Genomic DNA, 55,875 nt, shown 5'->3' on the forward strand with positions numbered 1-55,875 from the left:
AATTGCCTGCAAAGGATTTGCAACAAAGTATTAAAAAGTGAAAGTTAGATTTAGGATTGTTTAGTTTGTCCCATTACTTTTGGCTCCTTACAACGGTTTCTATATGTGCCTCCCACTTTTTAATTCCTACACCGTTCACCTGATTTGGATGTAATTACCCTCAAATTAAATCTGAAAGTCTGCAGTTAAAGCACATCTTGTTTGTTTCATTTCAAAGCCATTGTGGTGGTGAATAGATTCCAAAATATGAAAATTCTGTCAATGTCCCAATATTTATGCACCTGACTGTATGTCCAGGAACTACATCCCTTCTTTCTTGGGTTCATGAAACAAAGATATTATTTTATAAACATCATACACAAGATATGATCCAAATGCATTTATTAGACAAGGGTCTATTTAATTCCCTCCACATTTTGGGCCTAGTTCTAAGATTAACGTTAATGCAATCTCTTCCGGATCGCAGTTGCTAATGGCTTCCAAAGCTTGTTGAGCATGGGTACGCCCACCACTGCCTTCTCACATCCATTCAACGACATACAAGAGCATTAAACATCAGTAACATTGACGCAGATCAGGAAGCTTGTAAATTGTCTGACCTGCCTCAAACACTGCGTCTCTCCTGCCACGCAGAGTTCTCATGTCGCGAAGGCGATCGCAATGGTTAATTCATGCACACCCATGAAACAGAGATTAACCAGTCCTGACATGCCTGCATTTGCCTAACCACCCCGTTACGTTCCCCACATGCTGACTACCTGTCACTCACTTTGAGAATGGATCCTCTGTGCAAGCGTAATCACAATACAATCGCTGCGGATCTGCAGTGTAGAAATGGCGCATGCGCAATGGCAAACAATCGCTCCATCTGTGTAAATATCAGCATTGCGTAAATCTCAGAATCAGGCCCTTTGTCCATATGAAGTATCATTTATCGACGTATATCGTAGTGATAATGGTTTGGGGCGATTATCAAAGAACAGCAGACAGTGAATCTGATAAGAGTCTGTCCCTATGAACAGTACAATAAAGTTATATCTTTCACTATCACTTCACTCCTGGTTTCTGACCTGGCTTTCTCCCTTTGCATGTGCAGACATGGCAGCATGGGAGGTAGTTGAAATCCTGACAGCCATGATGCAGGCACTCACAATGTCAGGGATAGAATCCCAGCACCGTCATCTCGACAGTAAGTAGTGGGGTTAGGGTTAGAGTTAGGCACTGGGGGGAGGGAGGTTAGGTTCAGGCTCGGACTGGGCTGCCGGGGAGTTGGATAATTCCCCGGTGGGCCCCACTGATTTCAGGTCACGCCCCTTTCAAAGAGGGGGCAGGGCAGGCTATCTTCCTGAAATGCACAGTAGCGGCCAGATGGCAGACTCGTAGTGCCCGATTTTCAGGCAGTATAAAGTACATACTGTTTGCCAGTTTAGATTGGGGGGCCGGCCGAGAGGGGATCACCTGTTCCAGGAAGTAGCTTGAATAACAGGAAGTGGGGTACTGAGTGTTTTCCGGAGCAGCAGCAGGAAGTGTGCCTGCAGTAGTGTGTTCGGTGGGGTTGGAGTCCGCAGAGCCCAGTCACAGACCTGGCTGGAGCTTACTGCCGATTGTCCCTATTCCAGAAAGGGATGCACGCTGCTGAGCTGAGTGGAGGGGACAGTGGGCCTGATTCAGAGACTGACACTCTGAAAGAGTGCTCGCTCTGAATCAGGGCGTTTTTTTTTTTTTTGTGCAGCATCCTAGCCGCTCGCTGTCATCCACAGCTATAGCGAGCGGCCAGGATGATGGTCGCGATGGTCAAGACCATCACGACCATCGGGCTTACGACGAGACCCTTGTGGTAGGGTCTCGTGGCCGCAAGCCCCAGAGAGCTTCTGGCTCTAATAGAGCCGGAAGCTCACCCACTGACATCACTGGTGATGACAGTGGGGCCGCCCCCAAACGGCAGGTGTTCCTTCTGTGTGTACGGTCGGTTAGTCAACTGCCCATACACTCGCTGCACAGGCCGGTGGGAATTGACAGCTCAACTGGGCGGGTGCATGTAAATGCCCGGCCTGTTGCGATGGCAGGCACAATGAATCGTGCAGACTGTATGCAGAACATAGACAGGGCCGCAACTAGGGGGGGCTGAGGGGTCATGTGCACCGGGCGCTTCACTGATGTCCACTCTGGTGCCACAAGTATCAGTAGCGGTGGGCCCGGGCTCTTCCTCTGCTGTGCGCACCGCTACCATAACACATGGCAGCAGGTAGCTTGCTGCTGCTGTTCCCCCCCCCCCTGTCTCCTGCAGTGTCTCTTGGGACTCAGGGTTCGCAAAATACGCGCTACAGGACCCGCTATGTGTGCAATGTGCAGTGCCACAGCAGCCAATCATCACCGCCAGCGGCGTCTCCTCAACCAATCGCCGCCGGCAGATTCTCATCAGCCTATTGCTGCTGGAAGTGTCTCCTCCCCCGCTGGACACAGACCGGCTGGCTGGAGACGTGAGAACTACAGCTCCCAGAATCCCCGTGTCCTCCGACACCTTCTGCCGCTATCACTCCCCGCTACCTCGGACTCTCCCTGTGCCTATTCTCTACTAAACCTCCCACCCCTGCTCCGTGGCTCCCCCCCCTCCCCGCGGACTTCCACCTCCTGCAGACTGGCAGCACATCATGTAGGGGCAGGTGAGTCATGATGCATACACACTGTTACATTAGTAACAGCATATATGCTTATAGTTAAGTCCTGCTGCACATGTGAGGAGAGCCGGGGGACAGGACACATACATACTGCGCAGGCACTGATCACAAGAACTGGCAATCTACCTCCCTGTGCCAGCTCTTGTGGTCAGTGCCTGTACAGTATGTACGTGTCCTGTGTATATGTGTGCAGGAAGTGGCTCTGTACATTATGGGGGATCATGCCCTGGTGCCCCCGAGGGTATGGAAGAGGGGTGATAGTGGCTCCAGGCAGGGTGGGTAAATTGGAGGGGGTGCACCCCGTGTTTTACTTCCCCCCCCCCTCCCACGTGTGTATGTAGGGGACAGCGCTCAGTGACTGCTGAGTATGTGCAGTGCTGACCCCTGGGGGTTCTTTCTGTTTACTGCAGTAGGGGGCATTAGTCCCATGCCCTTGGCACTTATTCTGGGCTGAGGATTAAAGATTATATGGAATATATTTATCGCAGGGAAATAATCCCACCATAGGGCATCTGGATTATTCATATAAAGCATTTTCTTCAGAGCAATAAATATGATGCTGTCATTCCTCTGAGACACCTATACCTGCTGTGAGCTACAGAGCTAGCACTCCATTCTCCAGCTGCCACTGTATTTAGTGTCCTTAGTCAGTGCTCAATACAAAGGTGTCCTGGTCCATAGTGACCATCTAATACTAATCAAAACCCCAGACAATCTTTGAAATCGCTCCACAGGCCATAGGTTATCCCCATACTGTGTTTATTTCCATAATAAATACACATCACTATAGGCAGGGATACTGGATTTTCCTTACTGTAAACTACCTGAGTGGTAGTGTGCAGCTGTCAGGACGGATACTGAAAATTACTTTGCAGTTCCACAGCATAAACACCTTACCCCCAGCACTGCCTGTCCCTAACCTCCCCTTTGCCCCAACGCTATCCCAGCTATCTACCCTTGTCCCCCCTCTCTACCCTTAGTACTGCCTGCCCCTAACCTCTTCTTTGCCCCCAGTACTGCCACAGCTGCTATCCACCCTTTACCCCTTCCTACCTCCAGCACTACCTGACCCTAGCCCCCTCCTTGCCCCATCACTGTCGCAACTGCTGGTTGTACTTATCCTTCCCTACCCCCAGCTCTGCCTGCACTAACTCCCCTCTTGCCCCAGCTCTATCCCAACTGCTGCTTGTCCTTAACCCACTGTACCCCCAACTGCTATCTGCCCCAGCACTGTCCCAACTGCTTCCTGCCCTCAACCCCCATAATGTGATGGGACCCAAAAACAGTGGAGTAGGACCCCAATTTTTCAAAGTGAGGGGTCCCTGGGACCCACAATTTTTTTCGCTCAGCGCGATCACTGGGACTGGGAGAGATGTCATGACATCTCTCCCAGTCCATACTCACAGTGCCCTGCGCTGAGGATGGCTGCGGCGTTAGGCCCATCCATCACGATTAAAGCGCCTCCAGTCCACTGCTGTGCAAGAGCCAGCCGGGTAAGTATGCTATTGCTGGTGGGGAGATGAGAGGAGCTTTTCAGTGAGGGGGCTGTTTGGTGAGGGGGCCTGTTCAGTGAGGGAGGTCTGTGCAGTGAAGGAGCGCTGTGCAGTGAGGGAGGGCTGTGTGTAGTGAGGGGCTGTGTGTAGTGAGGCAGCACTGTGTAGTGAGGGGCTGTGGTGTGAGGGACCACTGATAAGGAGGGCTGTGATGAGGGCTTTGCAGGGAGGGCTGTGTATAGTGAGGGGCTGTGTTTAGTGAGGGCCTTTGTGTAGTGAGGCAGCGCTGTGTAGTGAGGGGATGTGGTATGAGGGGCTGTAGTGTGAGGGACCCATGATAAGGAGGGCTGTGATGAGGGCTTTGCAGTGAGGGGCTGTGATGAGGGCTTTGCAGTGAGGGGCTGTGATGAGGGCTTTGCAGTGAGGGGCTGTGATGAGGGCTTTGCAGTGAGGGGCTGTGATGAGGGCTTTGCAGTGAGGGGCTGTGATGAGGAGGGCTTTGCAGTGAGGGGCTGTGATGAGGAGGGCTGTGAGGTGAGAGGCTTTTTCTGTGCTTTTATGGGTAAGTAAAATTATTGTAAAGAGAGGGTGTTTGGGAGGTGCAGTAAAACAATCAGTAATATCAATACATGGAGGGGTGGGCGCCAAATTACTGCCTTGCCCCGGGTGACTAAAATCCTAATTTCGGCCCTGACATAGATATATCTGCACATATATCAATCAGGTGTGTACACACCTTAACAATGAAGTGGCAGAGATTCTGAAAACGCTGTGTACGGACTCCCCTGTGTGTAGCTGCTCCTGTGGTGGTATAGTGGAGTGGCAGTACTGTTGCTAGCTGTGGCTGCTGTCAAGTTGAGCAGTGTGTGTTGGATTGACTCAATCATGCTGTTGGGATCCATCCAGGGTGGGTGGAGAATGGGCTGCATAGGGGCAAAGTTTGCGGCTTGTGTGGGGGTCCCCAATGTGTGCATTGTTCCCTGCTAGCATTCTCATTTCACACCCCACTGACTTCTGTGTGTGTACTGACTGTTAGCTCCTTAAGGAAACTTCACTGCAGCTTTGGAATAAAGAGCGGTGTGGGCTGTCCTCCGGAAACCACAGAAACTATTTTCTGCACATGTATTTCAGACAGTGGTAGATTAAGGACCCCTTGCTGTCTCGTGGGAAGCAACAGCTGGAGGATTTGACTTTCTGGTTTTGCAGGCAGCATGTGTTTTATATCCTGCATCTGCCTGCCCTGTCTATGTTCAATATCCATAGTGTCTGCCTGTCCCTTTTATACCCTGCGTCTGCCTGCCCTGTCTATGTTCAATATCCATAGTGTCTGCCTGTCCCTTTTATACCCTGTGTCTGCCTGTCCCATCTGTTTATACCCTGCGTCTGCCTGTCCTGTCTGTGTTCTATTTCCTGTCTGCCTGTCCTGTCAGTGTTCCATATCCTGCGTCTACCTGTCCTGTCTGTGTTCCATATCCTCTCCTGTCTGTGTTCTATTTCCTGTGTCTGACTTGCATGTCTGTGTTCAATATCCATAGTGTCTGCCTGTCCCATCTGTTTTATATCCTGCGTCTGCCTCTCCTGTCTTTGTTCCATATCGTTTCTGTACTATCTACATTTACAGAGTCCCTTGCTCATGCAGCTGGTACTAATGCTGGCCATACACTAGTACGACCAGCATAAGATGAGAGTCATCTTATGATTTTCCTTGAACTCCCCGGCAGTTCCCTGGCAGTCCACTGCACGAGTGACACACGATGTACATACGATCAATCGTATGCCTCACTGATCATCAGGAAAATGTCACTGAAATGACGGCGGTCGGATGCACTATGCATTGCATGAACAAATAAATGGCACGATCTGCATACGATACAATAATGGCTGCACATCTGATCATACGATACGTTTTAAGAGCGGCGGGAGTGCACATCGGATCGGATCCTATCTAAAAACTACACAATTTCCACAAAATTCATCGTACGACGCGTCGAAAATCGGCCCGAAATCGCACTAGTGTATAGCCAGCATTAGAGGGGACAATTAAATGTGTTCTGCTACGGGTTAGCAGTTTTTCAGTGGGCCCTTCATGTCCCAATCAGACACTGCAGGTATCCGTACTAAAGGATAATTCAGGTCTGCAATATATTGGGACAGTTCCCCGATCCCCAGGTTGGGGCATCAGTGAAATACAACATGTTGGATTTCCCGGTTTTGCCGATCCAGACCAAAATATGATCAGGATCAACCAGATCTGCGAACATAGATTGCCGCCGATCAGCATTTCCAGCTGGAGGATCTATGGTTCTAGTCTGATTAGGGAATCCGCAAAATGGCCAGTAGATGTATGAGGACATTCACCCTTCATTGCTGATTGCCCTGGTAACGCCTGCTCACCTGTATCCCATGACAGGTTACACAATACTAAACTAATGGCTTTCCCTAGATGATCTTTTTGGCAGTGCATACACCAGAGCCACCTTTTTTCAAAGGAAAGGAAGTTCAACAGAGGCAGCTCAGAAACATCCCTATTGCCTATTGTGTAGGCGTGATAAACCTTATTACCTCCATCACCCATTAAGATAACACACAAGGAGGTATATTTACACTTCTTGGGATGTTTGACAAATAATAAATGCAAAACATACCGGGCTTTGCACTCAGTATTAGGGCTGCTATAGATTTTGAGGTCAAACCCACCAAGAAATGACAGCTTGCAAAAGTTGCCTCTTTGTAATAATACCCCAATGACACTGATCAGAAAAGTAAATAACGAATAAGGGTGTTTGTGATTTTATTAAAGGATAGAAAAGAAACAGGATTTCAAATAAAATACAATTACCCCAAGCCGTTATAAATCAGTTCCCCTGAGACTTACCTAGCAAATATACATCAAGTTTAAATTAGAAGATAATTCCAATAAATAATCTTAGAAGCAATCCCCTTCTCAGATATCAAACACATACAGGTACTAGATATTTTGTGAAGATATAAACTTATAAAATGCGCTAGGGCACTGGTTCCCAAACTTTTTGGAATCACAGCGCCCTAGAGTATCAGCACTGTTTTCACGGTACCCATAAGTTTAAGTTTGTTATTGAGAAATTCAGAAAAAAATTAAGTAAAGTGAAGTAAAATGTGCTTACCTGTCATCCTTGGGCTCAGTTATGTGATGGTGGACAGGTTTGCTCTTCTGTTTGTCCACATATTTACATTACATTGACCATAAATTATTTGATTTGGTGCTGGACCACCAACCTGAGGCACCCCTGCAAGTGTCCCAAGGCATCCCAGGGTGCCACGGCGCACAGTTTGGGAGCCACCGCACTAGGGTACTTTCTACCATAGGGGGGTCAATCCAAATAGCCTCAAATGTACCTCAGGTTCGAGTCAGCACGGCAGCATCTGCTCTTTACAGCAGCCAGAATTTGCCAAAACTGGTCTGTGAGCAAAAATGAGCGAATACGGGCTGGAAGCAGGATGTGGTGCCGTTGCCTGCGTTTTAACACCATGGCAACAGCAACTCGCACCCGTTGTGGCTAATTGGATTGACTCATTGAACTATTTCATCTGAAATAAAGCAAACTGGATACCTTTACTCTGAACAAAATTATACTGGATCTTAAGAACAATTCCCCCTAGTAATGTTATCTGACCTAAATATACCAAGCCAGCACTCCTTAACTATAACAAGCCTCTTTGTGTAGAACTTTGGGCCCTATTCAGTGGTACACGCAGACGTGGCAGCGTCTTTTGCTGTAGCCACATCTTTATGCTAATGCCGCAAACTATTCTGCACATACTGACACGCCCACATTCAGCGGCGCTAATCCTTCTGTGTGTCTTTATACCACTGAAGCTTGCACCAGCCCTATGGCAGGTGCATTTTTTCTGTCTAAACATGGCGTCCTGCGCTATTGCGTCTTTAGACGCAGGTGCTGTCAGCACCACACCCGCATCGATTAGCCACCCCCCGTAGCCCTTAAGAACGTCCATTGAAATCCACAGCTCCTTCATCCAAATTAATCCTGTGTGTCTGTGCGGTAACCATCAGGACACATGCACAGTACAGATTGGATGCAGGCACAGTGCTTCTAACATCGGCCAACTGCGTGCTTATTGGCATTGCGAGCAGTTAGCGTGTACCTCTGAATCAGGCCCCTTATGTTCAATTACATACACACATACATATTCATGCTGATGTCATGTAATAACATGCGACTATGATGTGTTAGCTCTCCACCTTGTCATACATCTAGAGAACCCTGGATGTGGGCTTCCATCAGATCATGTAGAACTGAAACAAGCCAACCCTGTATTCCGGTTCTGTGCATAACCCTGGTACAGTATGACATATCGATGCGCGCACATGAAAATCTCTTACTAAAACAAAAGCCTATGCTCCCCACCCCATGACATGCGGCAGACTGGAGGAGGTTGGTTGTCCAAAATGAACAAGCCTCTTTAATGCACAAAGTGTATTAAAAACATTGCAAAACACATTGTAATGAAATACAAAATGTACTTTTATTGCTAATACAAAAACAGAGACAACTATAAAAAAAAAAAGTAATAAGGCTGGTTTAAGGGTCAGGAAATATTCCTTAAGTTAGAATTACTAACAGTATGGTGTTTTCACAGTAGCCCACATAGCACAGAGAATCCCACCTCCACCTGTGTGTCTGATCATGGGGGGTGGCGTAATGATCACATCCTGTGAGAAACAGCCGCATAATCTGCTCCTGCATCAAGTCTTGGATTGTGGGAGTACATTTAGCTCAGTCACTGTATGGCTTCTTTGGGGTCTGTCCAGCTTCAGATCCTTTTTCCTTCATGCTGTACAGGGGATCAACCAGTTTGTTGTGAACATGCAATAAACCTGTGAACAGTAGAGCATAATCATTACTTCAGTACAGAAGTTATATTGGAGTTACTGACAAGAAGGAACTGGAGATTAAACTGCTAACAGCAACAGTTATTGTGCCTATTAAAAGTCACAGTGCTACACATTCACAATCCTTCCACATAACTGTGACTTTCAGCAAGCTGCAACAAGATTACATATACACACGCTGCAGAGAGCGCTCCAGCCTATACTGCAGAGTAACCTGATCACAGTACTAGATGGAGCATTCTTTGCACATGTAGAAGGGTGTGGGTAAAAGCCAGAAACATAGTAACTGCATTGAAAAAGCCGCAAATCATAGTAAATGTATCGAAAATGCCAGAAATCATTTATAGGGGCATATTTAATTCCAGACGAAGAGTCCCGTACTTTTCGCATGCTGCACTTTTTGCCGAAATCGCTGGTTTTTATGCGAAAAAAGTATCGCGCTCGTCCCCGCTTATCCCCGTATTCAATTAGAAATAGGCGAAAACGGGACCCGGCGAAACTCTTAACATGCGAAAAGTCCTGTCACTTCTGGGGAAATCAGCCTGACACCCCCCAAAAGATGCACTGACATTGGGGATCACTATAGATACCCCCAAATAGCCCTGCTGAAGGTATTTGGGGTACTTAAATGATCTCAATAGCTGCTATTTAGCGTCTTTGCATAAGTGGTGAAGAATAGCATTTAGACGTTTTTTTTGGTGAAAATAACTAGTCCCAGCAAATTTGGGGTACATGAAAATGGGTGCAAGCATATTTGAAAGTTGCTAAAGTGAAGTTTAAAATTTGTAAAAAAAAATCCACCTGCCAAGTTAAAAACACCTGGGACATACTTAGGGACCCCCCTGTAGTCTATTTTGCCAGTTTTTAAGTTTGTCCCCCAACTTTGGACTTTTTCGCCCCCAAAATTAAAGTACTTTTTTGGGGTAATCAAAAGTATTTTTTAAACTTTTTTTGACGCAGTTCACCTTTGGGGGACTGGTCCAAGGGTGCAGGGGGGTTTTATGATGTTTGCACCCCAAAACCCCAATTCTGCACTTTTTTTGACACCTAAACTTTTTCGCAGGTTCCACTGCATTGAGTTTTCGCACCGGCGAAAAGTATCTGGAATTTAAACTTTCTGCGACGTGAAATGACGTCACCAGCTAAACTTTTTCGCTGAAAATGGCTTTTTGCACCTAATTGAATACGGCCCAAATGGTGCATACACACTGTCAGATTTGTTGTCACGATATGAACGATAACGATTTTAAATATCGTTCAAATCATTGGTAAAATCGTTCATCTGACAGATCTGACCATGTGTATGCACCGTAAGTGTATTGAAAAAGCCGAAAATCATAGTAAAATGTATTGAAAAAGCCGGAAATCCATAGTAAATGTATTGAAAAAGCCGCAAATCATATTATTAAGTGTATTGAAAAAGCCGGAAATCATAGTAAATGTATTGAAAAGCCGGAAATCTGAAAAAGCCAGCTGTCAGCGCCTACTTTTCCCCGACCCGGTGCCATCGACCCCTCCGCATAATAGTCAAGTGACTCGTTCCACCTCCCACCTTACCTATGCCGCATTGTGCGGCGTGCCTGCAATAAAGGTTTTCATGTGACCACTGAAGCTGGTGTGGCGTCACATAATAATATCAAGCCGCGCCGGCTTCAGTGCTCTTCAGTAAAACTTTATTGCGAGAACGCACGCTGAATGAGAGGAGGCGCCGCGGGTGGTGTCAGAAGTCTGAGCAGGTGCTGGAGCAGGCAAACAGGAGAAGCGAGCGAGGTAACTAAGGTAATTCTTCTATTGCATGATTATTGCAGACAGCATTTCATTACATGTATTGCAGGCAGAATCATTACATTTATTGTCAGTTTTTTTTTATTGCGTGTGAATAAGGTTGTGGGGGAAGGGGGTGGAGGGGCGGGGAACGGGGGCTGCCTATTTTGCCAGACCTGGGTTCCACAATTTCTGATGTCAGTCCTGGTGACACGTTTTTTTTTTCTTGCAGCCCACACACTCTTAAACCTTGAATATTCGGCCCGGTTGGGATTTTGAGTTTGACATGCCTGCATTAGAAAATGGGTAGACAGTGGCCTAAAAGGGATTTACATGGTCAGCAACAATACTGTAGTGGGCTGAACATTTAAAGAATACTCAATTGGTATTAATTAGCTTCATGTGTTCCAAAAATCCTTTCCATACATCACCACTACACAAGACATAATGGATCATTATCACACGCTGGACTAAGCAGCCAACATACCTGGTCCGTGCTCCCTAGCCGGAGTTCGGCGTGACCACAGAGACGGCTGCCATCTTTAAAGTCTGCCCATACATGGTCTGCTGGCCGTCTCTCAAAGGCACAACTCACAGCCTATTGGTTCTGCTCACTCCAGCCCCAGCATCTCATGCTGTATAATTAGGACACGATTCTATTCAAAGCGAAGTGAATAGCGCCGGGAATCAGCTCCCGGAGCTATTCAATTCATTTGTGCTGCTAAACCAGACTAAGGATTTCTTCTCGCATCCCTCCGGGGATGCGAGCAGAAATCCAACAAAGGTCCAGGCACAATGCTGTTTTCTGCCCTTAGCGTCGGGAAAACAGCATCGCGCCGGGAAGTTTAGTCAGAGAATGCCTGTTCTTGAGCCTAAACACTGTTTAAGACGCGAGAAAGAGCCTTTCCCGACCTAACTTCTCACAGAATTGAATAGCTCGGGAGCTCATTCCCCACGCTATTCACTTCATGTTTACTTGAATCGTGCCCTTAGAGAGCAGATGTACTAATCCTTGGAGAGAGATAAAGTAGAGGGAGATAAAGTACCAAACAATCAGCTCCTAACTGTAATTTTTCAAACACAGGGCTTGATTTAGCACAGGACGGAATAGCAAAGCTGCAGGCAAGCAGGTTTGTTTTTTTCCAAAATAATTTTTATTGTTAGGACAACAAAATATTGTGATACAAATATATGCATAATCATCTTAAACATAGTAAATAGAACAATCACTTTGCAAGAACGATCATACAACAAAATAATTATAACATTTGCAGTGCAAAAATCCAGATATAAGTTGTAATTGCACATATAAGAAACATTTATATGCATTGTTATATATATTAATACTGTCAGTAAGTCGGTTACCATTAATGACATAGATCAAAATCATAGATTGAGTTAAGTCAAAAAGGGGGGCCATTATCAAGCACTTCCAAATTATACCATGATGTTAGTTGGAAACATTTCCGTATGGAGTCTTTAAGTGATGGGGAAAGAGTATGAATATAGGGCAACCATATGCCAAAAAATCTTTCAGTATATTTTTCTTTATTAGTGGATGTCTCTGTCCAATCCATTGTAAACAAAAATATAATTCTAGGGTGTAATAATGTAAGAGTAGGTGGGTGAGGGTCAATCCATTGTGAGAGAATGGTCTTTTTAGCTGCTGCCGTCAATTTGGTCATAAGTAGCTTATTTCCCTTAGTCAACCTCTGAGAATGTGTATTTTCCGATATATTCCAAAATGCCCATTCTCTAAGACTCACAAAATCAATTTTTAGAATTTCTTTAATATAATTATTAAGTTCCTCCCAGAAGACTTGTACCTGTGGACAGTCCCACAGGCAATGTACGATATCAGTGTTAGGCGCTGAGCATTTATAACAACTGGCGTCAGGCGCATCACCAATAATATATTTCAATGTAGGGGTGTAGTATGCTCTGTGTAATATTTTTAGATGCATTTCAGCATAAGATACTGATCCCAATTGTTTGTTCATTTTAAAACATGAAAGAGTAATAGACTCTATGGGGATTTGTGGGACAACATCCTTCCATTTTGCAAGTCCTGTAGTACTTGTTTCTAAATTTATAAGTGGTCGGGCAAAGGAATATATAAAAGATGTTGAAAATGGTCCTTTTGGTTTACAGCGTAGTGCACTATCTAGACACCAATTTAGATCGGTTTCCGAAAGTCCACGTAACATATTTTAATATAACTCATCGCCTGTAAATAAGGAAATAGCGGGATAGTGACCAGAGGAAATTTCTCCTGCATTTGTGAGCGAGTGAGAGGTTGAAGCGTTTGGTCGTGTAAAAATTGGTAAATGTACCGAACACCACTGGCGTGCCAGCATTTAAATTGGGCGGAGTTACCAGGTGAAAGAGACGGATTTTTCCATAATGGTAAAAAAATTGAGGACAATTTGGATAAATGGGATTGTGATCTAATAACTCGCCATGCCTGAGACATGGCAGATTTACCCCTCCTAAATGTGTCTGCTGTTGCAATTTGAACAATGAAATTCTGGGTAATTTTCCTGCCCATATAAATTTTTGGAGAGCCCGATTACAAAATTTAACGTCTCTTTTGTCCGGGATAATTGGCAACATTTGGAGAATATAGAGGAATCTGGGGAAACTGATAATTTTGTAGAGGTGACATCTACCTATGTAGGATAGTGGAAGATGGGCCCATTTATTGAAATCATTATGTGTTTTTAACACTAGTGGGGTATAGTTAACCTCATATAGTTGAGAAGGATGCGAAGGAATATTGACCCCTAAGTAAGTAATGTAATGTGATGTATGCAAGCAGCTTTGTAATTCTGTCCTTGCAATTATGGTAATGTAGCAGGAGGCATCACACCTCCTGCATTCATTACTTATCCGAGCTGCGTTGTATAAAGCAGCATCAGAAAATCTGTGAAAACATCGGCCAATTAAGTGACCCATGGGGTCATGCAAGCCGGCCACCGCAGATTAAAGAGGCCAGAGAATCTCCATCAGCTGCCAGAGATCCTGCCCCCCCCCCCCCCTAATGGTGGAGTCACGCCTCCGTTTCAGGTAACGGAGAACGTCCCCGCCCCCTCCCCACCCACAAATGGCAGCAGACTGTCAATCACTGATTCACACGCAGGATCCTTACTGCACATGGGCAGTATGAGTCCAGCGCCTGCGCAGATTCCAAACCATCAGGAAGCTGCATTCAGCAGTGCACGCTGAATCAGGCCCACTATTTTTAACATGGCAGTTAGGAGGTGATTGGTTGGTACTTTATCTCCACTTTATCTCTCTCTCCGAGCTTTGATTCAATTCTTTATTTGTTGTTCTTGTTAGCGAAATTACAATGCAAACTCACAACCCAATAATTTACTAAATAGATGGATTCCTGGTGGTGACTTTGGCTGGCTTCTCATTTTGCTATTGTCCTTTGTGAGTGTCAATTAGGAGCCCATTATAATTAAATATATGCGACATATTCCCTGAAAACACTTGTTTTCGGGGGATGCCCGAGAATACCAAGTATCAAGGAAGGAGGGGTCCCCCCATTTCCAACAGCAGCCACAGCCCCCATAGGTTTATATGGGAATGCCTTGCTGTCCGATTTACCAAGTTCCAGAATGCAAAGGATTCCAGAGTTTGGCCCCCGCAGCTGACAACATCTGAAGATGGCATTGTGCTGCTATAGCCTGTGGACTACAGATCACAAAAGTAACCGGCAGAGGGTTCCTCCGGATCCCTCCCCAGCAATGGCTGCCGTACATGTGTGGTCAGTAGGCCACGCAGGAGTCCGGTTGTAGAAGTGAAGAAACTGCTGATGCATGCTCTTCTCTACACATCGCAGGGTTGGGCTCTGCGGGTGAACAGTGATACATTCAGGTGGTATAAACTCATACAGCAATTCAATTTTGCGCACTAATATCGCACCCAGATATTACTATAAACATGATTATTGATAAATGGCCCATACTGAACCGCTTCAGCATATCTGCATGCATTTATGCCCTAAGTTGCTACTAAATGATTGGCTGGTTAGGTTACCAATTCTGTGCATTATGTTGAAAGATAGATAATGTTCCTCTTAAAAGTCGAAAATATGGCCATTTATGTACTAAAATATTTATTTTATTATGTTTACGGCTTTTTCAATACACTTTACATGATTTCCAGCTTTTTTTTTTTTATATACATATACTATGGTTTTCTGGCTTTTTCCATACACTATTTATTTTTTTTATTTATTAACAGTTTCTTATATAGCGCAGCATATTCCGTTGCGCTTTACAATTGTAAACATTAATAGAACAAAACTGGGTAATAACAGACAGATATATAGGTCGGAAGGCGATGCTCGCAAGCTTACAATCTGTAGGTTTACATAATGTATGGCTTTTTCAATGCATTTACTATGATTTCTGACCTTTTCAATACATTTACTATGATATCCGGCATTTTCAATACATTTACTATGATTTCTAGCTTTTCTAATGGATTTCCGGCTTTTCTAATACAGTTACTATTACTTCCAGCTTTTCTAATACATTTACTATGGATTTCCAGCTTTTTCAATAAAAATTTAGTATGGATTTCCGGCTTTTTCAATACATGTAATATGATTTCCGGCTTCTAAATACATGTAATATGATTTCCAGCTTTTCTAATACATTTAATATGGATTTCCGTTTTTTTCAATGCATTTACTATGTTTCCGGCTTTTACCCTCTTCCCATGTAGAAGCAGTTCTGTGGATGGGATAGAACCCTAAAAAGCTAAGGATATACATGTATATGCAACAGTCACCCGCATGGAGTGGAACAAGCCACACTGTGGGCCTTATCACTGATTTCCAGTTGATGTATAGGCTGCATTGTTTCGATTTGTTAGAACACAAAATGGCTGCATCCAACGCTCCCTCTAATCAAAGTTTGCCCACTACCCCTGTGAATTATCTTGTGACTTGCCAATAACCCTATTTTCAATGCATATTGGTTAGTACATGAATTAGCACTTATGAGCACTAAGTGGTCATAGGCCTGTACTATTTATTTATTACCAGTTAACACAGTGCTTTAACGATAATAATTCAGTCACTCACATTAGTCCCTGTACCAGTGGATCTTTCTATATTCAATCTATATTCCCGATGACATGGACACACAAATTAGGATTCATTTTTTGGGAACAGGTAATTACCCTTACAGTATGTTTTTGGAGTGGGGGAGGAAACTGTAGCACCCAGAGGAAACACACGCAAACACAGGGGGAACAGCCATGACTGGGAACTGAATTAGTTACCTCAACTCTGAGGCATTAATGCTAACCACTGCACCAACCGGGCATTCCAGGCCTGTATGACCCCAACAGCAGCACTTTCTTCTCAAGATGCAGAGACACCAGGAGAGGAACTGGTAAATTGCTGGTATGTGGGTGCAAGTGTTTGTGTGTGAGGTCATGCTCAAGAAGTGGCTGTCAATTGTACAGCCCTTACTGGTAGTTAAGAGGGGTAGGGGTGGTATCTGTGCAGCATACAGCTGGCAAATAAGTAGATAGGGATGTCTGTGTAATATATGGGCTAAGGAATATGGTCAGTGATGGTTAGTACGTGCTATACTATGTCCGTACATATATGAGATTTAGAAACAAAAGTCCAAAGAAGTTAGGGAGAGGTGACATCAATATGACCACAACATATATAACATTTCGTACAAAAGTATCCATTACAGGGGAACCATGTACAAGGACACAGATGGCGTTAAGCAGGATGGTGAACATCTCGGTCTTGTACCTTTAATGTTGAACTGTTCTGGTTATTCACAAAATCATTCATATTGTTGTTTGATTCTATCTCACATAACGGACTAGGGGCCTGATTTAGAGCCGCTCGTAAGCGGCCGCTCGTTCACTCCGAGCGATGTTCGCACATCTGCGCATGGGTCGTAATGCGCATGCGCCAACCAGTCAGTGCGGTCGGAAATCGTGTGCTCGCAAAATAGCGAATGCCTGATAATTTGAGTGACAGGATGAGGCGTTTGTGGGTGGTAACAGAGGAAGGTGCTTGAAAACGGGGAGTGGTGATCCGAACGCAGGCGTGCCAAACTGTCAAAACGGGCGTTTTAAGGGTGTGCATAATTAACAAAGCAGCGTCATCGACCACGTCACTTGGTTGTCTTTTAGCCTGAACTGCTCGCATGATTACGGTAGGAAAATGCTACCACAAGAACAGCGAGCAGTTCATATGCCTTTCGATGTACTCGATTAATCTAATAAATAGCGGAGATGACGTATGATGCGAGCGGCCAAGGGGCGTCTTTACAAAATAGCGAGCGCATGTTTAGTTCGCTCAGACATAGAGGCGTCAACTGACCGCAAAGAGCGAGCGCTCAATTTAAATAGCCAGCCCCTTTTTCTGAATGAGCGTCCGCAAATAGCGTCCGGCTCTGAATCAGGCCCTAGGATCAATAAACAGTTTAGTAAGCAATCATGGTTGATACACAAGGCTTCTGAGCAGGGGCGTTTTAAGAGAGGACTGGTCCCGTGTGCAGTCTCCGTCTGGGGCCCCCTTCTCGCTCACCAGCAGCCGGCAGTGCACTGAGTGCAGCACCGCAGCTGTAGTCTCTGGGCACTAGTCTGTGCCCAGAGTCTAATGCGCAGGTCACTGGGAAAATGGCACGGTGGTCATTTTACTGGTGATTTCTCTACTGCGCATGCGCAAAACGCTGGGAAAAAGGCAGTGGCGGACATTTTCCAGGCGATTTTTACAGAACTGTTTTACTCTCCGGAGTCCCATGTCGGCGCTAAGTATTAAAAATATGGGTGCAGGGTGTGCCTGGATCCAGGGGCCCATTTGCCCCGCACACCCTGCACCCATTATAGATACCCTCTTGTTTCTCTGCCCCATTTACCCGCTTCTAAATAATACTTTAAAAAAAATAGAGCAGAGCGTACCATTAGGATAGAATTTTATTTTTTCTAAGTGAACCGCTCACATCCAGAGAGATCAAGACTGCAGTGTACAGTAATGTACAGTCAAATTAGGTTAGGAAAACGTCCACTATAAATATAGTATAAATCACCAGTTGTTTGCTTAGATCTGGGAATCCGGGGTATGAAAGAATCCATGTGTAGCACAGAGCAGCTATTACCCGTCTTCCAGTGGGCGCTTTCTCATCTTTGGGAAGGTATTTAGCCTCAGATAAGCAGAATGCTTCCAACCAGCAGGCAGTCACCTGAGCAGTCCCTATTTCTCCGCTTCACAGGACACACACCTCAACTTAAAACGTGTTCAAAAATGGTATATATAAATTTTGTAATGACTGCTTACCAACCAGTCAGCATTATCTGGGGTTAGGTGTAGGAATGTGTAGATATGTCAAATATATACCTTTAAAATATTTGACAGTCTTCACGCGAAGCTCTAGAGTTGCATCCTCATCGCAGACAAACACGGTACTCGGATGTTGCTGAAAGGCAGACACAGTCCACATGTGGTTTACACCCTCCTCTATGGCCTTGTACAGGGCAAACGCCTTGTGGGCCCCAGTAATGAGTATCATTACCTACAGAATCCAGGACAACAGGTGGATAAATAGGAGTACACAGCCAACATAATAATCTGTAGATACATTAATTTATTTGGGCTAAATACAGCTGTGTTAATATACATCTTACTTCCTTGCACGTTATACAGCTCTTCTAGTTGTGCCATGCCAAGGCGTGACTTGATATCACCAGCCTGTGTGGCGTATTCGCATCACTTAGCGAAAAAGTTGCATTTGATGGTAAAAAGTCACATGAAAAGACGCTCCACTCTATCGAGTCACATGACGTTATGTTTAACGCGACTTGTAAACACAGAGGTAAGATGTATGTAGACACACCTGTATTTACTAATATGTACATAGTTTATACTGAAATATGCACTTTTAAATGAATATATAATCACAATATGTAGGAACACATAAAAGAGCATTCTAATGATTCAAATTTACTTTTTTTGTTTTAAATAACTTTAATTATAAAAACCTATTTTTTTCCAGTACTATAAAATAGTGTATATAAATAACCAACAGCAACGACATAATTGTGCAGCACAGTTGCATTTAGCATCCCCTACTGGCTGTTCGAGCATTCTGCATCCAGCACAATTTTTACAATCTGATTATTACCTCTTTTGAGTCCATCACAGTTCCCACACCCACAGTTAGAGCCATGGTGGGTACTTTGGAGAGATTTCCATCAAAAAAGCGTGCATTTGCCAAAATAGTGTCCATAGCCAGTGTCTTCACTCTGGTTCTGGATACAAGACTGGATCCAGGCTCATTAAAGGCTATGTGACCATCAGGCCCAATCCCTATCATCCCAAGGAAACAGGAACACAGTTTGTACCATGCATGTGAAAAAATAAGGGCAGGTGAATTGAAATGACCACACATTTTACGTAAGAAACACATACCACCCAGTATATATCACAATTTACTAGATATGAAAATAAAAAAATATATATTAAAAGAATGCCTGTATATTTATGAGTACATATGGTGCTCCCCCAATAAAGAACGGACATAAAAATTAAAATACATTTTTAAAAGAGCACTTGTATAAATAAAGAACTTGCCAGCAATGTTGATGGTTGTACAGAATATGAGCATAATGTAATGTAAAAGGTACACCTGTACACCCTGTATTAGCCAACTGTGGCTTTCCAGGAGTCGTGGATCTAGATGCCCCCCAACTAGTTGGCTGGTTGGAATGATAATTTGGCAGTGTGTGGGAGCAAACGATAATCAGCCGTTTGCTGCCTCACGCTGAAAAACGGCCAGAATCTGTTCCTCCAACTAGTTGGGGAAAGCAACCATGTTTGATTTTTCCTAACTAATCGTTCTAGTGTAGGAGGAAAGTTCCCCCCCAACTGAATGATAAGTAGGCAGACACTGGCCGGCAGTGTCCACCTACTTTTGTCATACTCACCTTTTAACAGCACCTGGTCCCATCAGTGGCGGCGGTACAGTGGACAGAAGAGCAGGGGCAGCCTTCAGAAGTCCATACCGCCCGGCTGACTATCAGCCTGGGATCGGCAACAGCCGTTTCTTTAGCAGTCTCCCCTGCTGGACTACCTTGGACACACTGTCTCAGCTCCTGGCTCTGCCTCTGTGACAGCAGACGTTCCCTGTCTGTCATCACAGCCATTCACCAGGACCTCAGACCCCGATTCTCCTGTTACAGGAGAGGTTCTCCTCCATCCCAGACTTTCAGCCTCTCTTTGCCCATTGGGAGCCGGGGCAGTGCCACATGGTTGGCAGGGAACAGTGACAATGCTGCTGCTGGAGCAGCACTGCATATGCTCCCAACACAGATGGCAGGTTCCTGACACGGGCAGCTTCTGATCCTATAAAGTACTTACACAGTGTAGTACTGAATAAGATCAGTGGCCGCCTGTTTCAGGAACATATGCATAACTGGTGCTGCCAGAGGCTGGTGTAGGAAGCAGGACTCATATGGCATCGTCTAGCAGTGATCATCAGTAGGTACACTGCATGATCTGCTGCCAATGCAGAACTAGCCGCAGCTCAGCCAATCAGTGCTGTTTCTGCTGGCTGCAGCAGATAGCACTCTATGTACCCACTGCTACCCTTGGGACCCTGCACTGTGTCCTCTGCAACAGAAGGTACCCTCTGCACTTATGATGGCAAGAAGGGTAATCGAACCCATCACCCCACTCTGTAAGATTGTTTTTTTAATTTTTTTCTTTACTGAATACTCTATGGGCAGGATGCGCCTCCAAAAATTATGTATTAAGTGGTTTGATCACTCACCGCATATGCACAAAGCCCTAGAATATGAAACATTTCTAGGGCTTGGATGCGGTGGGTTACGCCATCTATGGGCTTCTAACTGTGACGCCCACTGAGAGGGATCCAATCAGATCCCTCCCAGTAATTCTATCTCAAAGGATAGCTCTTACTGGGAGAGCTCTCCTTTGTGAATTTTTTCATGCATACCGGAGTAATTAACACCGGTATGCATCATATCCCGAATGCAATGCGTCATGCATCCTGTCTTATATCACTATACATGTTTGAACATATATTAGGAGTTATACAAGAGTGCATATGTCTAATATATTACACATACATACATGTCTGTGAGTTAAATATATGTATTCAAAACATGCAGAAGTTGGCTGGTCTGATAAAAAAAATAAAAAATAGTTAAGAGGGGTATCCACTACGCGACATGAAAGTCTGAACTTCATTCAGTGAACGAGACGGCCTCCTATCCCTGAACATGCCGAACCTGACAAGCGTCGTCAGGTTGACAGGCATGTTCAGTAGACAAGTTGGGGATGGCAAGGACCCAGCATGCACGCGCATCGCTGGTCCTTGCCGGCTATCCATTACCCGACTTTGTGAACAATGCGACCAAAACCTCTTGGTTTTGGTCGGATTGTTCACAAAGTCGGGTAATGGATAGGCCTCTAAAGTTAGATGTATGGGGCACAGTTTTAGTTGGACGGTTGGTCAATTGGATGGTTGGAGGAAAGTTGGTCTGGTGTAGGGGCAGCTTAAGCGGTGCAAATCCATCATACTGATGAGTCACCTTCCCTCTTTTATCAACAAGCAGAAGAGTACATCTGTACTAATGTGTGTGTGCCTGCATCCCACAGACTCTACTGGCTGTATTGTGGGGAGGAGTGCATCTACTTTGCCTGGTTTAGGCCCATCCACACAATTGTTATAGACCGCTTTCATCTTTGACAAAGAATTTCACAGATCACAAATTGCTTACTGTGGTTCTAAGGCGAATGAAAACATTATATAAAAGGGCCTGATTCAGAGATGGACGCTAATGTAATCGCATCTGCAATTTCGCACGGACCGCAGCTGTGAAAATATACTAATGTTTCCAAAGCTTACCGGAGCATTGGGACACCCACTGCTGCCTTCTCATATCCATCTGACGTCATGCACCACCGTAAACATTGGTAATATAGACGGACATCGGGAAGCCATGCGGAAGGTCTGACCCGTCTCAAACACTGCGGCTCACCTGACACACAGAGAGCTCTCATGCTGCAAAGGAGACTGCACTGGCTAATTTATGCACACCTATGAAACGGAGTTTAAATGGTCAGATGGCCTGCGTTTGCCTAGGCACCCCTCGTTACCCCCTACCTGATTACCTGTCACTCATTTTGCAAAACATTCCTCTGTGCGAGTGCAATTGCGCATGCAGCTTACATGCATGCGCAATGGCAAACAATCGCTCGATCTGCGTAAATATCGGTATTGCGTACATCCCTGAATCAGGCCCTAAGTCTTTGCCAGGCTCCTCTGATGGCATCATGACTTATCAAGATACTTTGTTAATGTTTCCGTTGCTCTGAATTATTAATTACTTTTCCATTCGAATTCATGTGGCAGAATCATTACTACATTCTGACTCCCACTGGGATACAACTAGTACTACAATATTGGCATTTAAATATCATCTCACCTCCAACAAACAGCTCGATCCCACCAGCAGCCTTCATTTTTTCTTCAAATAAGTCACATTCAGCTTGTAGGTCTGCAGCGTTTCCATCCAGGATGTGCGTATTCTCTGCACTGATATCAATGTGCTTGAAAAAGTTATTCCACATAAATGAGTGATAGCTCTCTGGGTGATCTCTAGGGAGTCCTGCAAGCCAGGAATTACTATATATATTAGGTCTTCTTTCACACGGTCTCTGCTTCTGCTTATAAACATGTGCAACATTTTCAGTCCATAGCAGGTGAATTGAACACTGTCATATCTGAGCTCAATCTGATCATGACACTTTCAACAATTACTATTCCTGATGAGGAGGACTGAAGGCTGCCTTCCACATCACCTTCACCAGAATGATGCCTATTGTCTTTGTAGTCCAGACTGGGAGGATGCCAGCGGTCCCAATACCGACAGCGACATCCTGACTATCAGAACCCAGACAGATGGGGAAGTAAGCATTAGGGTCAGGGTGAGACTTAGGGGGAGGGTTAGGCTGCAGGAAGGGTGACATAACTTTTAACCTAATACTTACAAAAATCTGTAGGTATTCTGACCATCGGTATCCCATACCCAACCTGCCTAGACTTCATAATGCGATGCTATTAAAAGTCTAGACCCTCAAAAAACAGGAGTCTTTACCATAATCATTGATTCCTATATCACCTGACAGACATACACCCCAGCTGGCAATAAGGATATTTTAGAATTCTTTATGAGCCCTTTTTATGCATTCTATACTGAATGAGGATAGATAATGCATACTAATTAATCTTATTTACAGTATTTATACAGTGCTAAATATATTACATAGATGTACAAAGAATATGTAATCATTAATGCATGCACAGATCCAATTTTTAAAGAAGCCAATTAATACAAATGTTTTTGGAGGAAACTGTACTCGTAGGAACCCCATGCAAGATGGAGAGGAAACAAACTCTACAGAGGTAGGGTCCTGGCTGCAATCTAACCCATGACTCCAGTGCTGTGAGACGGCAATGCTAACCACTGTGCCACCATCATTTACTCTAAAGCTGGGTACACACTATAAGATCTATCGTCCAACATATCATTCTGAAGTGGATCTGAATATTATATTGTACATATAGCATAGTGTGTATGCCCAATCCGTTGTTCATTGCATCATCTCATCTGCTGTGCTGCACCGTCAGATGGGACGATGCAATGAACAATGCGGTGCACATCGTGTAGTGTGTACGCTGGACCACACAATACATGGGACACAGGGCCTGATTCAGAGCTATTTTGCGAGCGCTCGATTTCCGACCACAATGACTGGTTGGCGCATGCGCATTACGACCCATACACATGCGCAGTTGTGCGAACATCGCTCTGAGCGAATGAGCGGCCTCTTACGAGCGGCTCTGAATCAGGCCCACAATGCGGTGTACATCGTGTAGTGTGTACGCTGGACCACACAATACATGGGACACAATGCGGTGCACATCGTGTAGTGTGTACGCTGGACCACACAATACATGGGACACAATGCGGTGCACATCGTGTAGTGTGTACGCTGGACCACACAATACATGGGACACTAGTACCTCTGACGTTTGGCACTGTTCTACATTATGATTGCATAGTGTGTACAAAGCAGCAATTAATTGGATCCAATCCCTAGACGCAATATATTGTGCCGTCATTTGGGAGACTGCATAGTGTGTACACGCTATATCTTGTGTTCTGGGATTAGTGATATCGGGATGACCGTTGCATTGTTTCTTACATGGTATAGTGGGCACCGAGCATTAGTCACTGGCATTTTATCCTTTTCCACACACAAGCACAGAGCCCACAGGACAAATGTGCCTAAGAGAACAAGCTGTAAAAGTGAATGACTCTTACGAGCACACAGTTATAGATGCTGCTCATTGCCATCATAAATTATATGGATTTGAAGAAGTCTGTGACAGCTCATATCTGATAGATTTATTTAAATAGAGTCAGAACACAACTAGTCATGGTGAACTTTAGTACCAATTAATGAAGTGTTGTTACCATGAACTATGGCTTCTGGAATAATATTTGCTTTACAGCTATTAAGGTCAGTTGATTTGTGCACCATGGTTAATACTAGATATGAAGAAAGACATCTTGCACAATTATGCAGTAATGTAAAACAAACCAGCTCTGCATCCTGTATCACACCTTGGCCTGGTGCAAAGTTCATCCACAAGTCATCCATGAAGGGATGCAGTCAGGGTACCGGCAGGCGCTATCCCGACACTACAAGCCCAACATAGGACTAAAGATAGGCGCCATTAGCCCCACTACAAAATCCTGACACCGGCATACTGAACAAAGGTAAGCCGGGTGTCTTAGGTTCTAGCTGTGGGGGAGGATGCGTTAGGTTTAGGGACCCTCGGGGGGGACAACTTAGGGTTAGGCATCCCCCAGGAGGGTTAGGCACCACTAAGGAAGGGTTAGGGTAGGGTAGGGGAAGGGTTAGTGTCCTTACCAGCCCCAGTCAGGATTTGCCTCCTTCGGTCTTCTGGTGTCGGTATATGAGCCGCCGGCATTACATACAGATTCCATCCATAAATACTCCTGCATTGCTTACATGGAAATAAATGGGTATCTGCACTCATACGCAGAGTTGTATGTATCTATGCAGTGTCCTCGTCCCCTATCCATATTGACACCATCATCACAGCACACTGGCTCCAGCCTTGCTGGAAATGATACGTGCTACAGGCGTCCTTACATTTCCGCCCACCTCTGCGATGCCCACAGTTGCTACGACAGGCGCTCATTGATCTTGGTCTACGTAAGAATGCCCTATTACAGATGTGACTGAAATGCAGACAGCTCAGCATCGCCTGTACTTACAAATGCTTGGTGCCGTAGCATACGCAGTGCGCAAACACGCAAGATACACTCCGCAAACAGGCATACATTCATCTCTACATCAGACCCAAAGTCTCTCCTTGTTCCCTATTTACCTTTAGATTGCAAGCTTCCCTAAGCAGAGCTCTCACTAAACACATTTATATAAATGTGATATAAGTGAAATGTTTTTAAACTATATTTGTGATGCGTAAAATGTTAGCACTTGATAAAATATTGGTAATATTATTCCTTCGCAATTTCCACCTGGATTGGTTTTATTATTGCAAAAGTATTAGCACCAAGATTTTTGTTACTTTGCACTGCCATATCTGCATATACTTTCTTCTCGTTAAGGTGACGATATATTGTTCGTTCCATCGACAAGGGATATATCGCGAGTGCATCAGCGCGTGTGTACAACCGACATGTCTGTGAACTAAGTCGTTCACAGTCCCGTCAGGTTTGCCCTACAGCACAGCTGATGTCGATATATCTGAACGATACATTGGTGCTTCTGACTGAGTACAGGCGACTCGTCGACCGCCCATACACATGCTGCAGAGATCGCTGACACTGACATCTCAACTGGGCGGGCAAATGTAAATGCCAACCAGTTGTGACATCAGCCCAGGCACATCGTGCGGCCGACTGGCAAGTGTGTATAGCTTACCAATCAGCCACTCCAATGGCAGATCGGTCTGCTGACTGGTCAGTCAAAGTGTGTATCCAGAAGTAAAGTTTTATTATGATCTTAAAGTCTTAAAGCAATCTGCCAGTTAGAGTAACAAGCACCACTGTAATGGCCCCAGGCTTTTCTGATACATCATTCAAAAAAAATGACCTGAAGTCACTAATGAGTAATTGATGACACCACGCATCAATATAGATCACTTTTACACAATATCCCACCATCACCATTTGCTAAGATTCTAAAGATTGTTTTCCCACCTATAGTCTCAATGCGCTGAGCATCTTTTCGTCCCAAAAATGTATCCATTAGTCGCAATCGGACGCAACAAACCACTTCACGAGACTGCACTGATTAATTTGATATGCGACACTTGTTCATCTGTGTGAGGTATCGTTCCGTCGTTCATGACCTCGTTCTGATGTGTACCCGACGTTAAGTAGCAGCAAGCATTGGTATTGAGAAGCCCAGTGGCGTAACTAGGGCATGGCGAGCTGGGCATGTGCCCCGGGCATCGTGGAACTGGCAGCGCACGGGGGGGTGTATGTATGGTGCCGCCGGCCACGGTACCAGCCGTCCTAGTTAGCCAGTGCAGTGCAGACCATGAGTGAGTGCGGTCAGCACTACACATTTACACAGGACCGGCGCTTGGCTTCCCAGCGCCGGTCCTGGGCTGCACAGCAGAGTCCCTTCCCTCCCACTGAGCGCTTGCAGGTGAGTGGCAGGTGGACTCATGCCGCGGCGATGTGTGTGTGTGTTAATCCGCAGCCAATGAGAGTCAGACAGACTCATTGGCTGCTGCACACACATCGCCGCCAGCGCTGGCAGCAATGTGTGTGTTAAACAGCAGCCAATGAGAGTCAGATAGACTCTCATTGGCTGCTGCAGCGCCCACTGCAAGAGCCGGCTCCCTTGCGGCTCCTGCAGTGGGTAATGGGAGAGACGTGATGATGTCTCTCCCATAATGCAGAGCGCGGCAGCCTGGGAGGACTGACATGCGCATGGCGGCGGGAGCAGGAGCGTGGATTCAGGCAAGTATTTTATTTATCTTTTATGTATTGTTTTATTTTCAGTATGTATTTGTCGGGGGGGGTTCTATACTGGGGGCACTTATCCTGGGGGCACTAATGGCGGGGACCTCTACTGGGGGCACTAATGGAGGGGGGAACCTCTACTGGGGGCACTAATGGAGGGGGGAACCTCTACTGGGGGCACTAATGGAGGGGGGAACCTCTACTGGGGGCACTAATGGAGGGGGGAACCTCTACTGGGGGCACTAATGGAGGGGGGAACCTCTACTGGGGGCACTAATGGAGGGGGGAACCTCTACTGGGGGCACTAATGGAGGGGGGAACCTCTACTGGGGGCACTAATGGAGGGGGGAACCTCTACTGGGGGCACTAATGGAGGGGAGAACCTCTACTGGGGGCACTAATGGGGGGGGAACCTCTACTGGGGGCACTAATGGGGGGGGAACCTCTACTGGGGGCACTAATGGGGGGGGGAGAACCTCTGCCGGGGGCACTAATGGGGGGGGGAACCTCTACCGGGGGCACTAATGGGGGGGGGGGAACCTCTACCTTGGGGCACTAATGGGGGTACCACTACTGGGGGGGGACCACTACTGGTGGCACTGCATAGGGGATGGGGGGGGACTGCTACTGGGAGCACTATACAAGGGGCACTGCATAGGGGGGTCTACGACTGGGGGCACTGTATAAGCGGCCCTACTGGTGGTACAGCATAGGGCAGACCACTACATGGGGCACTGCATAAGGGGCACTACTGGGGGCCTGCATAAGGGTGACCACTACTGGGGGCACTGCATAGACGGCACTACAGGGGTTAAGGTGCATATGGAATGGAAAGGAATGTTCAAAGTGATGAGAAAGGGGTATGTGTGTCATGTTGACACTCCCTATTTTTAAGTAACCACACCCCTTTTGACCACGAGCGCCTTCAGTGCGCACACATAGGGGGTGGCTCCATTTTTACATTTGCCCTGGGCTCCAAATATCCTAGTTACGCCACTGGAGAAGCCCACTGACGGCTTTGCAAATCCAAGCAACTGCGTACAAAGACACAGCATCAGATGCAGATCAGTCGATTATCGGACTTCTGAGTAACCCTAGGATCGCAGGAACTGAAATGCTGGTTGGTATTCTCAGGGGGGCACACGCTGATAAATTGTGTTTGGCACAGGCTTCAATGGGGGTTCTAGATTGGGGTATGATACAAAAAGTTGACAGTCAGCATGTCGACAATGCGGTTTTCCAAAGACTTAACTAACCCTAACCGCAGCCGAACCTTAAAAATTGGCTGTCGGCATTGTATCAACATTCACAATGTCGACATTATGAAAGTCAATATCATGAATGTATACCCAGCACAAGGACTGTGGTGAAGGTATTCAATGGGGATACCACCTACCATTGGTATTAAAGTGGAAGCAATGGTGTAGCAATTATCTTGGGGTCACTATGGAAGGTATACTGCTGCAGGACTGTCCAATATGTGACACCACAGTGTGGTATGTGATGGCACTACTGCTGCGCGGGCACTGAATGCCATGTGTGGGCACTGGTATAATGCAGACAGGGGCTCTTAATCGGGGCAGCACAGGACGAGATGAGAGAGTACAAGTGTACTGGTGTTACAGGAGTAGGGTGCACAAAGTGAATCTGTGGGAGCTGTGTGGGGGAAAGTTATGTGTAGGGCAATTGGTGATGGTCTAACATAAATTGTGCAGGCGTTCCAGTCAGTAACATGTACACTGCTAAAGCTTTTGGATAAATATATTGTAGTGTATTAGGGAAACTAAATAAATGAAGAATTTAGTATAATCAAATTAATATTGCTTTCAATTATAAAAATATCAGTTATTAAGATTATAAAAAGGAAATGGTTGCTGTTAAAATGACTTACTATCCCATATGTTGGAACCGCAGTTGTGCTGCAAAATCAGCTATATTATCAGAGAGTCATTTTTGTATAGGAGACACTACACATTTGGTGCAAAACTCTAAAACAAGAGGTACGTACATATTTCTAAAATACAGTATGTCTGCCATCATTTCACAAATGTCCCGCTACTGAAAGATTCAGGGCTGTAACTAAACTAGGGTGGTGTGACCTGTGCCATGGCACAGGGCACCGCAGGGCAGGGGGCGCTGTTTGGGCCTGTCAGTTTTCCTGTTTATTGTAATTCTCACTTGTAGCTTTTCTTCCAGCATCTCCTGGCCTCCCCTAGCTCTTACCTGACCCTTCCTCATGAGGCCATGGCCCTTTTTCAGATGCACTATTAGGGAAGAGGGGGGGGCAATGCCCTCTCTGGCACAGGGCACCAAAAAGTCTAGTTACGGCTCTGGACAGAATCATTCCTTGCTTACACAGGCAAATAGTGATCATCTTCCCAGCAGTCTGCTAACGGACTGATCAATTTCAATATTGCAAGCGACTTTGCTCTTTCCACGAAAGCATACATAAGGGTATTTTGTGAGCATTGCCCTTTACAGCAGTAGCATACTGACAGCACTGCATCCATAAATGCAACCAAATATTTGTCTCAGAAACTTGTTATTGTTGCTCATAATATGTGTGTGTGTATATATATATATATATATATATATATATATATATATATATATATATATATATATATATATATATATTAGACACACATACACATACGAGTGTGTGTGTCTGTCTGTTTGTCCTTTATGCATGGCCAGAGTTTTGGACCGAGCTCGACGAAATATAGCAGATGGTGGTGTAGTATGACAAGCATTTTGTTTTTGCATAGGTTTGAACTTCATCAGGGCCACACACTGTCACACAATCCACAAAACGGGGACACACTTAAATTACACAGGTTCTGGGGCTAAGGGGCTGGCATCATGCACACACAATCACAGCTCTCATCTCTTCCAAAGTGCTGCGTTATATCACATTTCCAACAGCCGCATATATGAAATACGGAGTTACTCAGCCCTCTGTGTTTGCATGATAAACTTTGACATTAAACAGTGTGCATTATTAATATTTCACTCACTGTCTCATCTTATAGCAGCCACCCCAGGGCAGTCTCATGAGCAACTCAGAACTCATTACATTCAGACTGTGGTAGACAGCATAATCAATCCACAATCTTCGATCCTGGCAAAGCTTAGCATATGGAGATTACAATCAGCAGTGGAGATTGATCACAGCCACACAGTGCCACTGCCGGTGGGCCCCCTTCTGTCAGGGAATGGGACTCCAGTCCCAGCATTCCCCCCCATGATGTGTCGACCATTTTTTTTGTGTTGACTTTTTGTCCCTGTCGACCTATTGATGGTCTAACAAATGGTGTCTATCTAGACATTTTTACTGTAGATCTTTCAATCCACACCCGTATCCCAGATAGTAATCCATATAATAAGTGAGAAAGTGTGTTTGTCTGTTAGTCCTTTATGCACAGTCAGAGTTTTGTACCTAGCTCCACCAAATTTGACATGGTGGTGTAGTTTGACCAGGATTAGGTTTTTGACTATGTTTGAAGTTTGTCAGGGCCATGGAGTTCTCAATGGTGCCCACCATGTAGGCAGTGGAGCCTCTGATTTGACATTTTGGTTTAAGCAAGTTCGCTCAGGATATCTTGCAGTGTCTAAAACTGCACTGATCTGAAGGCACAGGCTGATATTTGGGTGGGTGGCAGGCAGAGCTCCAACGGAAGAGCAGCGGGCCATCGGATCAACTGTCATACTGCACCTGCACTGACAGATACTAATTTCCTCCAAGCACAGTTTCATATGCCATGGTCTCCAATGTAAAAAATGAAGGCTGCATATGTACTTCTGGGTCAACTCTTAAACCCGGGCAACATGGCATCCCAGCTATAGACTAATATGAAAGTAACAGCATGTTTGCTTAGTTGTATATAGAATTGACTTGTAAAGAAACCATCTCGAACACATAGGAATTTTCTTAGCAAGTACTTATATACTGATGTAAAAATAAATAACCTATAAAATGTACCCATAATTTACCTAACGCTATAGGCCAAAGAATCACATAGAAGTAATGAACGGGCAGGACATAATGCTGGTCTGTGATACACAGTGAGCACTCAACTTGGGAACTTACCCACATACTCATCCATATTGAAGGTTTTCACATACTTAAAGGAAAGGTCTCCATTTTTATGGTATTCTATTAGTTTTTTGTAGCATCCTAGAGGCGTGCTTCCTGTAAGGTTTGAACAAAATTAACAAATATTAGAATTACAACATATAAAAATGACATCAGAAACTACAGATATACTCGTCAGTTTTAGCTGACAATAAGTAATAATTTCACTTGCTTCAGATGAAAGGCAGAACACAGATGGGTCTAGGATTTGCCCCCTTTAGGAAAGCATGGTCGCCAAACTTTTCAAATATTTTTTACTGGCTATAAGCTAAAAATATACTGACAGAGAGCATTTACCAAAAGCTGACAGTAGAAATACAGTATCATTTGCAACAGGGATTTTCTGTCTGAGAAGTGGTAATTAGAGGGCGCAATCTACTGTCTCATTGTAGTGTCAGGAGGGGGTACATTCAGTCTTTCATTGTCTTTCTGTTTGGGAGAGATATATAGCATCCCTCAGTAAAACTCAAGGCAGTCTCCACTATGTATGGAAAGGGACACAACACATTCCAAAACTGCTACAGTAAGCCATTTCCATTATGATCAGTTTTTATATGATTAGTCTACCAACACCCTTACCAGAACTCAGAGACCTTTTTTGTTGCCTATCTCAGTGGTTCTCAAACTTGGTCCTCAGGACCCCACACGGTTCACGTTTTGCAGGTCACCCAGCAGGTGCACAGGTGTATTCATTACTCACTGACACATTTGAAGAGATCTACAGGTGGAGCAAATTATTTCACTTGCAATTCTGTGAGGAGACCTGGAAAACATATGCACTGTATGGGGTCCAGAGGACAGAGTTTGAGAACCTGGTCAATCTCATCGATTATAATTGGGTATATACAAGGACTAGATTATACTTAAGCTGGGAACACATCTATTCAAATATCGGGTCGATCACCCGATATCTGCTGATGTTATGCATTCGGTATCCCAGCAGTCGGGATGTCGACGCTTACAATACCGGCGCCAGAATATGACCAGCTGGTCAGAATCAAGGTGCCAGGATCCCGACCACCGGGATGCCGAAGGTAAGCAATGGGGTTGGGGGGAGGGTTAGGTTCAAGCACTAGGGGGAGGCTTAGAGGTAGGCACTAAGAGGCTAGGGTTAGGTTTAGGGTGCAAGGAGGGGGAGGTTAGGTTCAGGCACTAGGGGACAGGGGGGGTTAAGGTTAGGCATTAAAGAGGGTGGGTTAGCATACTGACCAACAAGTGTTGGTATTTTAACCCTGTCGGGATCCCGGTGTCGGGATTCTGGCTGCCAGGATTCCGACTGTCCGTATTTCATACTGATTCCCTGCTGATCTGCCCAATAATTGCATATACAGGAGCACTGGCTGATAAACGGCTTCAAACGCTCCTGTAACAGACGGATCAGGAGGATACATTTTAGCTCTTGTTTATAAATGGAGATGTCCATCCTCCCCGATCCCCTTGAAGAAAGTAAACACTGAGCTAAAAATGTGCACAGGGTGCACAATGATCAGATAATCGCTCTGGGGATCGGAGCGATGAACTGAACTGCAGAGTGATCAGCACAGTGTGTACCCAGCATTAGCCGTCACAATTATCACTTGCCAGAAGATGCCTTTTTTTTATATCTACTAACAAATGGAAATGGGCCATGGATTCCGCACCCCAACATGCCACTGTGCAGCATTAAGATTTTTTGTTTACTAGGAAGGGTCCTTGGTAATGCTGTGTACTGGATCAAACCCCTTGGACGATCTACCCGGTTATAGGCGCAATTTGTTCAGCCTAGCCCATTCCTCCTATCATTTCTCTCCCCTCTGTGCGTGCTGCCTCCCTCTTCTCTCCCACCCAATGACAGCAAGTAACACATTTGGCGCTGCACTACTGACAGGCGCACTTCTCCATAGCTGAATAGGAGAGAAGAGACAATAGATTATTAACAAAACAATGGTGAAACTGCTGTGTAGAACTTACCTGTGGGAAGTCCCAGAGTAAAATATTTTTCAGCACTTGGTTTAAAATGGATGATGCGATTTCGAATGTACTTTGCAGCCCACTCACTAGCCTGCTCATAATCATCCAGAATGATAAGTTTCATTTTTGTCTAAAATAACAATCATTTTCATGAATATGGCAATGGAAAGCAATTCTACACTATACATTGTATATAATATTTAATAATGCCCAAATGAACATTTAAATTATTGAAGATTCCACTTATATGATATATTATTTAGAATGCGTTGTAGGGCATATCAGATCAGTAATTCACCTCTGGCTTTAATAAATGTAGATACAAAGTTATCTGTGCAAAGAATGGGATACTGCCATGTACATACAACGTCATGCATGTCCTGTTACACTGCTGCTGTCACACAGCGATAAAGCGGCCAATGCAGAAGTGAACACAAGTAGGAAGTAATTGCTCCCACTTTGCGTGCCTGAGCCAAATGTGTATATACACCCGTATGTAGGGTTGTACGCATCTGAGGCCGGCAGCCGGTATCTGTATGCTTCATGACGATCATTATTAGTCGTGAATGCACCAGCCCTAACTTTGATGTGAAATCCATCAGACAACAGGTGTATTTACACTTATGCACGCTCCTGCAATTTTGTAGACACATCTTCCCTGGACACTGCCTATGTAATAATGCCCCACTACTGGCCAGTTATGTCTACATAGTCTCGTACAAATGGATCCGGAACAAGCGCAGTATGAATACATGGAAGACACACTACACGTCCCAGAGTGTCCTTGGGTACTCAATGAGATCGATGCACAATCAAAAAGATACAGGCAGAAAGTATAATATCCTTTACAGCAAAACTTATTTCAATTACATATGATAATAATAACTAGAACGGAGTCAGATTCATAAAAAAAAACAACAACACACAAGTCAAGGTGGTTCCGTACCAGATATGAACTTTCAACAGGTTTTGTTTATAACATCACAGGAGTCCGGACTTTCCCTGGTTTCTGCAACAGCCTAGGGAATGCCAATCTTTAAAGGTCCACCTCCTCCTTTGTGTGGTAGTGCACTACAAACCAATGCATTTCGGTAATGTAACAGGGGTGGGAAACCTTTTTTTCTGCCAAGGGCCATTTTGATATATATAATATTATTTGCGGGCCTGGTTTAGGACATGCCCCCTCCGCGTGACATCACATGGGGGCAGGACTACAATCGCCGGTGATTACAACAATGCCCGGAGCATCCTGAGGATGCTCCGAGGAGCTGTAAGGGCAGCGGTGTGACCATCTGAAGCATCCTAAGGATGCTCCAGGTGGCACTGCTGCATAGATTCTATGTGCCATTCTATGCACCCCGCTAGTTAAATGAGGCTAGCAGAAAAAAGCTCTGAGGGCCAGACCAAATGATACCGAGGGCCTTATAAGGCCCCCGGGCAGGAGGTTCCCCATCCCTGCTGTAACAGAACCTTGACAAAGCTCTATTACAAGATTGAAACGTGGTGGCTTGTGGTGCACTACAACACAAAGCCCATTTCCGGTAGGGATCCAGCTTGACTTGTATTTTTTTATGACTAATTATTGTCATATATAATTTAAATAAACTTAGCTGTAAATATCAATTGCATTGAGGATCCAAGAATAATCAGGGATGGAAGGTAAGAATCCTATCTGAGGATTGAATATATGATCATTTAAGCTTATTTGAAGTAAGAGTATTACCATAGGGGTGCCTTCAGTGACAAGTCTCCTTGGCCCCCATTTATTAACGATCGCTATTGCAATGCGATCTGGGCATGACATTACCGCCCATGAGCGTTGGCCCCCACAAGCAAAATGTGTTTTCCTTGTGGGTGCCAATGTGTTTTTTTCCCCTATTGAGGCCAATGTAGGTGTTTTTTGGTGCCTATGGGGGCCAATGTGTTTTGTTGTTTTATGTGGGGGCTAAGGTGTATTTGTTCTGTGTGGCCCAATGTATTTATATTTCCTGTGGGGGCCTTGTACAATGTTTTTCGTCTGCTAATGTGGCTAAGTTGCACCATGTATGCTTCGTACAGCGTTGCAGTACAGATACATGCAGTATATTAGAAATGTGTTTTTGGCATTCCTAGGCAGTTACAGGGGGTTGGCTAAGCAGACGCAGATGTAACGTAGTAAGGATGTGTTGATGACATTGTCTGTGTACAGTAAAGAGACACTGAATTGCTCACATTGGAGGCCATACTCAGACAGATGATAATGCACCTAGCAGAGGGCTGGTGAAAGTTTTAATGGTCCGAGGCAGCGATGGTGGTGTCTCTATAGACTACACAGCATGATTGCAGCGTCTGTAGACACTGGAAGTCGGCATCTCAGCCTATGCATATTTGGATGTACAAAAGGGTAGGGCATCGTAGTGGCATTGGCCTAAAGTTGCAGATGCAACTGCTACAAAAGATGCAAGGAGAGCCGCAACTGTATCCAACTCAAAATCAGGCCCTATGAGGAGGGATCCTGCCCCCTTGATAGACCCCACCACCATTAGGGTTACTTCCATAAAATTCCTGGGCTGTTTTTTGTATCCCAATCCAACCCTACCGATCAGCATCAGCGGTGCTCCTCCTCCGTGACCTGGACTCTGTGCTCTGCTCGCGGACGTCACGTACCGTGACCATGAGCCTCCTCACTTGAGGAGCCGGGAGGGGGAGACAGAGAGAGACAGATTTTTTTTTTTCCAATAGCACTTTTAAACTGAAAAGTGGAGATAATTATTTCACTTGTGATTTTGTGAGGAGACCTGGAAAACATGCACTGTTTGGGGTCCTGAGGACAGAGTTTGAGAACCTGTGATATAGAGCATTGCATTTAAAATATATGCTTAAAATACCTCTAAAAATTGTTTGCTAAACTTATACATGTGATCAAATACTGTCAACTTAGTGATACACATAAGTATTGAATCTAGATGCGTCTCGGCGCCGATTCACATGATGTATACAATCATGTGATCACTCGATGAAACGTGGACAATATAATCAAGTAATCCAGTCCGATTATGGGTCACATGATGTAAATAATCCAATTTGACCGGACAAGCCTATCACTAAAGACTGTGGCCCTGATTCAGACCCGCTCGCTGCCGGAGGCAGCTCGCAGGTCTGATGGGCGTGGTTTTTTTTTTCTGCCCGCTCGCTAAGCTGTGGGAGACCTCCTGTGCCAGTGGCCAGGAGGCCGTCGCGATTATCGCGACCATCGGCCTTGTGATGAGACCCGAGTGAACTTCCTGCTCTAATAGAGCAGGCAGTCCACTACTGACGCCTGCGTTTGTGTTGCCACCCCCCCTCCCCGCCTACAAAACGGGGAAAGCTGTCACTCACCATCGACAGCCGCCCCGTCTTGCAGCGAGCCCCGTAGCAACTGAGCTGCAGTCGCTGGACGGGGCTCGCGCACGCCGGACGCGGCACGTGCGCAGTGGGGGACCATCGAGCCGCTTGCGAGCGGCTCTGAATCAGGCCCTGTGTGTGAACGAGTCTGTTCACAGGGATAACAGTAAATATCAAAGTGTCATGTGATGTAAACAATCCCATGTGACCGGACGGATCTATTCCCGAAGACTATGTGGAAAGAGATAAACTGCCAGCCACTCAGCTCCTAACTGCCATGTTACAGGCTGCGTTTGAAAAACGACAGTTAGAAGCTGATTGGTTGACAGTTTATCACTTTCCATAGCGCAGTGCATCGGCCCCTATGTTTGTTATCAGATCCGATCATAGGTCACGTGTTGTAAATAATCACACGTGATCAAGATGATCTAACACTACAGACTTGGAGAGATAGAATGTCATTTAACCATGCCGCAGGTCATAGATCTCCAAACAAGACCAAGCGGACTTAGTACATATCTACATATTGATTGTCGACTAATTACCACGTAGACATGCTGTCGACATTCAGAACCTGTCGACCTTCTGAATGTCAAGTTATTTCATACCCATAGGTCTTCATTCCAGAATAGGAACGCAGATAGTAATGTAATTTAGGCACATGTTACAAAACAAGGACATAGCTTAGCAAAGTATATAAGGGTCTCACATGGTTTTGCTTGACATGCTGCATCCTGGCATTTTCCTAAAGCCAGTGAGTAACCAGCCTTAGGATGGTATTACACGGGTGTTTTGAGTACTACTGGTTTCAGGTCACAAAAGTGGTACACTTCACAGCAAGCAACTACTACCACAGTGACAGGTACAAGACTTCAAGTGAACGGGAATGCTCGGTTTTGTTTTTACCTATTTGTACTCTATTTTTTTTTTTATAAAACATGAATATGAGACATATAACATGAAAAAGACTCAACAACCAACATTTGCTATAATTCTATGTAAAAAATTCATAATGAAATTAAATTCATCAAAGTGTGAGAAGTGAATGCGAGGACATATGAGGGATGAGAGAAGATAGTTAGAGGTATAAGATAAAAGTAAAACACACATGCCATTCTATGCAAAAGAAAAAAAACGTTGGCAAATAGGAAAATGTAAAAATGTGATTGCATTTACATATATTTTTATAAGAGTCGGGGCAAAAACCAGTGGGTTAGATTTAGCATCCTATAGAAATATGCCGTCTCAAAAATCCTCTGATTACTAGTAATTTGTCCAGTGTCTAGAATACACTTGCACAGTACTTTATTATAATGATATTTAATATTTTTGTTACTAGTTAACAACAGGTGACTGTCACCCACACTATGCATAGTGTATTTGTATGAATTAAGCTTTGTGCAGGAACACACAGATGCTAGCAACAATGTTGGGACGTGTAAATATTGAACTATATGATAAAGAAAAGCAAAACCACGAGTTACGACTGTCTGCCTTCCTGTCCCCTTGGGCTGAAAATGTAAATATGTTGGAATAGCATAACCCAGCTGTACAAGTATATACACAGCGTTCTAGAATGAAGCCTAGTAATATATCATGCATGCCTCTGAGGGAAGGTTACATGCACAACTTATAGTATAGTGCAATAGTGAAAAGAGTGCATACACCACTCACCCGATCTCTCTGCAGAAACAAGTTTACTGTGTGTGCTTTCTATATGGTGCTAGTGCAAACGCCTGTCTTCCTCCTCCTGCTGCTCAGTCACATGACTGCTGCTGCTCACGTGGTTCCTTCCCGGGGGCAGGCAGCTGACTCAGCAGCAGCCTTCTTCTAGGGTCAGACGTTCACAGGAAGACATTTATTCACATATTATATTTTCATACATGTATTTATGATTGTGGCTATCTGGGTTCAGGATGTTTCTTCTATCTCAAATGCTTTGAATAGAAGTATATCCCATATATGGCACAGTTGAATGATGTAATATATAGTTCCCTAAACCAGATAGCCCTGCTCAGGGCCAGAATAACAATGGGAAGGATGGAGCTACATCTCAAGGCCTCCACATAAGAATAGGCCCATCCATCAGCATTATGATGACCAGCTGCCTAGCTGGTCAGACAGTTGACAATAAATTATAAAGCTGCATACACACAAAGATTTTCTGTCCAACCATCCAACTAGCTGATTGGTTGGAATGAAAATCTGGTAAGGTATGGGAGTAACTGATGATCAGCAATTTGCTCCTAAATGCCAGAAAACATATGAAAATGGTCGTCAGACAAATTTGTTAAATGTTTTATCTAAATAATTTGTTCAAACAACAGTTTTTGTCCAATTTCTGGCATTTTGGAGCAAATTGCTGATTGTCATTTGCTGTCATACCTTACCAGATTTTCATTCCAACCAATCAACTAGTTGGATGGTTGGACAGAAAATCTTTACGTGTGTATGCAGCTTTAGTATTAAAATTGTGTTTCTAGTTTTCTCACAACATGATGCATTTTTTCTATATTTAGGTAAACAGTGGGGCTGATAGTGCAGGGGGTGTATACACGACGCACGTGGTTCTGGTCACACCCACACAGCACTGGTCACAGCTCCTCAGTTTAGGCCCTTGAACATTTTCAGCCCCAGGCCCATGTGGCACTTAATCTGGCCCTGCCTGCCCTAAGCCAACCCACCTCCGTTATGCACAGTGGCAACAGCTCCCACTGCAGCAGCGGAACAGCCTGGATATACCAGACGAAGAAGAGCCTGAGGACCACTGCACCAAGGAACAGAGTAAGGTAAGTAATACAGCGGGAGGGACTTGAGGTACAGCAGCAGTATGGAGGGGGTCATCTGAGGTGACTTGTCCAATTTACTAGATTAATATAAAGTTTTTGTTTATTTTCTATACCTGGGAATGGAGTTTATCACTTGAATTAAGGCCTACTTACCACCAACTTCTCAGGAGAGTTGGGGGGAAGCCAGGTGGGAGGGGGGTTTAACTGCATCACTGTGGCCCTGCTATAGAAAGCCGTGATTCCTGGCATTATCATGCCACCTAGACCGATCACTTCATTTGTGAAGCTGATTGAGAGAATGCCACGAGGCTGAAGTTGGCTTCTTATTCGGCCAGCTTCTTATTCATTTCTTATTCACTTCTTATTCATTTTCCAGCTTCTTATTCAGAAAATGTTACATTAAAACATTTAAATAAAGTTAGATCACTAAACTAACACTATGTAAACAAAGAATTGTGTCCCTCACACAGTTTACAATTATTATTTTCCTTGCACAATAAGGATTTTGGCATGAATAGGGCAGTAAAGTGGACACAGGCTCCATAATTTGTCATTTTGAATAAGAAGCTGTAGTTGTGCAGGGGTTAACTAGCTTCGGTCATCAAATGTTACACTTGAAACCCACAGAGGGTGGTCTGGTACATGTGACCCACTTGTCATTTGCCTTGGCCAACAAGGATTTTGGCATGAATAGGGCAGTAAAGTGGACACAGGCTCCATAATTTGTCATTTTGAATAAGAAGCTGTAGTTGTGCAGGGGTTAACTAGCTTCGGTCATCAAATGTTACACTTGAAACCCACAGAGGGTGGTCAGGTACATATCACGCACTTGTCATTTGCCTTGACCAACAAGGATTTTGGCATGAATAGGGCAGTACTGCAGGTACAGGCACCACATTTTGTCATTTTGAATAAGAAGCTGTAGTTGTGCAGGGGTCTAACCCTATTTATCTAGGGCTGGTTATGGGATCGCGATGGTTGGGTTGCCGCCGGTCAGAGTATTGACAGCAGCATCCGCACTGTGAGAATCCTGACAATATAATGTAAGTAGCCTAACACTACCCACCCTCCCCGGTGCCTAACCCTAACCTGCCCTCCTAGTGTCTTTACCTAACCTACCTCTCCCCACACCCTAACCCTCCCCTGGAACCAGTACAAATGAACACCGGTCGAGAGTCTGGCGGTCGAAATCCTGACTCCGGCAGGCGGAACACTGATACAGTGTGTTATACAGTATGGGTTGGATACATCAATGGTGACTTACTGTGACAGCAGTGTCGGCTGTGCGGGGTGCTGTTGGTGTCCTCGGTGCGAGAGTGCCATTAGTGTCCTCATTGCGGAAGTTCCGTCAGTGTTGGCAGAGTGGGGGTCCTGGCAGTGTCCTGAGTGCATAGTGTCAGCAGAGCCGTAGTGCCAGTGGTATCCTCAGTGCAGGAGTGCTGACAGTGTCGGCTGTATGGGGATGTCCTCAATGTGGTAGTAGCAGCAGTGCGGAGTCACTGACGGCGTCCTCAATATATGGGGCAATAGTGCTGGGGTGCTTGCAAATGTCCTTACTGCAGGGTGCCAGTGGTGTCGGCAAAGCAGGGGTGCCAGCGATGTCCTCAGTGCATGTGTGCTGACAGTGTCGGCAGTGCAGGGGTACTGGTGGTGTCCTCAGTGTGGGAGTGTCGGATCGTTGACGATGTCCACAGTACATGGGACAGCAGTGCAGGTGTGCTGGCAGTGTCCTCAGTGCAGGGGGCCAGCGGTAATGGCAGAGCTGGGGTGCCAGCGGTGTCCTCAGTTTCGGGGTCTTGATGGTGTTGGCAGTGCATGGGTGCCGGTGGTGTCGTCAGGTGGGTGTCGGCAGCGGGGGATGCTGCTAGTGGGGGTCAGCAACGGGGGTGTCAGCGGTGTCAGGCAAGGGTGGCATCTTCCTAAATCCTAACTTCCTGTGGACATAGATTGGCTGAGAGCCATGACAGACGGCTCTCTCAGCCAATAAGCATTAAGCACGCTCAATGCAAAACCACGCGTTACGGGATCGCAAAGTTTTGCCTCGGAGAGGGATCTGGGACAGACAGGGAGATCTGAGCTGTGGTCTCAGATCCCTCGGATCTCCCAAATTCGTGTGGGTCTGGTTCCCGGATAACCGGACCCGCTCAACTCTATTAAAAACCAGTTCCAGGTCATTGATTCCAGAGGCGCCATAACCCTGCATTCTCCAGGCTCCAGTGCTCTGGCGATGGCTCTGTCAGATCATGCCTTGGGCTGCCCCTACTCTCGAAAATACACACAAAACAAAAAAAACACAAGCACTATTGTAAAGGGTAAATGAGTTTGTCAGTGCATATACAGGGTCTTTAACTTGCTATTGGCCCCAAAGTTTATCTTAAAACTTTTAAAATGATTGACATAATTTAGTGAAATGTGACACAAACTAACCGTGATCCGGTCCATAGATCAACAGTAAAAAGGTCGGCAATGTATACATAGACACCTGATGTTAGACAGTTAACACGTAAACAGTTAAAAAGTTCTACACACTAAAGGTTGACTTATAATGGTCGATAGGTACAAATGGTCTATTGGGTAAAAATTTGGTGTAGAACATTTTTGTGTGCAACCTTTTGACCCTGACCATCTTACATGTCAACCCTTAAAGACCCTGTATATGCACTGACAAACTCATTCACCCTTTACAATAGTGCTTGTGTTTTTTTTGTTTTGTGTGTATTTTCGAGAGTAGGGGCAGCCCAACACATGATCTGACAGAGCCATCACCAGAGCACTGGAGCCTGGAGAATGCAGGGTTATGGCGCCTCTGGAATCAATGACCTGAAACTGGTTTTTAATAGAGATGAGCGGGTCCGGTTATCCGGGAACCAGACCCACACGAATTTGGGAGATCCGAAGGATCTGAGACACAGCTCAGATCTCTCTGCCTGCCCCGGATCCCTCTCCGAGGCAAAACTTTGCGATCCCAATGTCGTAACGCGTGGTTTTGCATTGTGCGTGCTTAATGCTTATTGGCTGAGAGAGCCGTCTGTCACGGCTCTCAGCCAATCAGCGTTAATTCCACAGGAAGTTAGGCTTTAGGAAGATGCCATCCTTGCCTGACACCGCTGGCACCCCCGTTGCCGACCCCCACTTGCAGCATCCCCCGCTGCCGACACCCCCACTGACGACACCACCGGCACCCATGCACTGCCAACACCATCAAGACCCCGACACTGAGGACACCGCTGGCACCCCAGCTCTGCCATTACCGCTGGCCCCCTGCACTGCCAGCACACCTGCACTGCTCTCCCATGTACTGTGGACACCACCAGTACCCCTGCACTGCCGACACTGTCAGCACACATGCACTGAGGACATCGCTGGCACCCGTTTTGCCAACACCACTGGCACCCTGCAGTAAGGACATTTGCAAGCACCCCAGCACTATTGCCCCATGTATTGAGGACGCCGTCAGTGACGCCGCACTGTTGCTACTACCACACCGAGGGCATCCCCATACAGCCGACACTGTCAGCACTCCTGCACTGAGGATACCACTGGCACTACGGCTCTGCTGACACTATGCACTCAGGACACTGCCAGGACCCCCACTCTGCCAACACTGACGGAACTTCCGCAATGAGGACACTAATGGCACTCTCGCACCGAGGACACCAACAGCACCCCGCACAGCCGACACTGCTGTCACAGTAAGTCACCATTGATGTATCCAACCCATACTGTATAACACACTGTATCAGGATTTCGACCGCCAGACTCTCGACCGGTGTTCATTTGTACTGGTTCCAGGGGAGGGTTAGGGTGTGGGGAGAGGTAGGTTAGGTAAAGACACTAGGAGGGCAGGTTAGGGTTAGGCACCGGGGAGGGTGGGTAGTGTTAGGCTACTTACATTATATTGTCAGGATTCTCACAGTGCGGATGCTGCTGTCAATACTCTGACCGGCGGCAACCCAACCATCGCGATCCCATAACCAGCCCTAGATAAATAGGGTTAGACCCCTGCACAACTACAGCTTCTTATTCAAAATGACAAAATGTGGTGCCTGTACCTGCAGTACTGCCCTATTCATGCCAAAATCCTTGTTGGTCAAGGCAAATGACAAGTGCGTGATATGTACCTGACCACCCTCTGTGGGTTTCAAGTGTAACATTTGATGACCGAAGCTAGTTAACCCCTGCACAACTACAGCTTCTTATTCAAAATGAGATAATCTGGTGCCTGTGCCCGCTTTACTGCCCTATTCATGCCAAAATCCTTGTTGGTCAAGGCAAAAGACAAGTGGGTGATATGTACCCGCCCACCCTCTGTGGGTTTCAAGTGTAAAATTTGATGACCGAAGCTAGTTAACCCCTACACAACTACAGCTTTTATTTCAAAATGACAAAATATGGTGCCTGTGCCCGCTTTACTACCCTATTCATGCCAAAATCCTTGTTGGTCAAGGCAAATGACAAGTGGGTCATATGTACCAGACCACCTTCTGTGGGTTTCAAGTGTAACATTTGATGACCGAAGCTAGTTAACCCCTGCACAACTACAGCTTCTTATTCACAATGACAAAATATGGTGCCTGTGCCCGCTTTACTACCCTATTCATGCCAAAATCCTTGTTGGTCAAGGCAAATGACAAGTGGGTGATATGTACCTGACCACCCTCTGTGGGTTTCAAGTGTAACATTTGATGACCGAAGCTAGTTAACCCTTGCACAACTACAGCTTTATTCAAAATGACAAAATATGGTGCCTGTGCCCGCTTTACTGCCCTATTCATGCCCAAATCCTTATTGTGCCAAGAAAATAATAATTGTAAACTGTGTCAGGGACACAATTCTTTGTTTACATAGTGTTAGTTTAGTGATCTAACTTTATTTAAATGTTTTAATGTAACATTTTCTGAATAAGAAGCTGGAAAATGAATAAGAAGTGAATAAGAAATGAATAAGAAGCCAACTTCAGCCTCGTGAGAATGCCAAGAGAGTGCTAAGCTGTCATCAAAGCAAAATGGGGGCTACTTTGAGGAAACTAAAATATACAACATAATTTGTTTTGTTTAACACATTTTTGTTTACATTTCTGTGTTCTTTCATAGTTTTGATGTCTTCAGTATTAATCTACTATGTTGAAAATAAATTAAATAAACAAAAACCAATGAATGAGAAGGTGTGTACAAACTTTTGACTGGTACTGTATGTATGTATATATATATATATGTGTGTACGATATATAACCAGATTGCCGGCACTCCCGTCCTAAACACACTAAATTGCGTCCGGTGCCCTCCGTTTAAACTCCCATGCAAGTGGGAGAAAAATGTATACAGTCACTGTGGGCGGCACTCAGGGCGACTGATAAATAAAACACACAGACCGCAGGTCTAGCAGATCGACGTTTCAATGCGTCAGCATTTTCTTCAGGATACAAAAGTGTAAGTAAAAACCATCTTACCTTTATACAAGACACACACTCGGTGCACGAAGTCCCCCGGAAAGGCGTGCTGTGTGGGGATCCGGTGACGTCACAACAGTGATGCTTGGCAACTGGTTGTTCAGCATGACCCCTGTCGAGCGCTGCACGAATTGCGCTTCTGTGAAGGGCCATGCGTTCTTTAAACATTCTATCGGTCTTGCCGATGTAATGCTTGCTGCAAGGGCATGTTATCATGTACACCACAAACTTTGTGGTACATGTTACAAAGTGCCTTATCGCTATTCTTTTTCCAGTTTGAGGGTGATGGCAACTACCCACTGACCATATATCTACAAGTCGTGCAGTTTGCACATTTGAAACACCCTGGTTTCAAAGGTCTAATGTAGGATTTAACCTTGTCCTTATGTTTAGGAGTTATATCGGGTTTGACCAGTAAATCCTTTTTTAGAGAAAACCATGGATCAAAACCGAGACGCCCTAGAAAACCCAGACCCCACCCGAGGAGGGGTAGCTATACAAGGAAAAAGAAGAGCGAGGAACAGAAGGATTTAAACCTAGTTTTCAATTTGTCCAAATACCCCCTATCTAATGCAGAGAACCAATTACTGTCAAGAGGCCTATCTTTTGTGCCTACAAATAGACATAATCCATTCAAATGGACCATTGACCATTACAAATTTGGGCGCAGGTTACGCTTCAAAGAATTCTTCCAAGACAAGCAAGCTGTTGATACACAGAAAATATTCAAACCATCTTCCAACTTCAATCCATCATCTAGCAATTCAAGTCTTAAAACCTACTTAAGATTAGTTACCCAGGATACAGGAAACATCAAAGATGATAAAATTTATGATAATCTCACACGGGCAGAAAAAACGCCCCTGCAGCAATTTATAAGCAACGATCAGATAGTCATTCGACCGGCCGATTGTGATACAGGACTGGGTAGACTATGATAGAGAACTAACACGGCAATTGCTGGATGTATCCACAATGAAAAATTGACGTACAATCCCACTAGAGAAATCAAGAACAAAGTTGATAATATACTGAAATTAGCACTCTCTGCCAGGTGGATCGATGAAGCAACACACACCTGGTTCCGGAGTGGAACCGAAACGTTGGCAACTATGGATTATGTACATGCTAATAAAGCTTAAAGTATGTTTTGACTTCAAAAGTCTGGCGAGTGCCTTTATCTCTACGTATAGTAGATGTGATATCCTTTATCCTTGGGTTACCCAGAGTTCAGTGGAAACTCTAAAGAAGCACCCCAGCAAATTACAAGATATAAGGTGTGAGTGCTGGACCACAGATAGCATATATATATATATATATATATATATATATACTCACCTCTGTGGGAGCTTAATAGCTCTGCAATGCTCAACACAGTAATAGTGTGGGGTTCTGCATGCGCACTAGTGTACTAGAGGCCATTTTGGTAAAGGTGCCCAGCCAGTGTCACTGTAGGGAGAAAAGCGGAGGTCTTTTCAGCTTCCTGGTCTCCATTGTGGTGTACAGTATATATCAATTTGGGATTGATAAATTGCCGAATTCTGCCATCCCCATAGGCATTTATGGCGATGGTGGTAAGCTCCCCTAAATAGGATTTTTCTGATAAATTGAACAAAGGAGAAATGGAGTCTACTACTTTCTAGCGTGCCTTTTTACTATTCATCATTTTAGAGGGTTCAAAAATAATACTATTGTGACAAGTGGTGCTTTGGGTTTGAAAAACATTGCTCACAGTAATACAAGAATAAAATACATTATACACTATATGTATAGCTACAGGAAGTCAACATAAGTTTCCCAAGATAAATAAGAACTTTGCATTCAGCACTTCCAGCCTATGCACTCCTGTAATAATATTTGTGATTCCTCACTTGGGGCAGTCAAGGTGATGAGGATCAGAACAGGCTGCTAGTTATTTTGCTACACTATGGGGCATATTCAATTGTGTGCGAGAATTGCAAAAAACCCGCACCTGTGATTTTTTTCCTGCAGGTGCGGTTTTTTTGCTATTCAATTAGGTGCGTGTTTTTAAAAAAAACACGCACCGGGAGTTTTTTTTTTTCACGCACCTCCTGAGCAAGCGTGATTTTTCCTAAAATCGATGATTTAAGGAAAAATCACCGGGACTTGCTCTGACACCGCCTCTGAGAACTAATTAAGCAATTGGAAGTATCCAATTAGCTTAATTAGTCCTTACTCACCTTCCTCAGCGCTGTCTTCTGCATCTTCTTCTGCATCCAGCGTCAGGAGCCGGATCTTCTGCAGCAGGGTAAGTATGTCAGTGTGTGTGGTATATGTAAGTGTGTGTGGCCCCCCTGGAATAGGCGCTGGGAGAACTACATCTCCCAGCAGCCCTTGCTCCTCCCATCAGCCCCCGGGACTCCCAGCTGCCCCCTCTCCAGTAAGAGAGAGGGGAAGCCACTGGGAGCCACGGAGACCCGGGCAGGTGACTTTTTTTTTTAATTTACGCGGCGCGGGGTTTTCATTGATGAAAACCCTGCGTCCACTTTTTTTTAATTGCATCCCACGGGTATCGGGAGCACGCATACCCATGGGGTTTCGAAATTGGCCACGAGGGGCGCGAGGTTTTAGCCTCGCTAAACCTCGCGGCCAATTGAATATACCCCCATGTAGTAGTCAAAAGTAATATTTGCTTAGCAAATTAAGCACTTAATAAGGGTGTCATGGCTGCTGACACTTGAGACTCCTGGGAGGAGGCAGGCCTACTAGGCATAATAAACTGGGGTGGCTTTAGGAATGACCTTTTCATGAAATCTCGATAGTACGGAATAAAAGTGAATAGAATTTATTCACAGGAGAAATATAATAGCAACGTCTCACATAAAGTCTCAACAGCACTGAAGTTCACATAAGCAATAATGAGTATAGGAGAACCCCCCCCCCCCATATAGTCTTTAACACAGAAAAGTTAATATGGTAGGGAACCCCGAGTCCAGTATGAGGCTAACACCTCAGGATGGTATAGAGGAGCTTCATCTGGGTGGAACCCTGTAGTGATGGAGATCCGGAACAGAGTGAGCCCTGTGATGTGGTGAAAGACGGAGCAGGGTTGAGCCCTGTGATGCAATGAGGTCGGAGCAGGGTTGAGCCCTGTGATACGGTTAGGTCGGAGCAGGGTTGAACACTGTGATGCGGTGAGGTTGGAACAGAGTTGAGCCCTGTGATGCGGTGAGTTCGGAGCAGGGTTGAGCCCTGTGATGCGGTGAGATCGGAGCAGGGTTGAGCCCTGTGAAGCGGTGTGGTTCCGGAACATGGTTGAGCCCTGCGGTGTAACTACAATCCAGAGCGGGGTTGAGACCCGCGATGCAATGAAGGTTGAAGCATGGTTGAGCCCTGTGAAGCGGTGTGGTTCCGGAACAGGGTTGAGCCCTGCGGTGTGACTAGAATCCGGAACAGGGTTGAGCCCCGCGATGCAGTGATGATAACTAACGGTTCGGTTGACAACTGTAACGAAGATGGGTTCGATGTCCACAGGAGTGAGAGGCAACAGACAAATAGTGCAGCAAAAGGTGAAACCACAGTAGTGGAGCAGAAAGCAATACTTAGGCAATGGCTATGCTGAGCTCTGTAGTGCGGCTGGTAACTGGCATCAGAAGTTTAGCTGGAACATGAGCGGAGATATAGCAAAGTCCACAGCAACCCACAGGCACAGCAGGGATCTGGCAGGAGTCCAAGATAGACCTGAAAGTAACGTTGCACAGACACTGAGACACAGTTAGTAACAGGCTTTATACTAGAGGTCTGTGATCCATAGGAAGTTCAGAACATGTGACCCAAATGGAATCAAGTTTGAAATAATGAGCAATCTAGGAATCCAACAACCTGACAACACCTTGGAAACAGATCACTTTAACTCTCTATTCCCTGTATGTGAAGAACGGCAGCAAGCAGGATAGCTCCTCCAACGACCACAAAGGAACTTTGGAAAAAGTAATCTATCTTTATGTTCTGAAATAGTTGCAGTCCTGACAAAGGGTATGTAATTACATCACTCACAGAAGTACTAATAGTATAGAACTACAATACCTATTAAGCTACAAAATGAGGGAGATATATATTTTTCGATAAATCTCTATTGATTATTAAATCAAATGAAATAATTGCTGTACAAATGAGTTGTAAACAAAGTTTTATTTGTATACTCCTCTCTCAGATCTTCAATAAACAGTATGGTCATTATTATAACTGTGTCATATATCAGGCTGCATCCCTTCCCCCAATACTTTTGAGCCCTAGCTATGATTACAATGCATGGAGCACAGTGCCACATAGGGAGGATCAATTAGTTGCAAAAGCTGCAGAGCTTTACAATTTGGATCAAAATAAGACTGGGTAATAAAGTAAGACTTGGCATTAATAAACAGGCAAGGGATGAGAAGGCCCCTGCAAGTTTATAATCTATAGGAAAATAAGCATGTGACAAATGAAGTGCCATAGATTGCATTATGATCATGCAGCCTTAGAATGCACACATGCGGGGGCACTGGGGTGGGGGGTGAAGGGGAGAATGGGATACACTGGTAATGGTCAATGGAGTGAATTCCAGCACGGGATAATCAGCTAAAGGGAAAGCTAACTACATTTGCACAATTCTTTAGTTACACCTGCCCACATTTGGCCTTTTGCCCAAACTGTTAACACAAAGGCAAATTGTAATTTTCTATCCAGGCCAACAATTAGCAACAAAACAAGGAGCTGAATAATCCCTTCGGAGGAGCTTCAACATTGAAATTGAACATCAGTGAAACTCTACATGAGCTATTGTTGGGTGCCCTAGCTAGACATAATCCCGGGAATATTGCCAAACTAAGGAGAGCAACCAACTCAGTGCCCCACCGAGCTCGTAATTTGGGACATCCCCTTGGGACAGTTTGCAAAGTGTAAAAATTATTTATACTGCAGGATAAAAAAAACAGTAATTTAGTTTTGATAGGTATTAGAATTATACTGTATATCTAGAAATAGTGATATGTATGTTATACCCCTTTTAGACAGAAGAGCAAATTACCAGGTCAAACATTTCTACCCGGTAATTTGCTGATCAACGCAGGTTTTTTTTTCTGTTTGAAAGAGTCAACCCAGGTCGAAATTCCTGAGACTTCGACCCAGGAATTTACCAGGGTCGGAGACCTGGGAATTTAGACCCGGGTTGACCCTTTCAGACAGAAGAAATACCCATGTTAATCAGCAAATTACAGAGTAGAAATGTTTGACCCGGTAATTTGCTCTTCTGTCTGAAGGGGGGTACAGGCAGGGACCGGCAAAACAACCCGGGACGCTATTGCCGGGTTTTTTGCCTTTTTCTGTCTGAAAGTGGTATTGTATAAACTGGTGCATGTGATTTAGTGTAAAAGTAACAATGACTTATTTGTGTTAAATAAAAGTGTATTTCCTGAACTAATCCTCTTACTGTGTGGAAAGTATTGAACCATGGGGACATCCATTGCTCTGTTCCTGTAATAATAAAATTGTACTATCTAGCCACGGTTGTATTTATTATCTGAGACTAAGGTCCATGTTGTCTCCAAGTTTTGACAGTGAACCTGCCTCTGTGTAAATGGTGTTACCCACCTGTGAAGTGTCTGAAGGTAAAATGGGCTCCAGGGGGTCATTACAAAAGTACATAGACCCCATATTTTAATAGAAGACATTTTGGCATTTCCTTATGTAATATGATTACTTAATTATTTAGACAAACTGCGATCACATGTAACTACACAGTACTTGTCGCTACAGCACAAACCATCAAGTGATGCAGGAGTCAGCCGGATAGGAGACAAGATAATACATGTTTATTTCCCACAACGAAACATCTTTCTAAAGCATTTAAAGGAAAAGGCTCCTACAGTCCTGCAATAAACAATTATGGTTTAATACTTATTTTTTTGGCTGGGGGGCTCTTCTTTTTTAATGGACATGTTTGTATGTGCACATTAATCAATTCAGGTAAATGTGAAAAAGAAGCTAAGACTAGAGATCAATGGTTCATATTTAAAGAGAGTTTTATTTATTCGTGGTGAGAATTGAGCATTTAAAATAAAATAAAATACAAATCCTTTCTCAGAGATAGCCCTGATCTGGAAGTACCTGGAAAGTGGCGTTTAAAGATTTAATTTAGGAACAGGCCCTGAAATAAACAACCTTTTTTGTCATGTATTACCTATGGAAAAAAAATATATACAGATCTGTCATAAACAAAATAAGGTTTACATATAAGATATAAATTCTGCTACACAATTCAGGGCCGGGAAGCAGGAAAAATAATTCAGGTATTTGGAAAATAAAAAGCATTCCACTTGAATCCACATTCTGTAAGGTGCCGTGCTCTTCTTCTTTTACTACAAGAGCGAAGTCTTTCCTGCCAAATTCTAATAACAAAACATGGATAAACTGCACCTTAACCAGAAGAAAAACCTGAGAAGTCAATGATATCCTTAATTGTGTTGTTATGCTGTGAGTGAAGCCTCATATCTGATGCAGTATTCTTATGGTCAGGGACATGGTAGAAAACAATATATACATGACCTCAGATTGACAATAACTGGAAACAACAGACAAATTATCTTTAATAGATTATTACGGTCTAGTACAATCCTCTTTACTCAGTGCATTAAATTGGTGGTGTTCTCCCCACCCTATGGGACCCCAAACATTACTTGACTGCAGTTTATGCTCAGGGCTGATTCACAGGAGGAGCCAATACAATACCTTAGAGCAGAGGTTCTCAAACTCGGTCCTCAGGACCCCACACAGGTCACATTTTGCAGGTTACACAGCAGGTGCACAGGTGTACTCATTACTCACTGACACATTTTAAAACATCCACAGGTGGAGCCAATTATTTCACTTGCGATTCTGTGAGGACACCTGCAAAACATGCACTGTTTGGGGTCCTGAAGACCAAGTTTGAGAACCTGTGCCTTAGAGCAGAGGTTCCCAAACTCAGCCATTACAGTCCAGGTTTTACGGCTGTCCATGCTTGAGCACAGGTGACTTAATTAACACCTCAGTCAATCTGATTTATCCATCAGGACTCAAGCATGGATAATGGCTGAGTTTGGGAACCTTTGCCTTAGAGCAGTGGTTCTCAAACTTGGTCCTCAGGACCCTACACAGTTCACGTTTTCCTGGTCACCCAGCAGGTGCACAGGTGTAGTCATTACTCACAGACACTTTTTCAAAGATCCACAGGTGGAGCTAATTATTTCACTTACTGTGAGGAGACCTGGAAAACATGCACTGTTTGGGGTCCTGAGGACCGAGTTTGAGAACCTGTGCCTTAGAGACATGAAGTGCTGCAGCCTGTCCTAAGTATTCAAGTTTGTTTTGATTGCAGAACCTGGTTAGACGGTCAGAATTCCAATCCAGTGACGAGTGGCATAGAGTACACTCCTGCCAACCTATGTAGTTAGAAACTTCTGCGCAGTCTTATGTTTCCAAAATTCTATGGGACAATTGAATTCTATTTGGTGGTACATCATGTGACTTATAGGGGCTGTGCAGTACATACATGGTTGCATTTTACTGCGCAGCCCCATTGAGGTGCAAGGCAAAATGTGATGTTTGAGCAATATTGTGCTGCCATTATCGCCATTCTAACAGCATCGCTCCAACATCACGTTGAACTGTATAAAACAAAAGATGCACTGTGCTGTAGGAGGACCCCCTCTGACGTGCTGTAAAGCGAGGGGAGGGAATCATGATCTTTACTTGAATCAGTGTGTCAATTTAACCTAAAGTACACTTAATTAACTCTAACAAGGCACTTTATACACAAAGGCAACCTTATTGTGACACTTGTATTCAAATATCTTTTGCCAATATTTGGCCAATAAGTGTCTTTATTTCTTTACACTTGTAACAATGTTTTACAGTTAGGTAACACAATAAATTAACTTCTTATTTGAAAATATAATGTTTATGAAGAGAAGTGCAAGTTGTACTTAATGAACTCAAGAAAAATCGCAGTCACTTAATTTGGAAATTGAAGAGAAGGCCAGGCATTGTAATGTGTGTTCTGTCAGTAAGTCTTCTAAGAGTATATGACAGCGCAGATAACATCATTGTGGTAACTGTTCACTACGGTGTGAAAGAAATCAACAGGATCAGCATAATTCTGAGCAGCTGCGGCACTTCCAGTCACAGAGCCATGAATCAGTCGTCGTCTTCTTGCTCATTGAATGGATCGTGATCGATTGGAGTACCATAGAACAATCTGTAAATGAATAAACACAGGAAACATGTACAAGTCCTAGGTAAGTATGGTTTGCTGATGTGCGCAGAACTTCGGACATACTGGGCCTGATTCAGAGATCTACGCTAATGCGGGATTTTTATTGAGACGCCTACCAGTGGCTTCACAAATCCAAGCGACTGTATATGAAGACGCAGCTCTGCCGCAGATCAGTCAATTATCATGGTTGCGCAGAATGGCCACTGGAATCCATTTTTACTGTGTACTGGATCGCACATTTTCCCTTGTACCCCCACCATACAGGTGCACAGGAAAATGTACAATTTTAATCTACCGTAATTATCATGTATGGGTGCAGCTTTGCATCCCCAATAATTGAATCGCCCCCTTTGAATGATATTTCTGGTCTAAACAATCGTATGCTCGTTCCCACTAGTTTTAATGCTAATAAGCAGATACATGGTTACATTTTGATACACGAAGCACTGAGAGAAGATGCTCTATCCAGGGTTACCCTGACACTGTACTGCAATGTTGTTAAAATGTACAGTGTAATCCCCCTCCCACACCACTACGCTTAACAATCAGCAAAACACATCCCAATCAGTCTAAGAGGCTGCTGGTATAGGTTGTGGAGCTAGAATGGATATCTAGAACATGTAAGTGTGTGGATCTCATATCTGTGATGTTATTACTATTATATAGCAAGTCCATCACTCAGATGTATGAAAACTCAGGGTCCTTTGCTGCCTCAAACTGACATTGTTATTCCAATGAGAGGCAGAATAGAGGTTTTGACTCCTAAGCAGCCATTATGCACATCAGCAAAGAGATGGCTAAGTTACAATGCGGAAAAGATCCAATTATATGTAAAAGGTTTATAAATTATCATCTGGAGTCCTGCTATCAACAAAGTTCAGAAAAGCACAAAAGTAAATAAGTGTTGTGTCTTATGGTGGGTACACACCTGACAGATATATCTGCAGATGATGGTCGTTCATACACACTGAACGGCCATCATCTGCTTGTGGCCCCGGGTCCCTGTGGCCGAGGGTCGGGGGCGTGTCCGGCCCCCCTCCCTGCGGCTGCCGCTGTGTGTGTACGGGCGGTCTGCACTTGCCGATGGACAGATACGTCTGTGAATGACGCAGTTCACAGACATATCGTGTGTATACACTGGCCGACGGGCAGCAGATATATTGCCGATCAATTCATCGGCCATTATATCTGTCAGTGTGTACCCAGCTTTAGTGTCACATACAGATATGAGTGCCGAACTGGGGACAATGCATCATTTGAAATGTGTTTTAGTGCATTAGCCTAATGCTGGGTACACATTTATTGATATATTGTTAGTTCGATCGACAAGCGATTTATTATGAGTGCATTAACGTGTGTGTTCACCCGATATGTCCGTGAATGACATGGATCACAGATATATCAGGTCGGCCCTGCAGCTCAGCCGAAACAGATATATCTCAAAGGGACTGCCGACACTGACATCACAACTGGATGGGCAAATTTAAATGCACGTCCTGTTGCGATGTCAGGCCAGGTACATCGAGCAGCCGATTGGTATGTGTGTATACTCTGATGGTGGCTCGGTCTACTGACCGATCCATCATGTAAATGTGTACCCAGCATAATGAAACCAGTATACCAGCCATAAAACTTTATCGTTAAAACAGAAAAGCACTTTTGCAATATAGGTTTTATATTTCTTCCCAAAGCTCATAGAAAATTTTCCTTTTTTACACCAATGGTTTTGAAAAAAAAAAATCTCATTCTAAAATTATGTTTTGTCGCATTACTCAAATGTGTCAGTTGTCACTGATCTAAATAAATTGCTGGGGCAATAACGGTAAGCATAAAGTAAGAGTGCAGAACCCAATGGACTCTCTTGTTCCACCAATTACCTAGATATGAACAAAGCAGTGCTCGAAGTGTGCCGGTATGTAACGGTATGACATACCGGCACTTCAAGCACTAACCTTTTTTTTTTAATTTTTTTATTTACTTTTCCGGATGCAGGAGTAGGGAACCCACTGTGACCTCCCTGACGTTCGGATCATCATTGGTGATCCGCAGCACTGACAGTCATCAGACTGACAGCTGTCAGCGCTGCCACCTCTCCGGGATTGCCTCGGACAGTGCAAACTGTCAGTAGCAATCCCTCTGCACTGTCAGCCGCTGCCTAGCGCCACTGGGGAGGTGAGCTGGTGAGTGCTGCCGGTGGGAGGAGGGGACCAGTGGCCAGTCTCTCTGCCACCTGCCAGACTGCGGGTCAGTGGCGTCGCCGGTTTACAAGGGGGGTGCGGACCCACCAGGGTGTCAACCGCCCAGGGGTGACACCAAGGTGCAGCCTCCCTCTCAGTGACAGGAGCCGAGTGCTGCACTGTAGTATTAAGTGCAGCACTCGGCTCCTGACACTGGGAGGGAGCCGGCACACTACACAGCCCGCACCTCCTGGCTCCTGCACCCCCGGTAATAAACATTAGAGCATGGTTTTCGGCCCGCAAGGCCACGCCCACCTGTGTGGCCACGTCCCTTGTCCACGAGGCCACGCCCCTTACAGCGTCCCTCCCTCACCGGGTGATACGGCGGGGAGGGATGTCACTGCTGCAGGTTACCTGTCCTGCACTGTTACCGGCCGCTGCCTCCACCATCCGGTGTCACCGGCATACGCAGCCACAGGAAACAAACATGCATCAGCTGCACAGTGCACACCGACAGACGCTGCTGCCCAGACTCTGCTCCACAACGCTGCTGACCTTCTACACTGTACCTAGGTAAGTGCAAATGGTGTCAGTGTTACTGCTTTGTTCTGCCACTTATCACCTTCCTTATGTGACACCCCCAAGGGGTATCACACTTATACTGGTCCTATGTATGTCAATCTGCGCCCTATAATTACTACCCACAGACCTTCCCCCTCTGCCCATCACTCTTTGCCTCTCCCTGTCACCCTCACCCTCTGCCCGTCACTCTTTGCCTCTCCCTGTCACCCTCACCCTATCCCCGTTACCCTCTGCCCATCACTTTTT

General features: G+C 44.9%; 2 protein-coding genes across 2 annotated transcripts in view; both read right to left on the minus strand.

Annotated features, from left to right (window-relative positions):
• Window positions 1-8,676: 8,676 nt before the first annotated feature.
• On the minus strand, window positions 8,677-38,231 carry GNPDA1 (glucosamine-6-phosphate deaminase 1). Its single transcript, XM_088444119.1, has 7 exons — window positions 38,053-38,231; window positions 33,016-33,145; window positions 31,021-31,122; window positions 22,323-22,505; window positions 18,995-19,179; window positions 18,211-18,385; window positions 8,677-9,047 (listed from the first exon to the last, which is right to left on the minus strand). Exons 2-7 carry the CDS (start codon window positions 33,137-33,139, stop codon window positions 8,947-8,949), a joined length of 870 nt encoding a protein of 289 aa, XP_088300245.1. The 5' UTR covers window positions 33,140-33,145; window positions 38,053-38,231; the 3' UTR covers window positions 8,677-8,946.
• A 12,390-nt stretch (window positions 38,232-50,621) lies between these two features.
• Window positions 50,622-55,875, minus strand: part of RNF14 (ring finger protein 14) — a 35,912-nt gene continuing 30,658 nt past the window's right edge. Inside the window, exon 9 of the mRNA XM_088444120.1 lies at window positions 50,622-52,852. Within this exon, the coding sequence (XP_088300246.1) occupies window positions 52,792-52,852 (61 nt within the window). The 3' untranslated portion in view covers window positions 50,622-52,791. The remainder of the gene's footprint in view (window positions 52,853-55,875) is intronic.

This window comes from Taudactylus pleione, unplaced genomic scaffold (genome assembly GCF_031769625.1).
Source record: "Taudactylus pleione unplaced genomic scaffold, aTauple2 ptg000349l, whole genome shotgun sequence".
NCBI classification, from domain to species: domain Eukaryota; kingdom Metazoa; phylum Chordata; class Amphibia; order Anura; family Myobatrachidae; genus Taudactylus; species Taudactylus pleione.

Bases quoted from the DNA above. Each gene is read 5' to 3' on its own strand.
- GNPDA1 (XM_088444119.1), bottom strand. From the start codon at position 33,139: ATGAAACTTATCATTCTGGATGATTATGAGCAGGCTAGTGAGTGGGCT. The intron at 31,123-33,015 runs GTAAGTTCTACA...CAAACCTTACAG, and splicing joins TACTCTGGGACTTCCCACAG to GAAGCACGCCTCTAGGATGC. The intron at 19,180-22,322 runs GTGAGATGATAT...TTGGGATGATAG, and splicing joins GATCGAGCTGTTTGTTGGAG to GGATTGGGCCTGATGGTCAC.